At 39.6% G+C, this 72,089-nt stretch overlaps 2 protein-coding genes across 3 annotated transcripts; one reads left to right on the plus strand and one right to left on the minus strand.

Annotated features, from left to right (window-relative positions):
- The first annotated feature begins 898 nt into the window (after positions 1 to 898).
- LOC121876707 (dihydrolipoyllysine-residue acetyltransferase component of pyruvate dehydrogenase complex, mitochondrial-like) lies at positions 899 to 27,442 on the plus strand. 2 transcript variants are annotated; one of them, XM_042382058.1, is made up of 10 exons: positions 899 to 1,083; positions 6,668 to 6,846; positions 12,085 to 12,221; positions 15,526 to 15,795; positions 16,550 to 16,648; positions 17,728 to 17,832; positions 18,335 to 18,528; positions 19,323 to 19,485; positions 25,352 to 25,491; positions 25,689 to 27,442. In XM_042382058.1, exons 1-10 carry the CDS (start codon positions 962 to 964, stop codon positions 25,816 to 25,818), a joined length of 1,539 nt encoding a protein of 512 aa, XP_042237992.1. In that variant the 5' UTR covers positions 899 to 961; the 3' UTR covers positions 25,819 to 27,442. The 2 variants fall into 2 exon arrangements, with proteins under 2 accessions (XP_042237992.1, XP_042237993.1); XM_042382059.1 differs by lacking the exon at positions 16,550 to 16,648.
- A 4,143-nt stretch (positions 27,443 to 31,585) lies between these two features.
- On the minus strand, positions 31,586 to 41,539 carry LOC121876706 (cell wall integrity and stress response component 4-like). Its single transcript, XM_042382056.1, has 4 exons — positions 41,267 to 41,539; positions 39,548 to 39,699; positions 36,823 to 36,949; positions 31,586 to 33,093 (listed from the first exon to the last, which is right to left on the minus strand). The coding sequence occupies exons 1-4, from the start codon at positions 41,367 to 41,369 to the stop codon at positions 31,934 to 31,936; spliced, it is 1,542 nt and encodes a 513-aa protein (XP_042237990.1). The 5' UTR covers positions 41,370 to 41,539; the 3' UTR covers positions 31,586 to 31,933.
- Between the last annotated feature and the right edge of the window lie 30,550 nt (positions 41,540 to 72,089).

A 72,089-nucleotide genomic window follows, 5' to 3' on the forward strand; every position in this document is an offset into this window, starting at 1 on the left:
TTGTAGCACCTGGGTAACTTACCTCTTTGTCAGATATGCAATATGAATTTCATTAATACGCTAAATTTTAAAGAATATTATCAAAACATCTTATAGAATTAATTCTATCAAGCCTGCGTGGTTCCAAACTTGTCATCCGCGTCCACCATGGGTGACCCATAGACTCCATACAGTTGCCCCGACACTGTTCACCCGCTTTGCCAAAAACCATCAAGGAAAGTTTCCGCTTGTTTGCATGCTGTTTATTAATTTGAACCCTTCATAGTCCCAATAGAAAATGGGTAAGCCACAGTATTCGCAGCGATTTAGGAAGGAATGGCTCAGAGATGACAGATACAAAAATTGGCTTCTGGAGGTGCCAGGAGATAATAAAAAAGGATTTTGTAAATTTTGCAAGTGTACTTTGTCTGCTAAGTTGTGCGACATTGAAAAACACAAAAACACTAAAAAACACAAGAAAGCAGAATAGCCGTTTAGTGCAGAAAGAGACAATTTTACCATTCAAGAAACTTGGTGAAGCAAAAAAAGTGGAGGGAACTCTGGCCATGTTTGTAGCTGAACATTGTTCTATTCGTGTGGTAGAACACTTAAGTGAAGTGTGTAAAGTATGTTTTAGTGACAGCAAGGCAGGCAGTGAACTCAAGTTAAAAAGATCAAAGTGTTCTGGGATAATATGCAATATTCTTGCGCCACATTTCACAGAAAATCTGAAAAATGATATTTTTACATAATGCATTTTATTTATACTCCGTCCATTATAGTCGGCATTATGAAAATATTATTTGCATCAAATTACTGAAGGGGGGAATAATAGCTAGCGACTTTCCATGGAAGATTTAGCGACATTTAGCTACTTTTAGGTACCAGCCTAGCGACATGTGAAAATACGAGTTGGCAACCCTGTACACCGCCGCCATCACCACAACCAGTCGTCTGCAGTCTCTCACAGTGACTGAGTGAGATGTTACGAACTTCTGTGGCCATCAGGGCGGCCCTACCTCGGCTGACGTCCAAAAATGTGGTCAAGAAGACTACCCAGCGTGGCTTGTCCACCGCCATGGGCACCACAACCAGGAAAATTAGGTAAATAGCCGCGGACTTCCCAGTTGTTGACACCAATAACAACTGCCGGCGTGATCAGCTGATTCTCGTTTTTAGACCCCATAAATCCCACCAGTTTACATCAAATCGTGATTAGATTCTGAGTTTTACATATTCTGTGTAACTTTTTGTGTGTGGTGAGGTGTATCATTACTGGGCCGGCACACAGCAGTCTTACCACCAGCCTGGCAGCTTGCCTGCCCTATTTGTTATACGGTAAACATTTTAATGGGTAAATTTGCATAAGTGCACCACACTGTTAGAAGGTAAAAAATATATTTTTCTAGTGTATTTGTGTGTGTTTAGAAGGAGTATGACCTTCATTTCCGTCGGAAATTAGCCGGTTTTTTTATCGATTTTTGGTTGTGGGACGTTTTCCGAAAAAAAATAATGGCTAAGCGAATAAAAATTACACCAAAAATTACTAGAAAAACAAAAACCAAACCTAACCTTACTGACTCGCCATATGGTGGAATCACCCATTTCTTACCTTATTGGCCTGGTTCTTGTTTGTCGTTGGATTATGAGATTCTTACAGGTTGCTGACGTTGATTCTCGCTTAACTGGGGGTATAAGCGGGCGGAAGAACACCATGCGATCGAAAAAATGCTATAGTTTCTTCGTTTTTTTCCCCAAAACTCGCAATCAGCTCCATATAATTTAAGTTACACCCATCGCAGACTTCCATGGTCGGAAATGAATTTGAATTTCGAAATATGAGACCCAAAATAAAAATCGAACTTGATTGGGCCAAAATTACTGCGGATTAAGTAAAAAATCATTTTAATTGGTTGCAAAAAAAAAAGGCTTTTGATTGGCCGCGTGACGTGTACGGGAACACATGCGCGTGATGATTTATGAAGGAGACACGCAGTGTGGGAGGTGACATAGGCGATAATGGCGTTAGATTAATGGAAGAAAATAGAGAAAATTTTGGATACGGTATCTCTGTTATTATACATTTGTGCCGGTAATGTAATAGATGAAAATTATCTTCATCAGAGAACTTTGTTGGGTATTATTATTGTTTCGGTCATTCAGCGAGGTTATGTTTAGGTTGAAATTACTGTATGTTCTTCCGATGGTTTTTGATGTATTTTGAACGATTCTGACCTTCATTTCAAATAGGTGGATGACCAAAACGATAATTTTACTCATTTTGTTTATTTATGCATTTTAATATTGGGTAAATTTGCATTTCAGCCCCAACTACTGTCTGATTCATATGAATATGACCTTCATTTCCATCACAAATGGGTGGTTACTGAGTCCCTCCCCCCAAAAAAGTGCTCTAACTTAGGTGGGGCTGAAACTGCAGTACCTGTAATACCTAATGTTGTGGTATTATTTTATTTGTGGTCATCTGGGGAATAGGTTAGGTTAGTTTAGATATCTAAATACAGGGATGACCAAAACTAAAATTTTACCTAATATTATCAGTATTATATGTTGCTTTTTCGTGATTAGAATAAACAAGTGACAAAAAATCCATCTACCAAAATCATCATTATTATGCCCACAGAGTTTTATGTATTTGACTATTAATACCAAAGGTGAAGTCATTGCCCGAGTGTCCTGGTCAACTAATGTAACCTAATGACAAGAACTCCAACTGGGTTGGTAGGGCACTCAGGCTTGACAGCAGAATACTCGGTCTAGGGCAGGGGTCAGCAACCTCCCCGGAAAGGGGTACATATACAGCCAGCTGAGTGATTTCTAAATTTGGGCTATGTGGCAGGTATGACTATGATTATTCCTTATATTATGGGTGAAAATAAAAAGCAGTGGAAATCAACATATTGCTGGATCAACATACTGCTGTGAGCAGACATTCGGTGTGCTTAGTTTTGTTAAGAACAAGTACAGAACTTGTGAAGGCTGCTGTAACACACTTTGAACCAACTTTTTCTGAAATTGCAAATCACATCCAGGCTCAACCCTCACATTAGTTTTTGTATTGATCTTGTATTTGTAATTGGAATTGAAGCCCTTAATTTCCTATGCAAAAAGCAATTTTTAATTTACCTGAATATAACATCACATAACATCACATCATTTTTGGGGTGCGGGGGTTATTGTACTATGTACTGCAAGATATCATAATACTACTTTATAAAGCAATTTCCCCTGTATGCTTGTATTTCGAGTACGAATCTGTTATTAAACCGTTATTTTGTACTGTTTCAAGACAGTTTCATATTTCCATATTTTGTCTTGCTCAAGGTTGTTTCCCTTATTTCTTTACATGATATTTAACTGGGCTAGTGACTAGTGCTATTATTACAATGCAGAGTATGTATATGCTGAAAAAGAAAACTATATTTAGTCTTAAATATCAGTGTTTTTTTATAACATTTTGCAGACAATGAAATATAGTCTTGCATTTCTGATTTTACATTCATTAATGTGGAACGCAGTGCTGACTTATGTTTGCTTAGTACACCTGCGGCTGATCTCTGTTTACTTGCACCATTAAGTGGCCGACTGGTGTATAAAGGTTGCGGACCTCTGGTCTAGCGGATACTCTGACCTGAATCCCAAGGATGTGAATTCTTGGGGCATCATTAATCTTTAAATGATGCCCATCATCTGTGGAAGCAATGATTCTATACTGTAGGAGGATGGCACACTCCAGTGAGTGAACTTGTTCAACTCAACTGTTATGCTGCCAAGTGGCTGCAAAGTATAAACAATGGTAATAGTGTAGCAGACGATTAGCACCCAAAGAGGTTTATAGAATTCATTCATATTTTCCACAGGTGTTCTTTGGATGATTTTAAACATTAAATATGATACAACAACTTTTACCTATAGTTTTAAGTAGTGTATTTAATTTTTTTTTGTTTTCCCCTCTCCACAGTCATAAATCACCTGTAGTGGGCAGGGCATGAAAGAAGGAAGTTATGGGGTAAAATACTGCAAAATCTAACCTGATCATATGGCAGTAATTTTGTCTCTTACTGAAGACCGTAGGCTTTGTGTTATGTCAGTTGACGTTTTGATCTTTTACAGGCCTATTTGAATAAAATGGGCGGGCCTGGCTACATTATGCTGCCAAGTAATTATCTTTCACTCACACATGAGAGCCACCCAGTCTCTTCTTATTAGCTTCTCTGCTTTTATGATGTAGAAATCTCGCTCTTTGATTTGACTCACGTCGCCATGTGTTTCTACCCTCAACCCCCAAGCAAATATCATGATCAATTACTGGAACATTAATAATTATTGTTAATAGTGTAAATAGTAATAACATAGTAAACCAGTTGTCCTGTACCTCATAATGCCTACAAATTAGTGTTGTTTACCTCGCTACTCTTGTGTCACGCACGCCAGTTCACAAACATTCTCAACTCTTCCTAGCCTCTGTGTTGCCAACTTGTGGTAAGGACATGTATTTAGTTTCTGTGAATGTCATGCATAGCAAATATGTAAGACTACAAAAGATTTTATTTGTTTTTTAAATATAACCACTTAGGGGCGGGGGATGCCAACCATAGCCCGAAGCCCTGGGGTTAAGTAGACAAATCTTGGTAAATACAATATTTAAAAGTTGCCAGGCACAGAAATTACTATGGAAAATTGGTTGTTATAGTTTATTTCATCATGTTTCATGCAATTTTTACCTTCATATCTGTCCAAAATGAGTAGTTATGGAGTTATGATTTCTCCAATTATGAACAATGTTGGTTGCTCAATGTGGACGTGGCATTGAAGTAAAGGGAAATTTAGGGGTAGAAAAGCACACAAAAATTTACAAAATGAAAGCTTCTCGCCAGAGACACCAGAAGGACCTGCCATAACCACCGCCCCCTGGATGCCCCAGTTTGTAAAGAGAAACTTACCTTAATTAACAGTTGCAGGAGGATAAAGTTTGCCACTTTAATGAGGAAGTGTTGCAGTATGGTGTTCTCATCACTGGGGTGTGTTTGGAACATGTACCAAACAAAATAGTGGCTGTAATGTTCTTTCTTGTTGCTGGCACTAAGCACCCAATTTTCGATGTCCTTCCACAGACGTTTTACATTTTGCGTATGCACGCAATAGACAGATCCACAGAGTTCTCACTATGGTTAACAGTTCTGTTTGTACAGTATAACCAATTACACCGAGGGTATTGTAAACCCTCCATAGGTCAGTATGGATAACACTACCCGCTTTCATGAAATGCTGAATTAACGATATGATGGTCTCAGCACTGTGGTCGGGCACTGGTATAATGAATTTCCATCTCAAAACAGTTTCTATGCCCTTGACACCTACACTCCTTACACCTCATGGCCATGATTGTATTTAGACTTTTTGAACTTGCTCTCATCCACTTCAGCTACTACCCCAGGACAACCAATGGGTTCCTGGTTATCCACCCAATATATGCAAACCTCTCATTAAAAGCTTTACCAGTCGACAAAAGTTGTAGATGATAATTCCAAATTTCCTGTTGCGGAACATGGTGAGCACAGTGAGCCCACCTAATTGGGGGGGGGGGGGCCTATATGGCCCCCCCCAGAAATTTTGTTGAAGTCTGACCAATATCATATGGGCCTTTTGAGGTAATTTTGAAGCCATGTGCACTTGATATTAGGAGATATTCTGAGGTCAATAATAATTATTTTTTACTATACAAAAATGCCCAAGTACAATACAGTACTGCATTTAAGAAAAAAATATTGTAATTTTCTGATGAAAATGGGGGGGTCCTGATCCCAGGACCTCCCTCTTGATCTGCCCCTACTGTCTTGCAACATTACCAAGTACAGTATGCTGATCTTTATGATACTGACAGTCTGAATCACACCTTGGGCACTTGACTGAAGAAGTGAGAACACTTGGAGCAACTTTCACAGATAGATGCCATCTTTCAACTACCTATACTGTACTCATTTCAAATTCCGGAGCTTGAGCATGCTCAAACCATTGATTTACTGATTGTTCTTTAGTTGCCTTTTCCCATGCTTAGTTAAAAAATGGGTTTTGAGGATCACTCCATCATTTCTGTAAAGGCTCTATTCTCAAAATACAGCTGTAATATTAAACATGGTAGCTGCATACCATTGAAAGCTATCAAAATATAATACGGTACCGTAGTTACCTTACCTACAGTTAGTAAATTACTGTATAAAAAAAAAACTCAAGTTCCCAATTAAAGGACATTCCATGTAGTATTAGGGAGCCTTTCTTCCCTGCTCCTGCCTCTGTACAGTACTTGGCTTGGGTAAATTATGATTCATTCATGAAATTAGGAAATATCCAATTGTTGGATTGAATCCAGAATCCCCATATGATTGTAAATGCTGTTGAAGTGAAGGACCCTGGTCTCCACCCTCCACAAAGCCTGCTAGAAGTGGGTGTGCTGATTTTTAGCTGAGGTCTGATGAGAATGATCCAGTTTGGGCTAGAAGATAAGCTGCTTTGGCAGCACCTTGATATTCTTTATTTGAACATGAAAATGCAAGCACTGTCACAAAGGGAATAGCCAGCTCTGTAAGGATAAGTCATTCATGCCATTCTCCGTCAAAAAGCAAGTGATATTTTAAAGTTCAATAATCCATTTTCATTTTTATTTCAGAAGCATGAATGTCCTGGGAGGTCACACTGCAGGCACAAAAAAACCAATGGCAGTAGTTTCACCCATCCTCCGTGGCTATGCATCAAACAATGATCTTCCTTCCCACATCAAGGTCAACCTCCCGGCACTCTCCCCAACTATGGAGATGGGAACCATCATCTCCTGGGAGAAGAAAGAAGGTAGATATTGATCTATAAAGTAAATGATTTTTTTTTTTTTTGCCAACTACAAAGGGCATGACATGATAATTTTTGAAAATAAATAGAAAAGACTGCTGTCTCACGCTGTTTAGTTGCAAATACTGCTGTTTAATCTGCATTGCAATAGGCAAGTCATTTGTCATGGAATATAGAAAACTGTAATAATACAGTAAAAGAAAGTGTCTGCGTGAGTGTCTGTCTGTTCCAGCACTAGCTCCAAAACAGAAGCAGTTAGAGACATGAAACTTAACACACATACTACATGGGTCTCAAGTTTGTGCACCTAGGTATTACTATTATCCACAGCAAGAACCAAAAATCTTCCTCTACGGAGATATCACCTCTGCGATTGTGGAAATGGTTACTCGCGTTTGGGAGGTCAAACTGTGACAGTCGTTGTTATACAGTACTGTATGTATCTAACCCAAGCAAAGCCAGGCATTTTGCTAACACATACTGTACAGTACAGTATTGTACAGCAAAAGATTTGTAGAATTCCGATTGGTAACATACTATTCTTATCACTTTCCTGCTTATAGAATGTAGAAGGGCTCAAAAAAAGGTGATCTCAGTAGAATTGTCACTGTGTGCATTGAATATGGAGTCTTGCTTAATTTTTGTTTATAAGAAATCGCAAAGTTATATTACTCCACTGTATTACGTTTAGTATTGTCCCTCTTTTATTTCTTAGTAAATGTTTAAGATATGCTGTATACACTACATTATTTGCAATACAGTAGGGTCGGGATGTATCGCGAGATAGGGTTCATGTATGTTCACCTATACTAAATTGCAATATATAATTACATGTAATCAATGGGGAAAATAGGGTTAGGTTCTGGAGGCCAATAAAAGTGCCTAAACTTGACATAACGAGTTTATTTTCTTACTAACTAAGCACCAATGAACACTAGACTCGGGAACAACAGACTATATCAATATCAAGGAACACCAGACTCGGCACCTGACTCACCATCCTGGGAACACCAGACTCGGCAGCAGACGCCACACTGCTACCGTCATTTGACAATCCCACACCTACATAAACGAACAAACCAAAAATATTAGTTACAGTATTAAATTTTTTCCATTAAGCTTTCCATTCTCCTCACTTCACTTTTCACATCACTAACAACCCATTTACACTCGCTTCAGATTTCATAATCTACAGCAGAGTCGGCTGCTTACTCGTCACTCACTCAGAAAGACTGTGTGGGTGACCGGGATGAGCGTGAATGCGTGAGTGAGCAGCCACGGTGGTGCCTCTGGTGAGCAAATAACGCATTTGTTTACCATGGCGTTAAATTTTAAATATTTCCTGCCCGAAATAAATAAATTTATCGCAATATATTGGAAAATGTTGATAATTTTGGTAGTTTTTTATTAATTAAAAATCTTTATAAAAAATCGCTATATATCCCAACCCTACTGTACTTCTAACCGTGATGTGATAAAACGCTGATACAGTAATCTTTCCGTTAGCCAGACTCCTCAGTCCCTGGAACTCTCCAATACAGGTGCTCCTCTACTTAAGAACGTTCACCTTACAAACTTTCAGAGATACAAACATCATCACTGGGGGGGTTACTTGCCAGAACAGGTGTTTAATGTGGATGAGACTGGATTATTTTGAAGAAAATTCCAGATAGAACAAACATTACCTAAGAGGAGAAGAGTGAGACAGGTTTTATGGCTGTATTAAAGGGTGTAGCTGTACTAAATATCCATAATCTTTTCATTTTTTACAATATGTTTGGTATCTACAAGAGTAAAGTTGGACTTACAAACAATTGGACTTATAAACAAGCCTCAGGAACGTAACTTGGACTTACAAACAATTGGACTTACAAAACAAGCCTCAGGAACGTAACTTGTTCGTAAGTAGTGGAGCACCTGTCAGAATTTTTTTTCTTTTAGCATTCTAAGAACTTCCAGGAAAAATCTCTCCATTCCAGGCATGGGATTGAATTCCGAGGATTGCATCATACACATTTCCGGAAAATCCCAAGAATACTCTCTCCTCCGGGCATAGGAATGAATTTCCGAGAAATTGCATCATGTTCCCGATGCAGGAAGGCATGCCAGGTGCATGGGTGGGTAGGCTCAGAGTGCTCTTGAACTACAATTGACCACTACTTTGATGTGACAGCATGGGATGCCTATGATTGGATGATGTATCTTGCAGTTTATCTCCTCAAACTCTAGCAACATGACACTTTTAGTTCATTGTCTGCTGCCATTGTACAAGCTTGTCTGCTCGCTCACTACTGTTTTGCATACGATCTGTGTTGTGAAGTACAGTACTGTATTATACATTACTGTACCAGCATATAGTCAGCCAAGAATACCGTTAAAGCAGTATTAATATGTAAAAAAGTGATTACAGTTGCACATACTGTACTGTACACTAAGTAAGTGTGAAAGTACTATACAGGTATATACCATACACTACTGTACATAGCAGAGTGGACAGTATATGACTAATGAAAGCAAGTGTGTAGAGGGTATATGTACAGTATAGTATACAGTGCATGTACAATCCCTTCTGTAGGAGATGGTACAGGATAAAGGCAAAGGGTTGAGTTTTAAGGCAGGTGTAACAGCCACCAGCATCCTGGAAGCAAAAAAAAAAAAATTATATTAAATATTTTATGTTTTCATTTTCACTACTGCACTCATTGTCATCACTTCTGTTTTAGTTTTTAGACATTTTAAGGGCAGCACACCTGGTTAGCATCCACAATGCTTCCCAAATGACAAAAAAGATCTCTGGACAGAACAAGTGCACAGGTGATACTGGTCTAAGCCCAGAAAACAAACACCGCCTCCCACTGACTTCACTCGAAGTATAGAAAAAGTGTTTACAAGTGCAATAGGTTGCCACTAGACCAGCTAGCTGCTCAACCAATGACAAAACAAGACCCACCCCCACTCTACAAATGATAATGAGAGCTGGTTCATTGGTAATATTTCTCGCCAAATCAAATAGAAGTTCATTCATTAAATTTTCATACCATAAAACACTAAACTCGCTTAGCCAAATTCTCATTTATCATTAACTCGTTCACCTTGACCTTATTATGTTCTAAATACCTCCTGCTTTCTCCTTCTGTATTTTCACTTTTTATTTCCTCCAAGTTTAGGTAGCTGCTGCCTTTATTGACAGCAAGAGGACCTTCCCTCTGAGTGAAAGAAAGAATGTATGCAGCTGGTGTGAGAAGTGTGGTGATGTTTGGCAGTGAAACATAGGCAGTTAAAGAGGCTGACATAATTAGACTTGGGTGAGCTGAAATGAGAATGGTGAGGTGGATGTGCAATGTGACACTGAAAGACAGGAGGCCCTGTGCAGAGCTAAGAGTGTAGGGGAGGGGATTATTTATTTTACTTTTATTTATGTTTTTATTTATCTATTCTATTTTCTGTTTGGTTTTCTACTTCACCTTCTCTTATTTTTCAGTTTATTACATTATTTATTTCTTCTGTTATCCATTTCTTAGTTATTTTATACTTGTACAGATAACGTTTAACCTCTTACACATGTGGTAGCATGGCGAGGTCCAGGGCACGTGGATTCAGCTGTATTTAATGGTATCAAGATATGGGGAAGAACAAAGGTGATATTGCAGGATAATGATACCCCAACATACAATAAAGATGGTTTATTTAAAATGAGTTGAGTACCTGACACTTTACCAGAAAATAAATGCATAAACCACTCCTTGGGATTCACTCAAGACTTGACCAAATTTACATTAACTTCGATATGAATTTCACAGACCACTTTGCATTACTTCAACACCAGCCAAACAACTATTCAACATTAACAGGACCAATGTTCAATAGAAATTACTATAGATTACTGGTAACATTCTATGACAGTGACACACAACAAAGATTAGTTATCAGTCCTTCAATTACATTACTACTTACACTAACACTTCATATCACTTCTCAAACACCCATCACAAGACTGTTATTAGTGTACAGTAATTATTATTACTCTCAATACCGGGGATACAGGACACTGGCACACACAGTCGGTGATACAACCTTACCTCTTGTCAATATTATACCTGTTGATACACCTACATCACAGGATACAACATTATTCATTTACTTGATGGAAATAAGATAATTGAAACAATTACGGATTACGGATAGGATGTTACCACAGGCTTACATTACCTATTCGTTTTCCAACAATGCCGGGCTCTACTGTGTCCAGGGTTCAACCCATGTCGCGTGGACACAGTTGCGCCAATAAACTTATGACTCGTCGGCGCCATCACTGAAGATCTTAATCCTGGTGAATTAAAGACATCCTGCTTCAGACATCCTATTGGTCACTAGCCACCACCTCCTGGCATCTCCAGCAACCCACACAGTGCCTGAGTGATGAGGGCAGCTGGGTAATGAGAGTGTTGACAAAGTCCTGTGTAGAGGCAGGTTGAGATGGTTTGGACTTATGGAGAGAATGGTTGAGATCACTTGGGTCAAGAGGTGCATGAGTTTAAATGTGGAGAGGAGGAGAGCCAGGGGTAGACCAAGAACGACATGGGGAGAGGATGTAAGGAAGGACATGAGAGATAAGAACCTGAGAAGAGAGTTTTGTATCAGTCAGATAACCATGAATAACTCACACAAGCATGGAAAATAGCCATAAAATAAAGATGATGAATCATGAGGGGCCACTGCTTGTGGATGCACCAAACTCAGTGGTGTTCCTGGAGACCGAGAGGCTGTCCTTGCTCACTGGTTGACAAGGGTTCATTCCCCACCCCAAGGAATGGGGAGATGTGTCATTATACTACACTACTTCCCTGCCAAAGTCATTACCTCAACATCTTTATAAACTGAAAGCTCAATATTAATGTACATGAAGATGTACTAATAAAGATCTACACACTCTACTTCAAAAATAAAAACTAGCTATATCCAAGAGAAAAGACAAGAAGCTAAATTAAAAACTAAATTACCAAGGTTTTCTATATCTAGATAGTGCCTTCCTTACATCTAAATCCCACTGAACATAGTAACTTAGTGTAAATTACAAGTACCTAGTACAGAAATTCCTCTTGGAGAGTCTTCTAAAGATGGTACTTTAACCCGAGTGTAAAGAGAAATGTATCTAAAATTTACGTCATCCATTATTTTACACCTAGTACAGTAGTGTAGTGTAATCTGCTTACTTCTTCTGTAATTATTTCATCCATGCAGGAGATGTGCTCAACGAAGGAGACTTACTGGCAGAGATTGAAACTGACAAGGCAACTATGGGGATGGAGACACCGGAGGAGGGCTACTTGGCCAAGATTGTGGTTCCAGCAGGAGAGAAGGACATCCCCCTAGGAAAGGTGGGTTACTCTTTTTGTCATTCTCTGCCTCTGCCTTGGAAAATATAGAAATATAATGGGTCTGTGTGTGTCTTTGCCTTGCTTTAGAAATGCAATAACTGATTGATCAGGTACTTGTGGATTTTAGCCAAAGTTGGTTCGAGTACTCCTCTACATGTACAGTAGCTAAAACAACTATCTGTTTTTGTGGGGGTCGATATGCTCCGTCAAAATCACATGGAATTTTCTTCATTGGCATGTGATTTTCAAAAAAATTGTAGACTTAAGCCAAAGTGAAAAATAAACTTATCATACTGAAGGGCACCATGGATTCTCTAATCCATGTAAATTTCAAAACAGTGGAGCAAATAATAATGAAGGAGAAGCACCTTGAAAATTTTGAAAGGGGTGAAAAGGGCCAAAAATGGAGGGGGCAGAGGAGGGAGTTTGGGGGCTAGAATTGACCTACATGTTGTCCGTAACTAGTGACAGGAATATCAAAGCATTCAGCCAATATTTAAGGCCCCTTGTATCTCAACCAGACGCTCCCCTTAAGTATTGTATTGTATTGTATTTTTCTTTCATTACAGTACAAGTATATTAATTTTGTATCCTGTGTTTATATTGTCAACTATTGCTATTGAGATCAAGAAATACACTAATACTGTAACAAACAAATTAAAAAAAAATCAGTTGGGTGGAAAGTGGAGGCTATAAGGGGAGGAAGCCTCAAATCCTGACATTATTACTGTGGTAACATTAGTTTTACTAAACCAGTAAGTCTTTACACTCATTGGTCTGGCCTCAAGGATTTAGTTTTATTCAGTTTTGGTTATTTGCTTTATTACACGATAGTCATAACATTTTATTGTGAATTTTATGTTACCGATGGTCGGTAGTGTTCCATTGTGTAACTTCTGTTGAAAACGGAAAACCTTACCATGGGTGAGGCCAAAATCCCCGATGATTAGTCAAAGAATGTGGGTGAATACATGCTCCAGTGTGAGAGCACCAGTTCCTGCCTCAGATTCATACAAAACATAAATTCAAACTTATATTGTCTCCTTTAAATAGTCAGGGAATTTATTTTTAAATATGCTTCAACCCAGAACATGTGGTTTTTTGCATGATTTGAAGTGATTGAGGTGTTTGGGGAATCTTGGTTTTCTTATTTCATGGTACTGTAACTGCATACAGTGACCCTCGTTTAACGAACACCTCGGTTAACGAAATTTCGGTTAACGAACTGCCTTCCATAAGGATCTTCAATTCGGTTAACGAACAAAAATTCGGTTAACGAATTTCTTACGAACCGACCTCAACATGTTTTCGCTTGCACTGACTGGGCAACCAGCTTTAGTATCAGTCCGCCAATACATTAATCGGTTCTAGGGCTTAAATTCCTTATTATTTTAGTAAATATCAAGAAGTTTATACTATTCAATAATTTTAAAAGTTTAATATTCAATTTTTTAGTCATTTTAACAATTATTGAACATAATTGAAGGTAAAGTGACTAGTTTAATGCGCGGCATCCAGCCTCTTAACACAGCAAACAGGCGTTAGTCTCTCTCTGTTTTCACTGGAGGTAACATCTTGCTTGAGACTCTCTTCAACTAAACGCTTTTTTCCGTGTTTCCAAGCAAATTATTGGTCATTTTGAAATATATTTTACATATTGACAATATATAATGCAGTGCAGTGTTGATTTAAAGAAAATAATCTTGAATTACACCAAGAGAGCTAAAATTTTATGGGTGAAATGGCACCATGGGGTGACTTCTCTTCCACCCCAATGCCTTCTCCTCCACCCCCATTCTAAATCCCATCATCATCATCATCAGGAGCCTTCTACATACACACCTCAAAGTAAGTGAACTTTTCTACCATTTTTGTTGAATTTAGGAAATTTTCGGTGAGCTGGAACCAATTACCCAAAACCCATTGAAACAATGGTTTCGGTTAACGAACTTTTCGGTTAACGAACGACCTTCTGGAACGGATTGAGTTCGTTAACCGAGGGTCACTGTACTTTCATCATGCCTGAATATCTTCCCAAAATCATGTGACCTTTAATGACACAAAACTTTTGCATGGCGGTAACCCAGTCTTGGAACAAACTTCAGCAACGTGTGACAATCTGTCCTGGAGTAAGTGCTAAAGTGCTTATTTGAAAATGTAAGATTCTTGGGTGTTGAACGGTCAGTAAAGAACAATTACAGAATGCAGATCATTAAAATGCCTGCTGTCACACCACTTGCCAAGTTATATTTGCCTAACTCCTCCCACCACTACCACCACAAGAAATTGCAGAAGTTGAGAGCTAAAGATGGCAGCAGCCTGGTACAATGATGCTATGACAGATCTTACACTCTAAATATCCTCTTTTTCCAATATTGTATATGCCTGCCTAATTTACCTAATGCACACAACACCTAGTGGCAACCATTTCTAACTACACCTGTACAAGAAAATGGTTATCTTGATGATGTATTTAGGCTATTTTGAGTACTCCTAGTCATACAGTGCCTGCACCTGTTAAGTGCAGGTTATTCTTATTTATCATGAACTCGCATATCGGTTTCAGTTTATTGTGATTAAATTATGACCGAAATATAGTACAATATATTCTTATTGTAAAAGGTTTCTTTTTTCACAGTACTGTACATTAATAAGAAGAATATCAAACACTGCACAAATCCGTGAGAACTTTTTAGATGTTCAGAAATACATGCAGCTAGAATTGTTTATCTGTGTACACAATTATTTCTTCAGAAATTTCCCCAGATTGTGCATAATTAGTGCTAAACGACCTGCCAATGTTTCACCAAACACACCTTGTATCAAGAAACAGTGAAAGGGTTAAAAGTTAACAAACAGACATACGTGAGAAGATATATGTACCCCTCTTTTGTGGGGGGATGTCTTGTTCTGATTTTTACCCAACTCTTAATACCAATCATGACAAACCTTATACTGAATAAACATCAACCTGCCACACTAAAACTACCCACACACCACACAGATGAATGCCACAAGAAATTGCATGCAATCAGCAGAAAGGAACCCAATGTAGTAGGATTCAGAGCTGGGAGTCTGAGCTGAGGTATGATGCATGGAAGAACATGTTTTGTTTCTTTTAGGAACATATCTCAGCCATTATAATGGGAGTCTATGGAAAAATGGGATCTGATATATGAAAGACCAATGTATGAAAGGTTTTTCAGGAATGGAACCCTTTCATAAATCGGAAAATGCCTGTATACAGTGTATGCATATTACTTTAAAATCAGATCCTAAGGTAGTTCCTTCTCTATGTTGACAGCTTTTGTGCATTATTGTGAGTGATGAGAAGGATGTTGCTGCTTTCAAGGATTACCAACCTACAGAAGAGGCTGCACCTGCCACAGTCCCTGCTGCTGCACCACCACCACCACCACCTCCCCCTGCTCCTGCCCCTGCTGCACCTGCTCCACCCATACCAACTCCATTCCCTGCCCCAGCTGCTGCAGCCCCCACAGCTGCTCCTGGTAGCTTTGTCTTTGCCTCACCCTATGCCAAGAAATTATCCAACGAACAAAACATTGATCTCTCGGTAAGAAACGTATCATATGAATAGTATGTCTTACATCTGTGTTACTTGAAATACAGTATTTGTGAAGTAATAATATTTTTGGTTACTGTTCAGGTACAGTATATTGTTTGACTTAAGGACAAATAATTCATTAGCTGGAATAACTTTAATAGAGGAGGGATTATTTTTGTATATCTACGAGCACTTCATAATTCACATGTTTATAGCCCTGAATTAGTTTCATAAGTTCTTTGAGATGGACTTTGGGAAAGCTATAGGGTTTGCCCTTGATTATAACTGTACTGGGTCAGGGGTCATGTGAAGAGCCATATCTTTATAACTGGTTGAGGATATACTGTTACTGAAATTTTGTAATCGTTTTATTTTTCTCTTTATGATACTGAATATAAGTTATCAGTGCATTTCACAAGTTAATTTTTGCTTCCCCATGTGTGGAAATTATCAGAGATCAATACAGAATGCAGAAAAATTATTAACCCTTAAAATATCAGTTTCAAAGTTCAAGTGAACAGACTATAGTTTCAAAATCAGTAGTGAATCCAGACCCAAGGCTTGTGTTGCCCTTATATTCAGGCCATCTAGTTGTGGTTTCAGACAAAATTTTCTTTAGGATCAACCCTTTTATTTTTTTTAATAGACTGAATATGGTTGTTTTCTATATTTGAAATGGTGGTTAATGTTAGGACCCTTATATTTAGTGGCATCCTTCCAAGAATCCTTGTGTTTCATGATATGTGTTCACCTTCTCATATAGGCAATAGCTCAAGTTTCCGGCATTGGCCACAGTCCTGGTGATTGGCTCAGGGGCTCCGATGTTGAAAAATTTGCTTCACAGGCTGCTGCTGCACCTCAGGTACATAGTGTTTTTTACACAGTTTCATGCTTTTTCTTCTTCCCCTGGGTCAAACATTTCAGTATTGAGAGCTGATGTAGAGTTAGTTGTAAGTGAGGAGAGTGGTAAACACCAAGGGAACAAATTGGGAAATAATAGGTGAAAGATGAGTGTAGAATTCATGTGACAGGAGAAGGCCAAAACTTCAAACGAAATACTTCCCACAAAATACTTCACACACATACTCTCTTGTACAGTATCCTTAACACTCGGGGTTTTCATACTCAAAATTGCATATGATATAAATTATCACTTTAGGGTTTCCATATGCGTATAAACTCAAAATTTAAATTAAATAATTTTGTTTGTGTATGACCACTACACAGCCCAAACACACATTTGCCAATGTCAGCTCAATCTACTTGTTTCAGCAACACAGGATATAACTTTGGCCCACACATTTTTTCGTGGCTTGTGCTGATTTCTTGTTCACCACAGTGATTTCATTTATTCATAACAGCATTGTGAGAGTTTTGAACCATGCCTTGTGTTGCTGCCAAGGGTGGAGGGGTGGGAAATATAAAAAGCGCAAGGAGATTGTACCACGTGGTGATAGTGTGGTGGCTCTTGGTGCGTGCTTACATATAGAAATAATAGTTTTGTCATATTTACTCAAATAAATTGTTTGTAAATAATTTATTTACAACATTAATGTAACAAATCCCACTTGTTTATCTCAACTGTGTAGTGCAGTCAAGTGCAGCGAGGTGAGTAACAGGCCAGACCCTGAAAGTTTCGCGGGTGAGCGTTGATTTGTATACCAATTTTATTTTATCACATTAAAACATATGTACAGTTGAAGCAAGTCTCTTCATGCACCATAAATGTATATTTCAGTTTATCCCATAGGTATCACATTCTATTCAAATATTTTTGTTGGTCAGACATATACCTTTTATATGATTTAAAAGAAGATACAAATAAAAATTCATTTAAGATAAGTTTCAGTACATGTTTTTAGGATTACATCTAGCTTTTCTTTAGAGTTAAAAATGTGTTGAATAAACCAGAACTTACCTTGACATAATTGGATGTTTTAGGTTGCTGCAGCTGGTCCTACACCCATACCTGGAGCCATGTACTCAGACATGCCAATCTCCAACATTCGAAATGTTATAGCAAAGAGACTCTGCTTGTCTAAACAGGTAAGTTCAGTACAATATTTGTTTCTGGTGTTCATCAAATGTGTTGGTTATGGCATTTTTAGCTGTTCGTGAGATGTACAGTATACTGTATATGCAGCACCCCCACATGCACACACAGCACATACCTTCCCTCCCAGTAAGCGGAGGGAAGTGTCAGGAAGAGGGTTTACAAGTATACTATATTATTGCAAATTTTTTTTATTGCTTTGATTAGGTCTCTCTCTCTCTCTCTCTCACCACAGTATATATATAATCTGTACAGTGTATCTATGGTTAGCAATTAAGAAAAAATCAATACAAAACACTCCTTCCATCCTAGAAATGAAGACACCAATATGTACTGTACAGTATGTGTGCCTGGTAAACTTGCCTTGTACTAAAGCCCTGTCCCACATGTACAGCTGTATAGTATACAGTATATTCAAATAGGCATACAGTACGGTATTGATGATGATTGTATTCAATAATACTCACCTTCATAATTTTCTTTTCTCTGAACTAGAGTATCCCTCACTACTACCTTAGTATAGACGTGTGCATGGATGAGGTGTCACAGCTACGACAAGAGTTCAATAAACTACTTGAGAAGGAGGGCATCAAAATCTCCTTCAACGACTTCATTATTAAAGCTTCCGCCCTGGCTTGCAAGAAGGTGCCTGAGGCGAATTCTTCATGGTTGGACACTGTAATCAGGCAGTATGTAACTTTAATTACCAGTACAGTGCAGTTACAGGGTACTTCAGATTTTTTTTCAGTGTTTTCTTTATCTAGTCAGTATATGAAAGTGCTTTTTTTTAAGAGAAGACAGATTTATTAATTTTCTGCTAACTAAACCTAACCCAACCTGCCTTAACTAACCCAACCTAACCTGCCCTAACAAACCAAATCTGCCCTCACTAACCTAACCTACTCAAACTAACCTAACCTACCTAACTAACCCAACCCAACCTGCCTAAACTAACATAACTCAACCTGCTCAAACTAACCCATCCCAACCGGCCTGAACTAACCTAAATTAATCCAACAATCTCTAACTAAACCATCCCAACCTTCCTGAACTAACCTAAACCAATCCAACCTGCCCAAACTAACATAACCCTACTTGCCCTAACTTTTCTAACCTACCCAACTCGACCAACTCTAACCTATTACAGTACAACCTACTTCACTGTACCCTGCCTTACCCTAACCAAATATAATTTCTTTATTTTGACCTAAGATCATTGGATAAAAGGCATGGTAGTGCTGTGCCAGTGTCAAAATACCTGGGGAGAATCCTGGAGTCAATTTTTTGGTGTGTTTTATTTACAGAACAGAAGGTATTCTGTATCTCTTGAATATGGCTTTGCAAAGTTGTAGTTCATCTTTTGTCAGAGACCTTTGCAAGTTATATGAGCCAGTTTTAATCTTGACTCAGCTAAAACTGTATTAGCTATATGTTCATGGTTTGTAAGATTTACATTAAAGGTTTTTCTTTTACTTGTTCACAGCTACAATAATGTTGATGTGAGCGTAGCGGTGAGCACAGACCGAGGCCTCATCACGCCCATAGTATTTAAGGCAGAGCAGAAAGGCCTTGCCACCATAGCCACAGATGTCAAGGCTCTAGCAGGAAAAGCCAGGGAAGGAAAGCTTCAGCCACATGAGTTCCAGGTATGTGATATAACTATCTTTTTCTTTTTCAGTTTCATGGAACATAGAATACTCAGAGGAAACACTCTGGCTGGTTCTACAGAAACACTTCTCTTTGTGTAGGGAAAACTTTTGTTTGTAATCCACTTTAGTAATTTATTTTTCTCTTTCTAATGCGCTTTATTTGTATTATCCTTACTCAAAGAATGAAGGGTTATAGCAGTTGTATCGTCAGTGTGCATGTGTGAAATTTTTGTGTAAATGCTGGCAAAAGAAGGTTTTTGGAGTTGGTTGGCCTCCTATATCTTTTATAGGTTCTTTATTCTTATCGATTCCTTTTAGGTCATTTCTCTTTCTGGTTTTGTTTTATTTTATTTTCCATCATTTTAATTTTAGTTTAACCTTTTACCATTACTTATCTCCGGCGCTGTATGACTTTGGTTGTTGCAGCGCTAAGATAGTACAGTATTCATAATCATTCATTCTGACAAAAGACTGATTAAATTGTCTCCTTCTTTTATATTTATAACTGTGCAAAATATCTTTCAATAAATAATGTTAATTGAATCCAGGATCTAGATTTATTAGCATCCATATTTGAGATAACCAATATGGAGGAAGTTTTGTAGACTTGTCTGAACTTATATTCCCTGTTGACAGCATTATTGTACACCATTATATATGGTGGCAAGAAGGCTTTGTTTAGAGGAACCAATTGTGTGAATACAGGACCAATCACAATCAAGAACCATCCTGACTAATTTTTTGATGGTTTAGTAAGTTAAGAAATAATAGGTACAGTTACAGACTGAAATTAAAGCATGGGGATGAACAAAACATACAAACTACTAATTGCTGTATCATGTAGTTACTTCACACTCCTCGGTAATTTCTATATATTGACTCGAATACTGTACCAGTAAAGCTCTCGTAATAAATTTAATAAGAAATAAGACCACAGAGCTATATACTGTACTGTACAGTATGTATTGCAAATTTTATATTACTGTTAAGTTTTGCATAGTCAGAGGAATGGTAATAAGTGATATATTCCATGAGGTGAAAAATTGGAACGGAGCACTTCCGGGGATGAGAGATTTCCGGGTAACGTGACAACTCTCTCAGTCTTGGAAAAAATCCCCCATTCTCGGAATTTTTTCTGAGCGAAGGGAAAAGTTTCTCGGAATTTTGGGAAATCATACATCATTTCATCCTCGAAATTTGCTCCAAGCCCCGAAAGAAAAGTTGATGAGTTACCATAATTTTCTTGGAATTTTACAGAACAATGCATTGTTTCCTCCTTGGAATTTGTTCCCAGACCCATGAAAAATTTTTGGAGAGAGTTTCTGGAATTTTTCTCAGAATTTTAATAAAATACGCCTGATTTTCATCCTCGGAATTTGTTCCCAGGCCCAGAAAAATATTTTGAGAGGGTTTCCGGAATTTTTCTCGGAATTTTCCAGAAAATTTTGAACAAATTTCAATTCCGGCTAAGAGGGATTCTGGCGAACGGAGATGTTACTTGTACAGTACTGTACTCTCTATTAGATAGGGGCTAATACAAATACATACGGTACTCAATTAAAACACACGAGACGGGACACAATTGTTGTTGTCAGAGTTTACATGCATGACGACAGTTTTCCATCCGAAACTGAAGGAGATAGGACCCTTGCTGTAGCTGTAGTAAAATTAATGTAAAGAAAGGAAAGAACATGTATGTTTTTATTATTGTTATTTAATATAAATGGAACAATAGAAGTAACCACTAGTTGTAAAGAAAAAAGTGAGACACAATGGATAGCCGACATTAATACGAACTCACACATGCAAACATAACATCATTTCTCTTCATAAGAATATGAAAGCAACATTTATTATTGTTTATTACTGTACATATATATTTTGATTAATGTGTATAGTATATGTAAAACGAAAATTCTACTCACCAATGGTGAGTTTAATCTCAAACTTCTCTCTCTCATCTTTATTCCATTTTCTTGGAATTTTTTAAGCATCCATCATGCTTTTCTGTTCATCCATCTCTTCTGCTTTCAGTCTTGATTTATCCATATGAAAGAGATGGAACAAGTACTCCTTCACACAGTCTCTTTCCTCACTATAGTCAGACTCTTCCTATTCACTTACGTTTTCAGGGTCTCGTATTTTTTCTTTCTTGTGATACTCATTTTCTTAGTTTCAGCATTTCCATTCCCGTCCATGTGTGTGCATGTAAATGAATAAAATAAATGAGGAAAGTTACTACAGGTATATCTACCGAAAAATAAGTTGAAAAACATATACAGTACTTTACTTAAGGGACTAAAATTTTTATCTCTTGTGCAAAATATATGATGTCTATATTTATATTAATCTCTGTCTTACAAGGATTTATATTCTGCTAACTTTAGTCTGTGCCATTTTATAAGATAAAATCTTTTAAGCCTAAAACCACCTTCAATCTTGCCGGAAGTCGGAGGGGGGGTGATTTGTTATGACAGCAGCAGGGAAGGTTTGAGAAGGTTACCGAGTGTGTATTTATCAGTCATACAGAGGGAGTTTTAAGTTTTAAGCTTATAAAATGTCAATGAATGTGACTTAATAGTTACGCATACAGGCACCTCACCAGGTATCACACAAGCTTTGAGTTTAAGTATATGTGATGTATTTCATGGAGCAAAGGGAGGCTCAGGAACATAACTCCCTTATTTTATCTATTTCTTATGGGGAAAATTGATCCACTTAACGTTGTTTCGTATAACGTCGCATTTTCTGGAACTTAACCCCGACGTTAAACGAGGACTTTTGTACCTTAGAAAACAAATTATGAAAAGAGATGTTTAATGATGAGTTGATGGTTCTGGGAAAACATATTCAATACAGTGTCACGCTGTTAGAAAAATACATTATACAATGCAGTACATTCTTATTAAATTAAAGTTGAAACCACCATGATTTAATTGTGATAATTAAAAATATTTGTGGTACTGAGGAAATGGCAACCATATTGGTGATGATGTCAGAAGCTAGAAGCAGATGGCACACATGAACTTGAGTCAAGGAGTTTACAGCTGATAGCCACTTCAGATCGCATCAGCCCGGCTCATGTGAGATGTAAATGTGCATTTTTAACATGTGAGTCGGGTGTATCGTTATGAGTGTATTATAAATATAAGGGGAGCAAAATAATTATCAGTGTTACTAATGTATATAAAGTGTACTTTTCTTACCTCATAATGGCTGCTGTAGTGGCCTTAGTAATGGTACTGAAGATATTATTGCTCCTCCTTTAAGACCTCTGGACTGGGATCATCCAGAATGTCCAATGAAGGGTCGGCAGGTGAGGAAAAGTATCGGTGGAGTGAAGGGGTCAGTCGTACATCATATCTGTTAAATTTTTAGCACTCCTGACTCGTGTCCTCAGTCCATACACTTATTGCCTTCTCCATCTTCTCCATACCTTTATCACATATCTGATGTGTAACTGTGCACTGTGTGGCGGACTATGAGCAACACTACTTATAGTTTCCTTGCCGTACATCTGTATGGAACCAACAATTGACTCGTTACTTTAAACGCAAGGCCAACCGCTGAAGCACTCGTGCCGCTATTGAGTTTATCAAACACTTCAAAAATTTTCTGTTTCAGTCATGACTTTCTTCACTCTCTTTACACCAGATGCAATACCACCAGTTAATGGCCTTTTGGGAGCCATGATAGTTATATTTAATGTTAGAATTGCTTTCAGAAGAGGCTGGCTGGAGATGTGGGAGAAATTTCAGACGAAACTGACGGGAGAGAACAACCGCAAGGGATGTAGCATGATGCCATGACGTCACATCATGGCAGTTTTTAAAATACGCACCGTACCTTTTTATGTTATTTTAATAGATAAAAAAATCTCTGAGGATTTTTCATGGATGGTTGAATTCGCGAGAGTTAAACTCGCATATGTTGAGGTGCTGGTGCACTAGATAACTAATTTATTTATACCTACATTAAAGACATGACAGTGTCAAGACGAATATTTTTCCTGGTGTTGCTATTTCTGTACTCTTACACATCGGAACGAAGCGCCAACAATGCATTTTCCTTTCCTTTAACATTATTATTATTTTGTTTTTTTTATCAAAGGTGACTGTCAAAGCGTGCAAATCAACTGGTTGACTCTCACCCTTGGCATCACCACTAGCTGGTGACGTCACAGCCAATCACTGGGCAGTTGGCAGTCGTGTGATTTTTTAGCAAAGTTAACCCCTATTTTTTATACTTTCTGATCTATTGTACTGTATTAGAAAATATGGTTACCATATTGAAATTCAACATATATTTTACTTGAAGTGCTTTTTTATAAAAAAATGGTGACCGTCAACTTGTCCATTGCTTCACTAAGATAAGTGAGTCAAATGTTACAGTTACCATGCAGTTTGATATTACAGTCTTTTGTATACTATGCAAAGAAGAATAAGGCACTGTTGCTCAAATCTTTGCAGACGGTCTTTCAAAGCACCTAACTCTTAGAAGGCCACGATGAAAAATTTTGAAAAGTTAAATCTGCAAGTTCAAGCTAAATGCCTTTCTGGCCCTCATGTGACTACCTTTTGAAGTTGTCTTGCCTTTGGAAGTCATGGTAATTAGTCCACAGGAGTTACGAGATGCACACATGAGGGCTGAAGCAGTGCGACTGGTTTGTAAACAAAGTGGCTGGGGCTGGCGTTCATGTGTGCCAGATGGTAATCCAGACTGCCATTCAAATTTTTCTTGGTAAATCCACACTTTTTCCAAATTAAATAAACCCCTTCTGGAAATTGCTTTATCCAGAAATTCACTTAATATGGATTGGAGTTTCCCCGCAATTAGTCCGGATTAAGATGGGTTTTTTTACTGTATTCTTGTGCCCAGCCTGTTTTTGATGGAGAAGACAAAGAATTTAGAGGAAAAGTAGTATGAACAGGGTCAATACCTAGACACAAGCTCTGCTGCAAGGAACAGATAATTTGACCTTTATTTGATTCTTTGGCTGCATAAAATTGGAATAAATTATATTTAACTTTAAGGATATCACAAACAGTAGCCTTTCTGACGTTGTATTCACTGCAGATCTTCGCTCTGGGCACTCCATGTTCAATACGCTTAATTGTGCTCTCTTTACTAATAACACTTCACTTCCATTTCACTGTTTTATTACTGTTGTTATCAGCCATACTTATAAGAGAAAATGCTCACAATACCCCTCTACTATAAAAAAATATCATAAAATTACAGCCAACACCTTCCACTATTCAAAATGCCTGGGATGCTTGTAAACAAAGAGTTAATGTACAGTGTCTCTAATGGCAGATGCCATCATTAATGAATTCGGGTGCGATAAGATTGTTGGAGTAGACGCTCAAGTGTTTTTGGGTGCATTTGAATAAATGGAATAAATTATAATCTTAACAACAGAACCATAGGGGGGAAAATTTTTGGATAGCTGGAATTCAGATAAAAAGACATTTACTGAGTTATTAATTAATGGATAAAGGAAAATTATCTAAGAAAGTTTTCAAGACATCTTCAAATGTACCCTTGTTAACTTATTATAAGATATGTTATCATAAGAGGAGATTTTCTGCATTATGCGATTTTTTAAGTGTATACATCTCCAGTTTTCCCCTTGTCATGTTGGTTTTTCCTACACCTGCTCTCACTTTTCTATACCTACCCTCCCCTCACCCTCCATCAAAGACATGCATGCCTGTACAAGTACAGTATCTTAAGCACAACATTTTAAGAAATTTAAAGATCACTTATTATTTTCCTTGAAAATAGTGATCTTAACGAGATGTTGACCAATAACATAAGGTCTCATTGAAGGGTTATAGTTTACTGTCTGGTGATGTTTCAGGGTGGCACATTCTCAGTCTCAAATTTGGGTATGTTTGGTGTAAAAAACTTCAGTGCAATCATAAATCCTCCTCAATCGTGTATTCTGGCTGTTGGGGGCACTGAGAAGAGGCTCATTGTTGATGAAGAGTCAGAACAAGGGTAAGAACTCAAGTCTGTATTTATTTTTAAGTAGAATTTTTTTATAATTCCTCTGTATCTATGTGAGAAATGGAATATTATGCATATATGGGTAGTAATTGGTGCAGGAATTTTTCTAAAATCCTATACAGTATTGTAGTGGTAAAAAATTAATTCTTATCGTACATGTTGCTTTGAAATGAGGTGAATGCTTTCAGATTCCGTGCTGCCCAGATGATGTCTGTCACATTAAGTTGTGACCACCGCACAGTTGATGGTGCAGTCGGTGCTCAGTGGCTAGCATCATTCAAAAAATACCTGGAGAAACCATCTACCATGTTATTGTAGAATGTTAAATATCTGAAGGGGATAGACTAGTATTTATATTTATAAATCTCAGTAAGAAATACTGAACAGTAGTCATATATGTTGTACATAGATATATGTGGCAAGATTTTTATATATTTCCTGCAGTAGAACCAGTAGGATGCAGTTTGAAACCTCATTACATACATTCACACTGACATTTTACCAAAATGTGTATAATTTAGGGGGTTTTGTTGCGTGGTAAATTAAAAAAAAAATAATCATTATCTGTACCAGGTAGATTGTAAACATACTGAAAATTTATTGTAAATATATTTGTTGATTCCTGGATATGTACTCAAAATAGTTAACATATTATTGTAGACCCTACTCTTTTTTTTGGGGTAAGGTGTCAATATTTTGTGAAAATAAAAGGAAACATAAAATGTTATGGTACTTCTATTTTTCCCATTATCCACTCATATGATGTGAGCATTGTTGGATCTATTCAGATTTATATGTGTAACTTATATCTTAGAAATGAACTTATAAAAAAAACCATCAGAAAGTCCCACAGGTATAGTACAGTCGTACAGTAGTCATATGTAGCCATTAAGTGTTTTGTTAAAATTACAAGAAACTCTTCATGTGCAGTGAACTTGCTGAAACAGATGTATATAGAAGCAATTTGCCATAAATTTTTAATTAAAGTTGTATGATGGTATTAACTAACAAACTAAGCACTGTACATCATACTGTATAGTTTATAGGCAAAGTGTGTCTAGAGACTAGCAGTTGTACAACTTAGTGTGAGAGTTAATATTGATTACAGGGTATTCACATAGAGTTCTCGCATGTTGTTTCATCTCTGTCACTGTGTGGCCAATTTGTATCATTAACATATTATTTCTTCAGTCATTTTACAATTCTCAAGGACTTGCCTACCTACCTGTATTGAATATTTAAGTGAAAGTACTTGGCAAAGTAAGGTAATGTTGAATGAACCACTTGAAGCACAGTACTGTATATGAAATAGAGGTTTTTAAAATTTACATAACTAGATCTAAATCTATCTTGCCATGTTCCTATTGTTTGTTGGGGAGTTGGTTTCATTTACACTCAGTGTGAGTATCTGTGGCTTGGATGCTGTGCTTGACATAATTATTGGTAATACATTTATCTCGGTGGATAATAGAACATTGCAGACTGAAACTTTCTGCAGAATAATGAGGCTTTATTTATTGCTTTCATCAAACTGAAAACAAAAGTTAAGTAATTCTTTTATTAACAAATAATAGCTTGTTCTTTCTTGGTGATGAAATACAGGGCTCAGAATTTCAAAGGTACCAAAATATAATAATTTTCTTTTCTGAACTAAGGGTACAAGGCAGTACTAGATATGTTATAGTCTTGAGGGAATTTCAGTGCCATTGATATGAATTCTCTCTCATAATCAGGGAATGATCAGTTTGCTTCTCTTTAAAAATCCAGACCCAGTATATCTATTCTATGTGGCCTCACTCCTATTTGATAAATTCTCTTTTTCTGTAGAATAATGTGTCTAGTCTAGCTTCAGCTGTTGGAAACATCAGGGAGTCTGGAAAGAAAAATGTAAAATATTGTATATTATGATGTTTATTGCACACAAATAAAATTTTGTGTCACATTGTTATTTAATTTCCTTAAAGTCAGTATTGTGGCAGCTGAGTGGATACAGCTCTTGCTTGCTCCCTGTCACAAGGGTTACCGTTTCACACCCGGGGCATTCCTGGTCAACCCAGCTGTGATCAAATGACTGACTAGTTGGAGAAGTCGTGGTGGGGCAAGTGCAGTGAGGGCCATATTGCTTCCTTGAGTAGCAATGATTAATACTGTAATACTTCCTTTTTCTCTCTTTTCTTTCTTGGAGAATGAAGAAAAGTGAAAGGCTCTGGAGAGAAAAAGGTAGTGAAAATAGTGTCTTAGTAGATGCTTCGTTTCTTTTGAACTGGTATAATATATTTGGTAAGAGCATACAAAATTTTGGGTGTTTCCTAACAAGACAATTAAAAGTCACAAAATTAACAAGAATTGAAAAACAAAAATTGAAATAGGGCCACAATCAGTGTGTTAGATACTGGCAATCATTGTGTCAGAGTATGGGAATTGTATGGTGATGCACAATAAAACAGCTGTTCACCTCCTGCTAACAAACTTATTGTATGTGATAAATTTACCTCTCGTGTTATTTAATGTTGTCTCTTTACTGTTTGTCTTTATATGATGATGCATATATATACAGAAATAAGCTGGATGAAAAGTTTTATAAAAGGTACACTTGTCAGTATTCTATACTTTTCCCTCAAGTAATTTTTCATTGCTTTATTAACCCTTTGTAGGGCAGGGGTTTCTCTCAGCTGAATAAAACCGTCTAGCATTAATGATTGTTCTTGCATATCTTCACATTATTATTATGTAACATTAAAGTAGGTAGTACTGCAATCATGTTAAACTATGCATACAAGAGTACAGTATACAATGGTAAGAGTCTGAGTGTTTCAGGAGGGACAAATTTTGATCAACTGGCTTTTTTTTTCACGAAGTTCACCACTATACTGTTCGTCCTATAACAATAATACCCGGTAGTAAAGAATAGATACAGTTCATTGAAAATGACGAACATTGTACAGGTACAGTAAAGTGTAAATGGAGCTCTGTGCATCCTGGGTAGCCATCTTGACTGTGACAGCAAAAGGTTTGCATTCTTTTAAGAAAAGGTGTGTCAAAATGGGATTATTATTTGTAAAACCGAAAGTTTGTATAAAAATGTGAATGTTATTTGTTTAAGCAAATGTTTGTTTTTATATAAGGAAAGGCGTCAAAATGTGACTTAAATTAAAAAAAGTTTTTGAATTATTTGGCATATGTATACTACTGTATTTGGGGATACAGGTAGTTCTGCTCGATAATTGTGTTCTTGTAAAATATCGTGTATAGAAAATCGCGTAATAGAAATAACAGGGCTGATGGAGAAAATAGGGTTAGGTGCAGATTACTCGAAATCGAAAAAATTTAGTAGTTAGCCTAACACAAAGGATAGCACAGTCTAAATAAATGTTACATTCATATCTAATAATGAAATCATACAGTAAATGTAACACTTTACTTGATGGGGGAGAAGGGTGATTTTGAGGTTGATAAAATCGAGCTTCTCTTCAAGTGTTATATCCTTTCTTTTACGATCATCACCGGGAATTCTATCACCAGAACGCTTCTTGTTGATATTCTTCTTTACTATATTCACATTATTTAATTTTTTTTTTTTCTAATTTATTGTTTTTTTATTACAAATATTAATGATATTCTTTATTTCAGGGGTTTAGATGCATATTTATGCACTTTTTTACAATTTTTACAATTTTATATTATATTTTTCAGTGTTAAGTGGTTGTATTTGGGGGCCTGGAACGGATTAATCCTATAACGAACGAATGCTATAACGAACAAGGTTCTAGAACCAATTAGATTCGTTATAGCATACCCCACTGTACCACAAAATTGGAGAAATAGTAAGCAAAAATCGCGTTATAGCAAACAAGCGTTCGCGTTATACAAATATCGTTCCTAATTCATAAATCGCGTTAGAGCAAATTCGCGTTATCAAAACACGCGTTATAGCAGAACTCACTGTATATGTACTGTATTGATAGTACTATAGGTAAATAATTCGGGTTTATTCATTATTTAACATTATGAAGCTTATTTTATATACAGTGATCCCTCGGTTAGTGAAATTTCGGTTAACAAATTACCTTCCATAAGAATCTTCAATTTGGTTAACGAAAAAAATTCGGTTAACGAACTACACATTATTTTATCCTTGGAATTTTCTCCCAGACCTGGAAAAAGTATGGAGAATTTCTGGAATTTTTCCAGAAAATGCACATACCGTAATTGGTTCCAGCTCACCGAAAATTACATACAAAGTAAAAATAAATGCAGTAAAGTACACTTACTTTGAGGTGTGTATGTACTGTAAAAACGTAAAAATACTCTGTGTTCAAGAGACCCACAAGCAAGATGTTTCCTCCACTGAACAGAGATACAAACTGAGGCCTTGGTGGGTGAGTGAAGTAGCTGATGGGCGCACCAAAAACTACCGTTCCCTGTACTGCAATTATGTTAAATAAGTGTTGAAATGACTAAAAATTGTAATATAAAACTTGGAAAATTATTGAATAATACAACCTTCTTGATATTTACTCCAATTTTAACAAATGTAAGCCCTAGAACCGATTTCTGTATTGGCGGACTAATCTTCCAGCTGGTGAGCAAGCCAAGGCATGTCGAAACATTTTCGTAAGAATTTCGTTATCCGAATTTTTGTTCGGTAACCGAAACGAAGATTCATGTGGGTAATGTCACTGTTCACTGCCATGCAGGACAGGTTCGTACACAAAGAAATACATCATATTCATAGACAGTATATATATATATAGGTCAGATTCATGTGGGTGATGTCACTGTTCACTGCCATGCAAGACAGTGGTTCATATACATTGAATGTCATATTCTAATTGAAGATTAATCAGTATGGGCTAGCAAATTTGGGATAAACAGCAAGAATGTCCTCAAGCACCCCTGATTCAATATAGTAATTACAAAGTTCATGATACAATAAGCCAGGTGGCCTGAAGTCTTTGACAGTGTCAAATTCAATAGTATAGTATTAAGTGTATGCTTTAAAGGTTTATCACAAAGTTTACATGCTGAGTGTTCTGTTATGGGTACAGCATTACTAACTTGCCAGATGTGTCTGTATCCTAACTTAATTCTGGACACGACTGCATTACATTGCCTGGTTCTGTCCTTATGCTGGCCATACCGGCACCTCTCGTCACAAAATTTGTCATACAGTATTTACTAATGCTACAACTGCCAGGTCCCTGCATTTCTCAGTTCTTCTAGATCAGAGTTCATGATTCTGACTTGAATGTTTTTAAGTAGAGCATTGGACAGGCCAAGGTCACTGTCTACATTTTCTTTCTTACATGCCTCATTGGCCAGTCTATCAGCACGGTCATGATACCTAATTCCAACATGGGACGGAATCCACACAAATTTGATACGAGAGTTGTTCTTATTGGCAGTTATCACATTTCTTTTAATATAGATACAGAGTTTATTTAAGAGGCCAGTCTAAAACTGCTAACTGAACCAGCTGCCATCTGGATATTAGTGGAAGTGGATCAGGTGTTGTAACTAGTGAACTTCCACAACATCCCAGTGGGGTGAGGAGTGAACTAGTAAGACTTATAGTAAAGTTGCTCTTTACTTATAAGCTTTGTAAACCACAGTTGGTCAAGTGTATAAAAACTGTATAATGGGAATTAGATTGACAATTTTCTTAAACTCTTGTCTATAAAATCATCTGGCATTAGTCAACCGAAATAATAAAATAAAGTAGTATCGCCATAGTGAAAGGATTAGACTATTTTTGGTTGAATCAAATTGCTGTTTGTATACCTACACTTATGTAGAGTACTGTAAATACTAAACCAATATGAAGTTTTATGGTGAATTTACCGACTATCTATCTACCTATAACATCAGTACATCAGCTTTCCCACTTGACAACTTAAGGTCTGTTTGGATGGTCATTCACTTCTGAGACACTCATTATCTTCTCTGGGTTTCACTGTGCCACTGAAACGTTTTTTATAATACGTGTACAGTAAAGTTGAGTCTGGATTTACACGGTTTTTGTTTACGCATTTGGTCATTTACGCGGTGCCATGCCAGAATTGAAATGCTTTAATTACTGTACAGGTATTAGTGTAGGAATTTTATTTTCAGTGATACATTTAGGTGTCAAACTGGCTGGGCATGTGTCCCATTGAACCCCATGTTATAATGATCCCGATTTATAATATTTTGACTTGTGATAGGTTTTTTAGGAACGTAATCCCATCATAAATAGGGGGATACCTGTACTGTATTGCCACAGCTTCAACAAAGATAATAGTTATTACAGTATATAGTACAGTATATGTAAGAATATGTTTCACAAATATTATGTGCATACCCTGCTGTACACTAAGAATTTCTAAAAGATTTGGTAACTCTCACTGTTTCTGATAACTGTTTGAGCTCAGACTCATCCTTACACATACTAAAGCTATGGTAAAATATTTTGGGTTTCCTGTGAACGTAGACACTTGGGTGTTTCTGCTTCTGGACTTGAGCTTTGGCTCTTCAGTATCCTCTTCTCTAGTTCAAAGGACTCTTCAACTTCAGGGTCACAGCCAGAATACATGTTCTGCGCATTGTTGTAAACGTACCCCAGTTCTGGTTCCGGGTTGTCATATGTTCCACCTATGAAGAATTCCTCTTTGTTAATTTCATGTTTGGATTCTGGCATCTGCCGTCGTGCAATACAGATGGTGACCACAATTAATATTATAACTACAGTAACAACTGCCCCAGCACCTATGAAGTATGGGAGGGTGTTCTTAGGATGCTTATTGTAGTGGGAAGAATTATTGGATGGAAGATAAATTGTTTGTGTGGCCTCTGAGGTGATTTCTATCAGGTTCACAATCCCTGTTGTTTTCACACCGGCAGTTATCAATGGTTCACTTATTATTTCCATGGAAGGGTTTCCTGATGCTTGTGTCAACGTTTCTGTTATAGTTTCTTTTTGTTGTGTGGTCAATATATCTGTTACTTCTGAGGTCTGTGTTGTGATGTCTGTTAGTTTCACTGTTGATGGTTTATTAGTTGTTTTTACTTTTAAATCAGGGCTTTTTTTAGCCTTTGTTAAGGTTTCTGTTGTAGTTTCAAATTTTATTGGAATTTTTGTTGGGTATCCCATTGTAGTTTCAAAGTTTCTTGGGGTCTTTGTTGAGGTTACTGCTGTAGTTTCAAAGTTTCTTGGGGTCTTTGTTGAGGTTACTGCTGTAGTTTCAAAGTTTCTTGGGGCTTTTGTTGGGTATTCCATTGAAGTTTCATAGTTTCTTGGAGCTTTTGTTGGGTATTCCATTTTAGTTTTAGAGTTCCTCGGAGCCTTTATTAAGGATTCCATTGTAGTTTTAAAGCTTTTTGGAGCCTTTGTTAAGGACCCTGTTATAAAATCTGTTTGGCTCATTGTTTCTGCAACTGTTGTAACCATCACTCTGGTAGTTGAGTATGGGGTGGCAGTTGGGCTGTTCATCACTTGAGTGCTGTTGTCCAGAGGAGGCTGGTTAGCCACTGGTGCCTCAGAGTATGCTAATCCACTGGGAGGCACAGGCCAAGTGTCTGGGTGGGTGGACATCTCCTTCTCAGCACTCTCCCTATCTGTAAGACATGGCATTGTTATTCATTGTCACTCAGTGATTCTCAGGTTATGCTATAGTGCCATTTTGGAAACCATAACCCAGGAGACACAAGTTTGATCCCATTGTCAGACAGGGGTTGTAGAGGAATTACATTCTACAGTTTACATTAAACTCATTCTGAGAATCGGGATTTAGATGCAGATGTCAATTATGGGTACAGTGTATGTTATTTCCAGGAATTTGGTGAATAAACAAACAGCCTAATCTAACTTAGCTGACATCGCTCAACCATCTTGCCTTTAATGATCATGTACAGTCGACAACAGAAGTTTGTCCTGAACCAAACTTCATTATATATGGCAGGTGACAGATATGCTTTAAATGTTTTGTTCTTTAAGATTTGTGATTGGAGATTGCCTAAGATTACATTTCTTATTACAAGTATAACTTAATTACTATCAATGTGTAAAATGTGGGAAAATAATGTGATTGAGAAATACTGTACTTAGTATGATATACCAGTACAGTATTTCTCAATAACATTATGTCATTGTTTTATGATGAATGTGTTATTTAGCATGAAAAATACTCGATGGCAGCAGCAATATGTCTTGTTCCCCATTTATGAATCATCCTGCATCAATGTCATCTATTTCTCAATAACTTGACCTCACACAACCTAGTTTATCTTTGGCTAACTTTACCTAGTCTAGCTCAGTCTAATGTAATGTAACCTGGATTACCTGTCTAAACTTAACCTATCTTAGTATCCTTTAGTATAACCTAACCTAACTTAACCTGCATTACCTTTGTCTAAACTTAAACCTAATCAAACCAAATGGAACCCATTTTCTCTTAATCTAGCCTAACCAAACCTTACTTGACCTAATTTATCTTAGTGTAACTCTCCCTAACCAAACCTAACCTAACCAAATCTAACCTGCCCATGCCTAACTTACCCATACCTTACTCTAATCAGACCTAAGTGGGTGTACTTTAAGGCTCCTGGTTTTTAGGTAATACTGTAATATTGTACAAATATTTTTATTCATCACTGGGAAGGTCTCCTTTTAAGAAGTACTGTACAGTATTTTAGTCCAACATTTGGCCCCATTTTTGCCCATTTGTTTTATAAATAATTCTTGAAGCTGATCAACCCCACAAGCTTTATCATTTTCCATTTTGCTCACAGCTGCCTAAACTTCTGTTTCCAGAATTGGCATTTCGATCTTTATTTCCTTTTTGTTTCTTACCTCTACTCTATCCTTAGCATTGTATAGCAACTACTAACTTAAGTTAATTTAGGTTAGGTTAAGTAAAATTGAAGATGGTAGTTACGCAGATTCTGACAAGGATAAAGCTGAGGCATTGAACAGCCTCTTTTCCTCGGTGTTCACAAGAGAGGATGCGATTAACCTTCCTGTGTTTGAGTACAGACGGTTCGACACAGCACTGACCCACATTGTGTTCACAGAAGAGGGTATTAGAAATAAGCTGTCAAAGCTAAAGGTCCATAAGAGTCCCGGCCCTGACATGGTGCATCCTAGAGTGCTAAGCAACGAGCTTACCGAGCCCTTGAAGAACCTCTTTTGTAAATGCCTGGATGAACAAAAGGTCCCCAGTGAATGGAAAGTGGCTTATGTGAGTCCTATCTTCAAGAAGGGCGATCGTCACTCCACGAACAACTAGGTATAGACCGGTGAGCCTGACCAGCATAATATGTAAAGTACTTGAGAGTATTATCAGAGATGCCGCGATGGAACATCAACTACGAAACAACCTTGTAAAGGATTGCCAACACAGTTTTATGCCAGGTCGCTCCTGCTTAACACAATTGCTCAAGGTATTGGATATTTGGACCCATATTCTGGAACAGGGTGGTAATATTGACAATATATACTGTACCTAGATTTTGTCAAGGCTTCAGACAGTGTACCCCACGAAAGGCTGAAAATCAAACTGGAAGGGTACGGAATTTGGGGAAATGTCCTAGCGTGGTTGGAAGACTTTCTACATGACCGCAAGCAATGTGTGGTGATTAATGGCATGAAATCATCATCCGTACCTGTCACAAGCGGGGTACCACAGGGCAGTGTATTGGGCCCACTGTTGTTTTTTGTTTCATAAATGACATGCCTGATGTTGTACCCTCCTCCATACAAATGTTTGCCGATGACGCCAAGTTAATTCGGGAAATCAAGAACCAAGTGGACTGTGAAGAGCTGTAAAAGGACCTCTGTGGGCTCCAAGAATGGTTGAAGAAATGGCTGCTGATATTCAATGTCACGAAGTGTAAGAGGATGCACCTGGGGCATACCAACAGTAAGGAGGCGTATCATATGTCCCAACGGGATGAAGAAATTGCACTAGTTGAGACTGAATGTGAGAAGGACCTAGGTGTGTATGTTGACAATGAGCTAAAGTTCTCAGGCCATTGCAAGAAGAAGGTAAATCAGGCAAATCAATTTTTGGGTCTTATAAGAAGGTCGCTCAGATTATCTAGACGGTCAGTCCCTCGTAACGATTTTCAAGAGTGAAGTGCTTCCCATCTGGAGTACTGTCACCCTGTTTGGTCCCTGAGATATGCTAGGGACTGTCAGTTGGTTGAAAATGTTCAAAAGAGGGCCACCAGACTGGTGCTTGCACTTCGGCACCTCAGCTACCCTGAGAGATTGGAGCGTCTGAACTTGCCTAGCTTATACTACAGACAGACAAGGGATGACCTAATTGAGGTGTATAAGCATCTCAAGGGGCACTACTCAGTCTAGTGTCTGTACTTGGAGCTGACAGACGCTCGCCCAACAAGGGGTCACAGCTCAAGATTGAAGAAGCCGCAAGTCCAGAAAACTGTGAGGGTAAACTTTTTAGGAGTGAGAGTTGTGAACTCTCGGAACAATCTACCAGAAAGTGTTGTGATGGCACCGAGTGTGAGCTCTTTCAAGACAAGACTAGACCAACACTGGAGCAGGTTTAGGTACATTCAGGAACCGGTGCATGCCCAGTACTTGCCAACAGTGCGTAACAGAGACGTGACCGATCGCCCAAGCGGCTAACGAGCCAATCAGTGGTAAAGAGGATAAAAGTAAAAGTACAGTGTAAATACACCGGCAGACCAACTCCAGCTCGGTAGACCGCATTCAGTACTATTGTATAGTAGCACTAACTTTGTCCAGTAAAGTTTAAACCACAATTAATTTTTCTAGTAAGATTTTCCCTGTAGGATTTTGTCCAGTACAATTTTCCCCATACTGATTTTGTCCAATACAATTTTTTGCTTTAATGATTTTGTCCAGTAAGATTTCCCCACAAGAGATTTTGTCTATTAAAATCATTCTCCAAAATGATTTTGTCCAGTAAGATTATTCCCCTAATGATTTTGACCAGTAAGATTTTTCCACATAATGATACTGTCCAGTAAGATTTTTCCCACAATGATTATATCCAGTAAAATTTTCCCCATAATTTTGTCCAGTAAAATTTTCCCCACAATGATTTTGTCCAGTAAGGCATTCCCCACAATAATTTTGTCCAATAAGATTTTCCCTATTAAGATTTTGTCCAATAAGATTTTCCCCACAATGATTTTGTCCAATAAGATTTTCCCCACAATGATTTTGTCCAGTAAGATTTTCTCCACAATAATTTTGTCCAGTAAAATTTTCCCCATAATATTGTCCAGTAAGATTTTCCCCATTATGGTTTTGTCCAGTAAGATTTTGCCCTCAATGATTTTGTCCATTGAACATACCTGAGTGGCATGATGTGTACACTTGATTGTCCAGCAGCTTAATATTAGCGTCCCTGGAGAAGTTACACACCTGTTTGTTGTCATCATCAACGTCCTTCACCTGTAGGATACTTTTGTCACGCCTTACCTAAAAGAAAACAGTGCAACTTAAGACACTGGAGGAAATATTTGAATGTCAGCGCTAAATTTAGGAAACGAGAAATATTTTATTATTCTGATTGAAAGTCATGTTATCAGTTTTATCACGAACTCGGAATTATGAGAAAATGTCCTTGCGTGGATAGGAGAATTTCTACATGACCGCAAGCAGTGTGTGGTGGTTAATGGCACGAAATCGTCGAATCCAGGAAACAAAGTCACTGGAGAAAAAGTCACAATACAAACACAGTACACAAACATATATGTATATAGGTCACCTCAACGTGACCTCACATCAAACACCTGATAAAAAAAAATTACCGGATTAAACAACCTGTGGTCAGTGACCTAACCTATATACATATATAACATTGTCCCTCTGTATATTCTGTTAGTATTCAGTGAAAAATAATTTTTACGCAACAATGGGTACATGTACCAAACATGTCACTCACAAAACCAAGTTGCGGTGGAAGTGTGTTGAAAGATCCAGTAGTCACTATCGAGGCAGTATGAAATCCAGATAGGCCAGCCTCGCAACCATACGTAATGCCATCATATATATAAATTGTGTTGTCAATTTTATGTAAAAGTCATGTATTATTAGTTAATAACTTTTAAAATATTTTTTGTTTTATTACTTTAATTGTTTATGATATTTAAATAAAATGTGACTTTTTTCCTGTGACTTTCTTCTGTGACTTTTTTTCCTGTGACTTTATTTACATTCACCAAATCATCGTCTGCAGTTCTGTACCTGTCACAAGCGGGGTACCACAGGACTGTGTATTGGGCCCGCTGTTATTTGTTTATTTCATAAATGACATGCCTGATGTTGTACACTCCTCCATACAAAAGTTTGCGGATGACGCCAAGTTATTTCGGGAAATCAAGAACCAAGCTGACTGTGAAGAGCTGCAGAATGATCTCTGTGAGCTCCAAGAACGGTCGAAGAAATGGCCGCTGAGATTCAATGTCACGAAGTGTAAGAGGATGCACCTGGGGCGTATCAACGGTAAGGGGGCGCATCATATGTCCCAACGGGATGAAGAAACTGCACTATTTGAGACAATGTGAGAAGGACCTACAGTAGGTGTGTATGTTGACAATGAGCTGAAGTTCTAGGGCCATTGCGAAAAGAAGGTAAATCAGGCAAATAAATTATCATTTCTTATAAGAAGGCAGTTCAGACATATAGACGGTCCGGACCGTCCCTCATAACGATCTTCAAGTGTGAAGTGCTTCCCCGGCTGGAGTACTGTCACCCCGCCTGGTCCCCGAAATATACGAGGGACTGTCAGTTGATTGAAAATATTTAAAGGAAGGCCACCTGACTGGTGCCTGCACTTCGGCACCTCAACTACCCTGAGAGATTGGAACGCCTGAAGTTGCCTAGCTTATACTACAGACGGGCAAGGGGCGACCTAATTGAGGTGTATAAGCATCACAAGGGGCACTACTCAGTCGAGTGTCCTTACCTGGAGCTGGCGGACGCTCGCCCCACAAGGGGTCCCAGCTCAAGGTTGAAGAAGCCGCAGGTCCAGAAAACTGTAAGGGCAAACTTTTTCGGAGTGAGAGTTGTGAACTCTTAGAACAATCTGCCAGAAAGTGTTGTGACGGCACCGAGTGTGAGCTCTTTCAAGACCAGACTTGACCAACCTTGGAGCAGGTTCAGATACATTCAGGAGCCGGTGCATGCCCAGTACTTGCCAACAGTGCGTAACAGAGACGTGACCGAGCGGCTAACGAGCTGAACAGTGGTGAAGAGGATAAAGGTAAGTAAGTAAAGATGTGATATCTAAGTTGTGACAGCCAGTGTGCAGGAAGCAGGGGAAGCATGGTGCCAGATAGGATTATTAGGGTATTTTGTTCATCACTCCAGTCATTTTGTCAGCTGGTTAGCCGTTCGTTTGTCGTTTGGTATTTTAGTTTTACTCTCTCTCTCTCTCTCTCTCTCTCTCTCTCTCTCTCTCTCTCTGTATGTATTATGTATGCATCGTGGGGCTGTCCAATAAGTTATAAGTCTGATATTATAACCGTAGTGGATTTTTTTTAATTCTTTGAAAATACTCCTCTTCCCACATTGGAGAAATTATCATCCTTTGGTATTGTGTTGAGGATTAAAAAAGGCAACCTCAAAGCAGGTCAGGTGAGTACTAAAGATGGACCATCGCTTTGGTATCTAATTCGTGGAAAGGGTGGGTTGGCGAGTTGTCATTAGATGCCCCAGCCATCATTTTGTTGGTAAACTCTGGGCGATTTTCATCATTGATAACAATATAAGCTGTTTCCATAGAGATCCCCAAAGTTTCCGCATTGGTTCTGATAATCCCGTGGCGATATTGACGGACGTTTTTTTTTTCCTAGCATGAGCTCTTGGGCGTATTTGAGGTTGAAGGGCGCTTCACATTATGTCCAAAGGGCGTGCTAGATAATGTTTCTGACTTAAACGTGATGTGGGCGCAAAGGAAATAAAAACAAACAAACTTTAAACTACATGGCGAAAGTAAGACTAGGAGAGAATTACACACACACACACACACACACACACACATACATACATTTGTAGAAAGGGAGAATAACATACCATAAAGGTGGTATTCGAACTTAGGTGGCATTTGTTACCAGTGGTATCGTCTTGCAGGTCTGCTGGTTGATGGGTCTTGAGCCACAGCTCTGACTGCACCACTAGGGACGATGCGGGCACTCTTTTCCGTCCATCGCTTATCTCGCCACACGCTGCAGGAACGATAAACCATCATTTGTCATACTCTGGTAAGTTTTAAGTACATGGAGGTTGTCTGAGAGAGAAAACTTTTGCAATAGGAGAGTCAAATTTAAGTGTAGAAAGCTTATTTATACCAGGCGTTTACGTCAACAATTAACACTCAAGAAGATATTTTCTCATTCATACGTAGAAAACTTGTGCACCAGGAGAATAGGTACTGTAGATTAATATAGAGACCTTACTAAAAAGAGACATTCACATTTAGTAAACGTTCTCATACAGCGTTTATAAACAGAACAGAATGTCTTAAATCTAGAAAAATTATTGAAAAATTCCTTATCTTAGTTTTAACTCAGAAAATATTTGTGCAAAAGTCTTTTATGTAAATCTAAATTAGAGGAGAGAGGGGGAGAAAAATTAGATATCTCGAGCAGAAATAATTGAGGAAACTGTTAACTAAAGTGGAAAAATACACAAAAACTCGGGCAGAAAGAAAGGGTTTTCTCATTTAGATTTAAAACTTTTACGAGTACTTGGAAATTTAAGGCAGGGCGAAAACCAAACTTTCTTGTCAAGATCACATACTAATAAGTACCTTCATTTTATGCGATATTTGCGTATGTATTACTGTTAAGCGTAATTCGTGTTTTATGCTTTATTCGTTAGTTTATTATATTCGTGCGTTATTTATGCACTTAATGACTTATAGGTTAATTATATTTATATGCTCTTCGTGTGTTTATGAGGACAGCTGTTTTGTATTTTGTTACTTCGTTATTAACTTTATTGTCCAGTGCTAGTATACAGGAAAAGAACCTGGGTGTGTATATTGACAACGAACTGAAGTTTTCAGGCCATTTTGAGAAGGTGCATCGAGCAACTAAGCTAGTAGGTTTTATAAGGGCACCATTCACACACCTAAACCCTTATACAGTAACTCCTCAAAAGTGAGGTGCTTTCCCATCTGAGTACTATCACACCACCTGGTCCCTTGATTTGATTTTATGTGATTGGTTTATTTTTCTGGCCGTCAGCGCTTGGGTTACTTTGGCCGTAACACGTATAATTGCTGCCTTTTCCTTGTCATTTTTTTTTTGCATTTTTTACATTGATATTTATTCTAGTGTATTTTATGCGTTATTCATCCATTTATTGTATACAATATTCGTGTGTTTGTAATACATTATGAATTATTCGTGTGTTTATTGTGTGCATTATTCATGCATTTGTTATATACTGTATTCATGCGTTTATTGTATACGGTATTCGTCTGTATTTTACTTTTGTTGATTCGTGCTAGTTATATTGTTTCATATTCATAAGCTATTTAACTAACGGTTTTAGAGTCGGGTATGTTTGTAACACACACACACGCATAGTTCAGCAATTAAATACAAACACTCGCAATGCACACAAAACACAACCACTCATAACTTACTCAACACAAACCCTCACTCAACCCGACACAACACAAACACTCACAACATACACAAAACATAAACAGTGGCAACGTTCACAACACACAAACAGAAACGCTCTCACCGCTCTTACACACAGAAAAAAGAGACAAGTACTTACACGATGGCATAAGAAAGTAACCTGAAGAGACTGAGGTGGTCTGACAGTGGACAGCTAACGCTAGTAGTGACGTCACCACCACCACTAGGGCCCCTTTACACATTATCTCGCTTCAGTGTCAGTAATCAACAGCCGTAAATAACTGTCCAATTAGATTCTTCTTTGATTGTTGATAATTTAGTCAGGAGTAAAATTTTCCTGTTTGGCTTCTTGGTCAGGACGACGCGTTCGCTATGCGTCCCCTTTGGATGAACACTGACACAATTGTTAGGAATACTGTATTACTCACCTCCTGTAGCGGGTGTAAACGGGAAATGGACATCCTTTGGAGAGACTCCGAAGAAAAATATTTCTTCATTTAAAAAAGATAAAATTTTTAGATAAACTCGTCTATATCTTATCTGTTATCCACGTTAATCTATCCCCTGTGAAACACTTAACTGGTGAAAAAATATTTAGGAAATAATAGTCGTAAAAAGAATTATATTTATGTTAGGTTTTATTTACAAAAGAATAAACTAATTTTTCGTATACTTCTCCCGCCCTTCCAGTTGTACTTACGTAGATAAGCAAGTGTAATCGGGAATATAAAATAATTAACTAAATTAAGACGGATAATATTTTTTTATGAATTAATTACAGGAATACTGAGAAGTGTCACTGTGGATACGCCGAAGACTTGCTCAAGGCAGGAAGTCGTCCTCACGGGAAATTGGGTAGAGTGATTAAACACCTGCTCCTCCTACACTGTCGATAACAACCAAGGTTTTGTTTCGTCCTTCTGGACTCAAATCTCTCTCTCTCTCTCTCTCTCTCTCTCTACTTTATCCTTATCGCCACTGATCTGTCTGTTAGTCGTTTGGGCGGTAGGTCAAGGTCTTTGCTTCGCATTGCTGGCAAGTACTGGCTCCAGAATACTGTAGTCGCATATCTCAACCTGCGCTGCGCTAGTGTAATTATATAAAGCAGCGATTAAGGTCCTTGGAGTGCGCCCACTTTAGGACGGTTAATTACCGAAGTCATATATGCAAAATTTTGAGACAATATTTTTTTTTAACTAGAGTAAAACCTGGAATAGAAAACTAATGAAGGTATTCTTAAGCCATCACTTTTCTTTATCAAGAATTTGCTACGAGTGTGGTAAGAATTGTGAGGCTTGATCGTGACAACATAGAGAAACAAACCTCTGCCACTAGAATAAGTCACTCCTCCATGCAAATGTTTGCGGACGATGCCAAGTTATTTAGGGAAATTAAGAACCAAACAGACTGTTAAGAGCTACAGAAAGATATCTGTGACCTTAAAAAATGGTGCTAGGTTTCAATGTCAAGAAGTGCAGGAGGATGCACCTATGTCGCACCAACAGTTAGAAGGCGTAAACCATGTCCCAACAAGACGAAGAAACTGCATTAATTTACAGTAGACCAAATGTGAAATGGACTAGCGTGTGTATGTCGACAAGGAACTAAAGTTCTCGGGCCACTGTGATATCTGGATGGTCCGTCACTCGTCACGATCTTCAAGAGTGAGGTGCTTCCCCGTCTGGAGTACTTTCACCCCGTCTGGTCCTCGAGGTATGCTGGAGACTGTCAGTTGATCAAAAATGTCCAAGGGAACGCCACCAGACTGGTGCCTGCTGTACGGACCCTCTGCTACCCAGAGAGATTAGAACGCTTGCAACTGCCTAGTTTATATTACATTTCAGGGGGCATTACTCGGTCGAATGTACATATCTGGAGCTGGCGGACGTCCGCGCTACACGGGGTCACAGCTCAACGTTGAAGAAGTCACAAGTCCAAAATACAGTGAGGGCGAACTTTTTCGGAGTAAGAATAGTGAACTCTTGTAACAATCTGCCAGAGAGTGTTGTGACGTCACCGAGTGTGAGCTCATTCAAGGCCAGACTTGACCAACACTGGAGCAGGTCCGAAATATTCAGGAGCCGGTGCATGCCCAGCACTTCCCAACAGTGCATAACAGAGGCGTAACCGACCACCCAAGCAGCTAACGAGCCGATCAGTGGCGAAGAGGATAGAAGTAAAAGTAAAGATTAACTCAATATATAGGTATCATACTGAGGAGGAATCATACACAGCATAACTTATTAATATAATAAAAGTAGAGAAAATAATATATACAAAGGACAAGTAAAGAAACAAATGAAATACAGACACCCACAATCTAACTTAACTTAAACCCTTGCCTCAGCCTTACCATACACTTGAACAGTACAAAAGTATACACCAGTTTTATCCTTATAAATATATCCTGAGTCCAGACCAACTGTACCTCACACCACACCACACTGCCTCCTAGACTCTGAGTAGCTACAGTAATACACTTTTCAGTAACAGGTGACGTTGTAGTAAAACTTTGGGACCTTTCTGAAAATAATGGGAATGTGTCAGTTGAGCTTCATTATTAGATATTCCTTGGTTTACCTGTAGTCTGTCGACGGTGTTGTCTGTCTGCACGAAACGCAATCGTCTGTGGATGTAGAAATTTGTGGTTACTTGGGCACTTTTTCACCTTAATCTTGAGTGATATTAGCTCTTGCTTTTATATACTTACACTTGCAACTGTTTATATTTACTTTAATTTTATCCTCTTCACCACTGATCGGCTCGTGAACCGCTTGGACGATCGGTTACGTCTCTGTTACGCAGTGTTGGCGGTCCATCCCTCGTAACGATCTTCACGAGTGAAGTGCTTCCCCATCTGGAGTACTTTCACCCCGTCTGTTCCCCGAGATATGCTAGGGACTATCAGTTGATTGAAAATGTTCAAAGGAGGGTCACCAGAGTAGTGCCTGCACCTAGGCACCTCAACTACCCTGAGAGATTGGAACGCCTGAACTTGCCTAGCTTATACTACAGACCTAATTGAGGTGTATAAGAATCTCAAGGGGCACTACTCAGTTGAGTGTCGCTACCTGGAGCTCGCCCCAACAAGGGGTCACAGCTCAAGGTTGAAGAAGCCGCAAGTCCAGAAAACTGTGAAGACAGAATTTTTAGGAGTGAGAGTTGTGAACTCTTGGAACAATCTGCCAGAAAGTGTTGTGACAGCACCGAGTGTGAGCTCTTTCAAGACCAGACTTGACCAACACTGGAGCAGGTTCAGGTACATTCAGGAGCCGATGCATGCCCAGTACTTGCCAACAATGCGTAACACAGACGTGACCGATCGCCCAAGCGGCTAACGAGCCGATCAGTGGTGAAGAGGATAAATTGAATTGAATTGAAGTAGTTAATTTAGCCAGAAAAACACAGATGCGGAGTGGATAATAATAACAATATTAACATGGCTGAGCCAGTTGAGAACCTGAGTTCTCTTTTAGGCACTTGATATATACAGTATACAATACATTTATTTCAAGGAAGAATTATGTAACATTTAGTAACATCTGGAACAGTACAATAACATGGTGGTAATAAGAACATCTCATAATGTTACCACGGCTATCACTTCAATATGTATTTATTTTATTTATTTATTATTATTTTTTTTAATTTAGTTTTTTATTTATATTTTAAGTATATACATAAATTACAGTGGAATTGAAAAACATAAGTATAATGGGGGAGCAGTACAACATGGGTTGTACAGTACTAAGGTTGAACAAGAGGACAAAGATGTCAGGATTATGTCTAGTTGGCAAATAGTTTATTGCAATGGTAATTTCTTATCTATTTCCATGATAATTTCCGATAAAACGGTTTTGATGGTACAATAAAAGCAGGTACTGTAAATATAGTAGGTGTTACAAGATATATTAATACTTAGAGTCTTAGACGGTACCCCTTCTGCAAGAAAGGTATGTAAGAAGAACTAAACCTGTATATTATTCAATTAATGTTCGGCACTTGACTGCTGCGCCATCTCTTGAGCTCTCTTTCATAGAAAGAAAGCGGATCTAAGTTTACCCTAACTATTTAAATATTTACGGCCCCAAGCTCCCTCATCATAGAAAACGTATAATTTTCTAGAGACGGTCTTGTCTTTAGTGTAGACTCCTGTCATAAGCCGTATGCATTTCTGTCTTTTTTTTTTCTTTTTACCCTCTTCACCACTGATCGGCTCGTTAGACGCTTGGGTGGTCGGTCACGTCTCTGTTACGCACTGTTGGCAAGTACTGGCATGCACCGGTCCTGATTGTGTCTGAACTTGCTCTAGTGTTGGTCAAGTTTGGTCTTGAAAAGGCTCAAACTCGGTGCCGTCACAACATTCTCTGGCAAATTGTTCCAAGGGTTCACAATTCTCAGTCCTTGGCATGGGCATCGGTAGTTATGTATGGTGTTGGGTGTCCTTGTTAATTTTTTCATCTAATAGTTGTCTCTCTCTCCTTCGCTTTCGTCATCCATTTAATGATGAGTAGACGTTTGTGTGTTTGGATCTATGAGAGTTTATGCGTTTGTCAGTATTTTTTAATGTATGCACTTGTATTTGTTAAGTATGTGTGTGTGTATTAATAATTAATAATAATAATTAACGGTTTATTGAAAAAGTTCTGCAGCCCGAAGGCTGAAAATGTGCATTAAACAAAAATTACTTATTACATACAAAGACACGGGGTAGGTTGGTCGTTTAACAAAAGCTTTCATTTCTGAAAGAAGGAAATTATTATAGTTTACCGTTGATGGCCCGGGCTGGTCATTGAACACCAGGTGGTGTGGTGTTCACGTGGTGCAGTGACTCGTTCTCGGGTGTTGATATGAAGGACCTCACGTGGTTAGGGGGACACCTGTGGTGTGGGGTGGTGTCACAGTACCTCACTCTCTGCTCGGTGATGTTGTGTTATCTCGTAGTCAGGTGCATAGCCGGCCCTCTGTTGTTTCCAGGGTGGACGGATAACAACCGTCTGGTCAGAGGATGGTTCCCAGGGGTGCTTATCTCAGTGGTAGGTCACGGCTCTCACTGGTACTGTCTAGTGCTGAATTCACAGGCTTAAACACTGTTCAACACTGATCCCACTTTCCGAAACGAAATTGTCACTTTTGATTTTGTAGATATCCCGGTGGTGAGGATGGATCGGGAAGAGGAACTTCAGGAATGGGGCCGAACATGGCCAAGGGGGGCCGCTGCTCAACAGGAGCAGCGCTTGAATAGGTCTTGACCCTACGGTGGTCAAGGATGTAGTGTGTGTGTGTGTGTGTGTGTGTGTGTGTGTGTGTGCAGGTGTAGGCGTGCAGGTGTAGGCGTGCAGGTATGCCAAAGTACGTCAAAGAATTTTGTTTTCTTCCATACGTAACTGCTTTTATGTGTGTGCTTGATAACTCAGCCAGAACCATCATCCAGGCTATAATGTGTATATAAAGCTAAACCACTACCGCCACACGTTATTGCTCCTGATAAGAGAGAGCTCCACCGCAACAGGTAAAAAAGCTAACCGAACGCTCGTCTGGCGTAACTTCGACATGTTTTACTGCGGGGTGATGGGAAATATCAAATGCTGTTTAGTGTTCCCGCTGACATTGCGTTTTTGCCTGTACGTCGTACGATGAAGCTGTGACGAGAATTTTCCTCCATTGATGCCTGAAGAACTGTCTGTGGGGGTTGGCGTTTTGGGCATGTTTGTGGTTGGGTCTTCTTGTCTGTGGGTCTGTTTCTCTGTGGGACTTGAGTGTGTGTCTGGGATTGAGGGTCACCCTGTCTGTGGATCTCTCCAAACAAAAACACGCATAAACACTACCATGAGCTCACATACCCACAGTTACAAGAACACACACACAGAACAAATCATTTTACTAACATGGTATTCTTCACAATAATACATTACGTGTTTCTTTATGCTTTACTGATATACTTTTTTTTATTCTTTTGGTTTATTTCATAGATTGTTCTTTCATTTTCCCCACAGGTCGAGGAAACAGGAGTCGCTAAGAGAGGCAGTCAAGATTTTTCCTGTGACATTTCTTAGTTGGTGTGGAAATATGTAAGTAGTTTCTCTAGATTTTTTTATTTTGCTTCCCACATGGCCCACCCTGTTCCTTCATCACTATGCTTCCCACATGGCCCACCCTGTTCCTTCATCAGTATGCTTCCCACATGGCCCACCCTGTTCCTTCATCAGTATGCTTCCCACATGGCCCACCCTGTTCCTTCATCACTATGCTTCCCACATGGCCCACCCTGTTCCTTCATCAGCTTCCCACATGGCCCACCCTGCTTCCACATGGGCCCACCCTGCACATGGCTTCCCACATCACACCCTATGTCCACATGGCCCACCCTGTTCCATCAGCATGCTTCCCACATGGCCCACCCTGTTCCTTCATCACTATGCCCATGGCCCACCCTGTTCCTTCATCACTATGCTTCCCACATGGCCCACCCTGTTCCTTTCATCACTATGCTTCCCACATGGCCCACCCTGTTCCTTCATCACTATGCTTCCCACATGGCCCACCCTGTTCCTATCACTATGCTTCCTCATGGCCCATGCTTCCCACATAGCCCACCCTGTTCCTTTATCACTATGCTTCCCACATGGCCCACCCTGTTCCTTTATCACTTTGCTTCCCACATGGCCCACCCTGTTCCTTTATCACTGCCCACATCACCCTGTTTATCACTATGCTTCCCACATGGCCCACCCTGTTCCTTCATCACTATGCTTCCCACATGGCCCACCCTGGCATGCTTCATGGCCCATGGCCCATGGCCCCTGTTCCTTCATCAGTATGCTTCGCACATGGCCCACCCTGTTCCTTCATCACTATGCTTCCCACATGGCCCACCCTGTTCCTTCATCACTATGCTTCTCACATGGCCCACCCTGTTCCTTCATCACTATGCTTCGCACATGGCCCACCCTGTTCCTTCATCAGTATGCTTCGCACATGGCCCACCCTGTTCCTTCATCACTATGCTTCCCACATGGCCCACCCTGTTCCTTCATCACTATGCTTCTCACATGGCCCACCCTGTTCCTTCATCACTATGCTTCGCACATGGCCCACCCTCTTCCTACATGTCCACCCTATTCCTACATGGCCCACCCTGGTCTTTATTCACTATGCTTCATACAGGGCCATCATAGTATGCTTCTTACGGGTGGCCAGCACTGAATATTGTCCGTGCAATTGATTTATTATGTATACTGCGTGACGTATAGTGGTATATTAGAGGATGTAGCCCCTAAGTGAGCATAATGATACTCAGAATAGGAATAATGGACCAATAGGGAGCATGATAAAAGTAACTGGTGATGACCGAAGTAGTGAGCATAATAAAAAAGAGGCCTAGGAAGCTTAGAGCATAATAAAACAGGGGCTTAATGGTTATAATATAGAAGGCTATAATGCTTTTCTCGCTCGCGTGCATGACTTAGACTACAGTACAGAGAGTCACAGGGTGGACTGTAATAGCTGTATACGTCAAGTAATTATCAGTAATGGACTTTCGGGTCGTTTGTCTGTGTGTTAATGGGGACGGTAGAGGGGTGGGATAGGTCCATTAGGACTTACCAATTTATACTGCGTTTTTTCCAGGTAAGGCAGACTGGAGGGGTGAAGGTAATGTGTGTGTGTGTGTGTGTGTGTTTGTGTGTGTGTAGGGGTAATATTTATGTGTGTTAAGAACAGTATTTGACAAATTCTTACATTCCATATAATATTTGTACATTTTTCTTATACTTAAACCCTTGAGTACGATGCCTTTCTCCTGAGTACTATAAGCCGCAGGTGTCGGGCGCCTCCCCCCTGTGTGATATAAACAGACTATAAGAGAATAGACATGAAAACCCATATATATAGAATTTAGTAAACATTGAATAAATAAAAAAGTAATTTAAGTAAAAGATTAATTATCGATTGATTCGTGTTTAGTGAATTTATTACAGTTAAGACAGTAATAGAAGGCTAAGAATCCGTTTTATGTGTGATAGAAATAATGTTCGTGTAACTTGTATCTGCGGAATTCATTATCGTTTGTTGCACACGTTTTAAAATACAGAATATATTAATAGTGCTCTTATTGTGGGATTTATCATAGTTATAATACCGGTAGAAGAAATATCAACGGTAGCGAAGAGTTTTTTTCATTTATACAGTCAGTGATGTTGATGAGACTCCTTAAAGATAGTTTAGTGTGTGATGACGAGAACATGAAGTTAATGGCGTCTATCGTTTTTTGTTTTTTTATGAACTGAAAATGTCTGTAAAGATGTGGTATAGAAACAAAATATTCATAAAACTTGTATATATGGAGAATCGAATGCTGTGCTATCATGCAGGCAGCTGAAGGATCAGAATCTGTCCTATAAACTAAAAAAAAGAAAAAAGATTATAGTCCCTTGATCAGAATATACTTATTAATTTAGCAAAATATAATTCAAACTCGTATACAGAAAAATCTGTTTCGTCATGTCAGCATTAAAAGAAAAAACTATGTACAGTACAGTAGTTCGTGGCCTTCGTCCTGTGTGAGACAGACAGAGGCATTTCATTGAGACTTTTATAATTAAAATTCGGTATTGTCATGAAAGCAGTAAAAACATATACTCCTTAATTATCAGCCAGACTCGTGAAGAGAGTTTATTGTGTGTATAAAACGAAAGACTGGATGAAACTACACATATTGACGACCCATTTATGTCCTGATAACAGTAAAAGGATCAGTCCCGTTAAATTGATGAGGTCTTGTGTATGAGACGTGGACAAAGGAATATCAATGAAATGTGTGTATATAGAATCCAGTTCTGTCAAGAAAGCAGAGGAGGGATTAGAACCCGTAAATCCAATGGGTAATCCGGTAGTGAGTGGCTGTAAACTCTTCCTGGTACAGTACAGATAGCGTTTCTGGGAAGGCGCTCCTATAACTCAGGACTTCGTCTCACCGGCTCGATACCTCGACTACAGTAGCTGATTTATGAGCAGTAGTGAAGTAATGTGGTGCTTATAAAGATAGGGAGGGAGAGACGGAGGGAAGGAGGGACAGACTGGAGGGATATACGGACGGAGGGGAGGGAGGGACGGGCGGACGGATGGATGGGAGGAAGGGAGGGATGGAGGGGAGGGAAAGACGGACGTAGCAAGGAAGGGGAGGGTAAATAGAGAAACGTGAAAAAAGAATGGGGAGTGAGAGAGGAAGACCTAAAGAGAAAGAGTTAAAAGAAGCAGAGAGAGAGAAAGAGAAAGAGAGAGAGAGGGGGGGGGGCACAACAGTAAGTCAGGTACAAATGCTCTCACATTGTCCGTCAGAAGGGAAAAAAAATAACAGGAAAAGATTGTAAAAGGTCCGATCTTGACGAGGTAGATCACTTAAACATTAAGAACGTTTCCTTTATTACTGACCACTGGCCTTTGACCTTTATTGATGGGGAGGCCAAAATAATTGTATCCCATATATTTACCAAGTCTTAACAGGCTCCCAACCTAACCTAACCCCAATCCATTAGGTCTGGTGCGCCTTAGGACTGGGGACCATATGAACTAGTCCCCTTAAGACTAGAACGCGGTATTATTGGTTGAGATACGATAGGATGGGGGCTTGTTTAAACTGGGGGCCATTTGACTATTCATACTCTTAAAAAAAAAAGACCCATTAATATGTGACCTTGCTAGGGTTCTGGACCAGAGTCGAGATACACAATGCTTCTACATGATATTTTTTCCCACCTAAATAGTGTTAGGTGACGGTGCTGGAGGCTCAGTATAATGTGGATGTCATTTTAAACATTCCATATACGCAACAGCTTAACCTTTTGTCTGTGTAATTAAAAACCAAAATGAATCTCCCTAAAATTGTCAATTATTCAAACAAACCGAAGATGCACAATATTATTTCATACTGTACCATCTCATTGCAGAGTCTCTTAACACACAGTAAACATTGAAATGAATAATGAATAATAAAAAGCATTGAAATGTACAGTAAGCTTACATGCACAGAACTGCCAAAGCATCGTATAGAATGTATAGAAATATAACAAAGATAATAGATACTAACCTTAATCACCCCAAAAATGGGAGAAGGAACTGAACTATGTAGAGACAAATCTGAAGAAGAAAAAAATCTGTATCACGGTGACATAGGAATCACATATCCTAAATCTGACGAACCTGAGTAGAATGTCGCAAGTAAGGGAGGTAAATATTTCATCCTCGTGGACTAATAGTTGATTTCCGCAGCCACAGGATAGAAGAGTTTCCCCCTCAAGTGTAAGAAGACGGCCAGCTAGGTCCGTTCTAACATCTCTAGGTAGCGACGTAGAGGAAAATTCACCTTACGACTCTCAGCCCCTTACCGCCCCTTCATCGCCCCTTGCCCCCCTTTTTTTCGAATTTAGGATCTGGTCGAGACATAGATCGTGGGTGATAAGAATTTAGAGCAAAATAGGCGGGGCAACATGGTGGGGAGTTGTGGCCTCTTTGGAAGCATGATTTAATTTTTCTTGTGAGAGAGAGAGAGAGAGAGAGAGAGAGAATGAGACTGTGAGAGACTGTAAGAAGAAGTGAGTGTGAGGGGAAGAGAGAGAGGGGAGAACGGTATGATGTAGAGATAATGAGACTGCATGAGGAAGGGTGAGAGAAGATGAAAAGGCAGAAAGCGAAAGGAAAGGTGAGGGATGCTGTGAGCAGAAGAGAGAGAAATAGGAATATGAGAGAGAGAGAGAGAGAGAGAGAGAGAGAGAGAGAGAGCACACCCCCAGCTTCCCACCATCAGGAGACCGTCCCAAAGACCACAATGGCTCCTCTGGTACAAATATATATTTCTGTATCTTAAAACTGAGGAACATTTCAACACTTCAGCTCTCATAGAAGACCTTTTTTCTTTTGGTCTTTTAACACCTGAAGGAGTCGCCGAGGTGTAAAAAATATATGCCACCATTGCCGGGTCTCTCCACAGGAAATCTTTTATAGCGTGTCAGTCCTTTTTAAAGCTATGGCGGACTTTCACCGTTCCCGAGTACCGTTTAAGTTTTATCATATAGTGTAGATACTTAGGGTGGAATAAGCATTTTTTTTTTTTTTCTTATTTTTAGTCATTATCAGTGCACTTACTTTTGTATCTTCCACTCCTCTTGTCCCCGCTGTGAAGAGAGAAGGATTTAGAGAATCTTTTTTTAAGTTAGTCCCTAAAGGGTGTATCTGTCTGTGTTTGGGAGTTGTAAACATGAGATCTCCAACTTACATAATGAATGTAAACGAATTTTCGTATATAGACACAGTATATATCTATTAGGTCTAAGGCGAGCTCGATAACGTATTGTGGTGGCTACGTCCAGCCAGTCTGTGCGTCGTTAGGAGTGTAAAGACGATAACTCGAACACAATAAATTCAGGGATTTTAACGAAACTTGTTCTTTAGGCATATAACAACAGTATCTCACACATGTTCGGTAATCAGGGTTATATCTCCTTATGTGCGTAGTTGTGATCTGTTCATCAAATCGTATCACACGACAGATCACATACATTGCTGGGTCACAGTATAGAGAATAAACACCTGTCTTCCATATAAGGTACGCACTTCACAGATAATAAAACAACGCTGAACGGGAATTAGTCATTGTCGGTACACCTGAAAATGTATCCCCACGATCGAAAACAATTATCCGTGAAGTAAGTTTGCCTGGCGTATGCTGGGCTGAGAAACACAACCTACAAATATCGGATTAATAATCAAAATCCATTTCTGATAGAATAAATTGTAGACATATAGAAGATGGAATTAAAAAACGGTGAAAAACTGATGAAGCTACTTATTGTAAGGAAATATCGAATTTAATTTAATGGGAAGTTTATATAATTGGACGCTATTTTGAAATCTAGGGTAAATCAAAGGGTTTATGTTACACACACACACACACACACACACGGAAGAAACTCTCAATATTGACCTCCTCTGCGGGTCGAGGGTCGCTGCAAAACCTCTGAACCGAGTGAAGGAAATTTGTTTCCAAGAATCCTGCCACATTAGGTAGATTAGGTCAGGTAGATCACGTCAAGTAGGTCAGATTAGGTCAGGTAGATCACGTCAAATAGGCTGATTAGGTCAGGTAGATCAGATTAGGTTCAGGTAGATCAGGTCAAGTATGGCAGATTAGGTCAGGTAGGTCAGGTCAAGTAGGTCATCAGTCGCTGTGTTATGAAAAACACGATCTCCCAGGAACCAAAAATCCTTTTACTGTGAGACCTCAGTGAAAAAGCCACAGACTGGATTATTTTCAATTTCACGGTCAATGTGTATCAACTTGCTGACCTAACTTCACTCAACCCACATTTCTCACCTCTGACCCAAGCGAGGATCAAACCCGGACCAATTCTTTTTATTCAATGGGTGTGAGATGGATATTTAATGTGTACCTGTATACTATTTGCTAACTAATATGTAAATAGTAGTAGTGGTAGTAGTAGTAATAGTGGTAGTAGGAGTGAATTCAAGCCCAGAGAAGCGAAATATTAGTGCACCGATGATCTAAGAGACTTGGCCATATTATACGGACTAGCGCTTCTTGTTAGTCTCCTTCATATAACAGTTTTGACCCAGGGGAAGGTCTTTGTCCGTGTCGTGACAGAACCTCGACCAAATTACAACACTCGAGGGCAGTTATTTTGATTTTTTGTTTTGTATGTGTTTCTGTATCTGTGTTTGGTTCTGTTAGTCTTCTTTTTTTTTTTTATTGCCCCCAGGGGCCTTCCTCTCCAGTGTTGTGTTGGTGTTGAAGGTGATGTGTTGGTGTTGTAGTAGAGGTGTGTTGGTGTTGAAGGTGATGTGTTGGTGTTGTAGTAGAGGTGTGTTGGTGTTGAAGGTGATGTGTTGGTGTTGTAGTAGTGTTGTGTTGGTGTTGAAGGTGATGTGTTGGTGTTGTAGTAGTGTTGTGTTGGTGTTGAAGGTGATGTGTTGGTGTTGTAGTAGTGTTGTGTTGGTGTTGAAGGTGATGTGTTGGTGTTGTAGTAGTGTTGTGGTGGTGTTGAAGGTGATGTGTTGGTGTTGTAGTAGAGGTGTGTTGGTGTTGAAGGTGATGTATTGGTGTTGTAGTAGTGTTGTGTTGGTGTTGAAGGTGACGTGTTGGTGTTGTAGTAGTGTTGTGTTCCGCTTTATGACCACAACAACCATGCACCCAGCCAGTCAGGAGCACTTCACCATGTGTTTACACTGACTGGGCTAATGAGAGGCTTCACCCCAGGTTGATGACAACACTCCAGCCTCTAACACCTTCTCTCGTCTCTCTACCCAAGATATTTTTGGCTTTCACGCGGATTCATTTTTCTTACCTTACATGTATTCATTTTCATCTGGACCCACTGTATATATTTTCGTCCTGTAAGCTCAGTTTTACAGCAGTGACACGTAAACAGTATCCAGCATAGATCAGAAAAGGGTAGAGTTTTAAGTATACGTACATGGTATTTGAGCTGTTTGACTATTTTTTTTTTTCTTCACATTTATCACTCAAATTTAACCTTTCTTTTAATTTGGTCAGTTTGTGGTCAGTGAGACAATCCATATTATATAACACACAGCACCTCCTCGTCCGTACACTCCCCCATCTTCACTATACGATAAAGTCTAAAAGTTGTATTTTGACGCTCTTTTGGTGACATAATTTCTCCCACGTGTTAGTATTCTTGACGCATATAACTTGGGAATCCAGATCTTGGCGAAAATAAAACCTTAATGACGAGAATGTTTTGAAGTGACAAAGAGAGAATGACCTGAACCTCTCTGATAAACTGCGCCGTTGCTTCCTTCTGGAGGGATAAACGTGCGAGATGAACATCAATAGCGACATTACCTAAGAAAAGTCTAATGTCATCTTAACGTGAATAGAATCAGAGAAATTGTGTGAATAGTGACATTAGTGGCACAGGTGCCAGGTTATGATTATGAGGTGCGTGTGTGAGAATTTTTCAAGTGAGCGTGTGTGTGTGTGCATGTGTGTATGTGTATTTGTGTGTTTATAGCAAGGCAGACAAACGCCAGCTCCGAGAAGCTGTTGCCGCCGCCCTTCTCGTGTAACATCTACGGATGATCGTCATACTCAATTCCGAGTGACATAAAAGTAGTAGTAGTTATATTAGTACTCTCAACCTCCGTAGCTCAGTGGCTAGAGCTCTGGTCTAGTAAACCAGAGGCCAGAAGTTCGATCCTCCCTGAAGGTAACATGAGTATTATGTTTAGGTTCCCGTGGTGTAATGGTCAGCATACTCGCCTCGCAAGCGAGCGGACCCGAGTTTGATCCCCGGGCAGGATGAAACTTTGGGTAAGTCTCTTTACGTCATTTGCCTCTGTCTACCCAGCAGTAATTGGGAACCTAGATGTTAATCGATTTGAAGATCGTGTTCCGGGGTAATGGTTAGCCAGTGCAGTTGGCGAGTTGTCCGGTCTTCTCGGACTATTCCTTGAAACTGGGTCATGCAGCTCGTTAACTTCGGGTGTGGTTGTTGTGTTGGCGACAGCTTCTACCCCTTAAACAAATTCACGCCTAGGTGGCCCTTGGGCCGGCCATCCTCGTTACACGAGGGGCAACCATTGTTATATACCTCGTATAAAGTGTGTGTGTTAGTGTCGATGTGCCCGGCTCTGGGGCCTCTCTTCACACCACCCACGACTCTTCTTAACGCCTACACGAGAGACCCTCATTGACCCGCACTGTTCTTTTAATACTGAACCAACGTTAGAAAATTCCAGTATGTGTGGCACTTGAACACGATGGCGAGGATGAAGGTGGAGTGTGTGGAGAGGGAGGAGTGTGTGGAGAGGGAGGCGTGTGTGGAGAGGCAGGAGTGTGTGGAGAAGAGTGTGTGGAGAAGGAGTGTGGAGAGGGGGGAGTGTGTGGAGAGGGAGGCGTGTGTGGAGAGGGAGGAGTGTGTGGAGAGGAAGGCGTGTGTGGAGAAGAGTGTGTGGAGAGGGAGGCGTGTTTGGAGAGGGAGGAGTGTGTGGAGAGGAAGGCGTGTGTGGAGAAGAGTGTGTGTGGAGAGGGTGTGTGTGTGTGTGGAGAAGGAGTGTGGAGAGGGAGGAGTGTGTGGAGAAGAGTGTGAGAGGCTCTTATAAGATCTGTGAACACACTCATACTTCAGCTTATTCAGTGGAGAGGGAGGAGAGAAGAAGAAAGATACGAAGAGAGGGTGAGAGTTGGGGAGGGGGGTGAAAGAAAGGTGGGGGGGGGGGATCGGAGAGGGGAGGGAAGAGTGAGAAAGAATGAAGGATAACAGAGAGGCGGCGAATGAGGGAGGGAGTAGAGGAAGGTGAGCGGAGGTTTGACAAGGGCGGAGAAAGGAAAACGAAGATATTAAGTAGTAGTAGTAACCTAGCTCTCGATGCTGCGCATAGGAGGAACGAGAACGACAAGAAAAGGGCATATGGGGAGAGAATACAAAATGTTGATCAAGGCAGCTTCACTCCTCTAGTGTTCACAACCTCTGGTGGGATGGGCCCAAGTGCAAGATGTTTCTACGCCAGACTCGCGGAGCTGATCTCCGAACAGAAGCAGCAGCCCAGAAGTTATGTCACAGCCTGGATGAGATGTCGACTGTCCTTCTCTCTCCTTCGGTCGGCTTTGCTCTGCCTCAGGGGAACGAGAGCTTCTGCCCCTACTCCGACAACTGCTGCAGATATCGACTATGAGGCTACAGTCACTGAATGCCGCATGGATCTGCGGCTCAACTAATTTAACACAGATAGGATAGTTTCTTATGTATTAGGATATTTAATATTAAGGTAAATAAATGGTGGCGAAGGTGTGGCTATTGGGGGAGGCTGGAGGCCACGTTAATAAAAAAAAAGTGAGTGGTGACCTGTGCTGGGTCAGTGGTAGGATAATGAGAAGGCTCGGCGCCAAGGTCAGTGTCGTTAGGCCTACTGTGACAGGGGTGGTCCCGAGACTATCGCCCCTATGGGGCCGAGAGTGCTGCCCATGCGGTCGCCCCCACCCCCCCACCACCATAGTAACGGACTCTTAATGTAGGGTCTCGACGAACCTAGTGAGTATACATAACTGATATTACACCAGTGAGACCATATAAATAGTGGTTATTTGTGCCAAGGAAATATAAACTAGTGCCTGGTGTGACAAACTCTTGTCCATAGTGTATCATTCTGATGTATGGATGGTCGCTATTAGGGGGGGTAACCTACACACCCACGCGCGCACGTATGCCCCTACTACCTGGACACACCAGTCCAGCCTGTCACCTCTCCGCCCTTCCCTCATAAGAACCAGTATAATCTTGTGCCTGGGACTAAATCAGATGTCCGGAGGCGGACGTTACCGTCGCCCAAGGTGCTGGTCACTATGCCTGGTAACATTCCTTGCTGCGTCTGTGCTAGCCCGAACCAAAACTGCACAAATTGTGTTTGTGCGAGAAATAACCGACCATGTGTGAATTGCAGGAAGCTAGACCAGTGTCGGAACCCACGTCGCAGGGAGCCGACACAGGTGGCCACAGTGGATATCGCCGGGACCCAACTACCCGATGATATCCGAAATGATAGCAGTGAGTCTACTCAACCCGATAATGTAGTACTAATAAATGCTGCTCCCTCAGTAGCAGGTGTCCACGAGGAGAATGAGAGACAGCCGCCTCAGTGGAATGGCATGTCGATGGAAAATGCAGGCGTATGGGTCAAAGAAACCTACTCAGAAATTGTCAAGTGGTCGCCCGCTAACTTATTTGAACCACCCAAGTGTGCTGCCACCAAAGAAATGATTCGGGAGATGACTCACTTCATGACTGATTACACTCAGGACCGCTTCCTCGCCCCCCTAGCTCTTCAAATACTGGCAATAATACCACATCTATTTTGTCAGAGGACACACACAAAGGCTAAGCACAAAGAAAATGTGGCAGCAATGAAGAGAAGGTTGACAATGTGGCAGACTGGGGCCCTAGATGATCTCCTATGTGAAGCAAGAACACTGCAGGAGAGACTAAAATCTACGGGTGACGGAAAGCAAAACACCGATGACGTGGCAAGACAATTTTGAAACAAAATGCGTGTGGGAAAAGTGTCTCTCGCGGTAAGATCTCTCACACATGAATCCTCCGGTGGAGTGATGCCAATAAACAGAGCGACATTAAAACTATTGAAAGAGAAACATCCCCCTGCAAGCGAAGATGAAGGCATCAGGCTCCAGGGTGCTTATATCCCACCAAACGCTGTCCTGTTCGAGAAAATAACAGGAGAGATGGTGTGGAAAAAGGCACTGAAGACTCGAGGCGGAGCCGGCCCTTCAGGTCTGGATGCAAACGGTTGGAGAGTCATCCTCAGCACAAACAAGTTTGGCCCTGTAGCAAGCGATCTCTGCACTGCCATTGCCACCCTTGCAAGAAAGCTTGCATCCTCTTGCTGCCATCACCTCCAGGCTCTGACGGCCTGCCGCCTTATTCCTCTGGAAAAGAAACCAGGATGTAGACCTATAGGGGTGGGGGAAGTGCTGAGGCGGATCATCGGAAAGTGTATAATGGAGGTGGTAAAGGATGATGTCAGGGCAGCAGCAGGGAACCTACAAGTGTGTGCTGGCCACCAGGCTGGTGGGGAGGCGGCCATTCACGCCATGAGATTGATATTTGAGCAGCGTGATTGTGAGGCCGTTCTCCTGGTGGATGCTTCAAACGCATTCAACATACTTAACCGCAAGGCGGCACTGCACAACATCAAGATCAAGTGTCCTAGCTTTGCGATGTATGTTGAAAATTCGTATAGGAATCCTTCAGACCTCTACGTAGTAAACAACAAGGCTCTACGAGGTGATACCATCCTACAGTCGACCGAGGGAACAACACAGGGAGACCCCGTTGCAATGGCAATGTATGCAATAGGCCTATCAGTGCTCCAACAAGAAATAAAGTATGAAACAACTGGGGTCAAACAAGTGGCATATGCTGATGACCTCACAGGAGCAGGAAAAGTGGAGGACATCAAAAAGTGGTGGGACCTGGTAACATCGCGAGGTCCACAAATAGGGTACCACCCAAACGCCAGCAAATCCTTCCTCATCGTGAAGCCAGATCATTATGATCGGGCTGTGGAGGTTTTCGGCGAAAGTGAGGTCAAAATAACTAAGGACGGCCAAAGACATCTAGGCGCAGTAATTGGCACTACGGACTTCAAGACCCAGTACGTAGGGGGAAAAGTGAATGAGTGGGTTAGCGAAATCCATGCTCTATCGGAGATTGCTAACACAGAGCCACATGCGGCCTTTGCAGCATTCACACATGGAGTCAAGCATCGTTGGAACTACCTGATGCGTACCATCCCTGAGATCCGACCTCTCCTCCACCCTTTGGAAGAAGCAATCAGTGTCAAGTTCATTCCCAAACTAGTGAAACACCACGACTTAACCCTAGCAGAAAGAACACTTCTTGCACTTCCACCAAGACTGGGAGGGATGGGACTAACTAATCCAGAGGAGATTGCTGACTCTGAACATCAAAATTCACTTAAGCTCACGGCAGCCCTCACTGACCACATAATAGCCCAGAATGCAACAGGGGAAGTGGACACCAGCGAAGTTAATAAGATCCGTAGATCCATTACAACAGATCGGCAGCACTGCCAAAATGACATGTTGCAGCAACTATTGCTGCAGGTTCCAGAAAATCTGACAAAAAAAGTAGCTATAGCGCAGGAGGTGGGCGCCTCGAACTGGTTAACTACGTTACCGATAAGGGCAAATGGTTTCAGCCTTAACAAACAAGAATTTACAGATGCCATTGCTCTAAGGTACGGTTGGCCAGTAGATGGTTTGCCCTCCCAATGCGTGTGTGGCTATTCCTATGATGGCGATCACGCCATGGTTTGCAAGAAGGGGGGCTTCATATGCATGAGGCATGACGAGGTAAGGGATCTCACAGCAAATATGTTGAAGGAAACCTGCCGGGACGTCATGGTAGAACCGACCCTCCTTCCACTGGATGGCGAGATCCTCCAACACAGGACTTCAAACACATCTAACGAAGCCCGTGTGGACGTCAGTGCTCGAGGATTCTGGACGCGGGGACAGCGAGCCTTCTTCGACATCAGGATTTTTGATCCCATGGCCGTTTGTCACCGTAACCTAGCTCTCGATGCTGCACATAGGAGGAACGAGAACGACAAGAGAAGGGCATATGGGGAGAGAATTCAAAATGTCGATCAAGGCAGCTTCACTCCGCTATTGTTCACAACCTCTGGTGGGATGGGCCCAAGCGCAAGATGTTTCTACGCCAGACTCGCGGAGCTGATCTCCGAACAGAAGCAGCAGCCCAGAAGTTATGTCACAGCCTGGATGAGATGTCGACTGTCCTTCTCTCTCCTTCGGTCGGCTTTGCTCTGCCTCAGGGGAACGAGAGCTTCTGCCCCTACTCCGTCAACTGCTGCAGATATCGACTATGAGGCTACAGTCACCGAATGCCGCATCGATCTGCGGCTCAACTAATTTAACACAGATAGGATAGTTGCTTATGTATTAGGATATTTAATATTAAGGTAAATAAATGGTGGCGAAGGTGTGGCTATTGGGGGAGGCTGGAGGCCACGTTTCAAAAAAAAAGTAGTAGTAGTAGTAGTAGTAGTAGTAGTGGTGATGATGATGATAACATTAATAATAAAAAAAAAGTAATCATGAAATACAAAAGACAGTGACAAAGTTAGTGAGCAATTTAAAACACTTACCAGAATGTTCTTATCTTGTATACATCCTAGAAACAACCAAGACGATGGTCTTCTGGGAAATTATATCACCTGATAATGTTAGGGTAATTACCTTTAGGAATTACGTACAAGAATTACTATCAATTACCACGATAGCACACATGAATAAGTCATACTTTCATTAATGGAAATAATCGCCTAAGAAATTTAGTCGTGATTGCTTTTGGAAATTATGTGAGCAATTACTTGAGAGGTTCACGTACTTTGTGTGTCTTATGGAGCAGAGTAGCAGTTGTTAATATTATTTTCATTAGTATTATTATTATTACTATTATTTGTGGTAGTAGTAGTAGTAGTAGTAAATGATAATAGTAGTAGTAGTAATAATAGTAGTTGATTATTATTATTATTATTATTATTATTATTATTAAAACAAGGAAGGCATGCATCTAACTGACTCACTAAAGCAACAACCCGAAGCTGAGAACAAAAATGGCGTCATTATTCCGCCGAGACTCTACCGTAATGAGATGTGTTCATTTATTTGGTTATTTTACGATACTTTGAGAATTCAGACCATGGTTAGTTTATCTTTAGACAGACAGACAGTGGCGGTCAGACACACAGAAAGACAGAGTGCTGACAAATATACAGACAGAATAAATACAGGAAAAGACAGTAACAGAGGCAAAGGGACTGTAACAGATAGACACAGAGACAATGGTAGACAGACATGCAGACAGACGCTCAGGGACAGTGACAGACAGACACAGTGACAGAAAAAGAGAGACAGTGACAGCCAGACACAGTGGCAAAGAGAGAGAGACAGTGTCAGACAGAAACAGTAACAGAGAGAGACAGTGACAGAAACAGACATAGAGAGAATGAGACAGTGTAAAAAGAGAGACAGTCAGTCAGCCGTATTATCAAGGCTTCCCGCACCAGTTGAAACAAGACAAGATAAACAAGTCGTGTGTGAGAACGGATTCGTCGAAGACTTGTATTTTTTTTTTATATATATATGTTATTATTTACCCTGACTGAAGATGAGAATAAAGTATTGGTCTCTGTTTATGGTCAAGACACACTCTCTCTCTCTCTCTCTCTCTCTCTCTCTCTCTCTCTCTCTCTCTCTCTCTCTCTCTCTAGTAACCTTGTGATCATAACTGTGTCTTGCGTTAAAGCTAAAAAAATTACGTAAATATGTTGAAGTTTGAGGTCACCAAGTGTCTCTGTGGTCCTGAGGATACAATTATTGGCTCTTGTTTTCTTTGTCCCCACGACCTTGTTGATTCTTGTTTTCTTGATGACCCCAGATGACTAAAGTAACGACGACACCGACGACCCTAAATGACTAAAGTAATGACGACACCGACGATCCCTGACGACTACAGTAACGACGACACTGACTTTGACCTTTGACTCATTGGCCCCTAAATCGATAGGCACCGTCCGCTCCCCTGAGGCAGAGTACCTTCTAACTAGTGTCATCGTCCTCTGTGCAGGGAAACTCAAATTAAGGTTGAGAAATAACTTTTAACAACAACAGTGGCGAGGAAGATGACAACACCCTCCCTGCCACAGCTGGGGAGGGGGGAGGGGGGAGAGTATAAAAAACGGATAATTGAATCTCGCAGTTTGTCAGCTGTTCTATTGACATTTGGATTCTGAAGTGTAAGACGTAGTTGTGAGGGGGCATAGAACCAAGATGTGTACTGTATATCTTTTAAGTGTTACTCAATGGAAAAGTGAGATGAAGAATATTTTATAATCTGCTTCTATAAATATACAGACTAAGTATTTGTAGACAACGCTAGTGAAAGCCATAGTTGGGAGAATATAATGATTGTCAAGGGTGCGGCGGGTGATTAGGTACAGCGCTCTCCTCCTTCTGGTTCGATCTAGGGGTACGCTTAGTCCACCCGGCAGTAAATGGGTACCTGGCTTTACAAATTGGGAAATGAAGGCAGTCGAGTGCAGTGCCGGCCACGTTACCTCCTTGTGTACCGAAGAATTAGTATCCAGTTTGTGTTAACACTTGTTTAGAACTGCTGTAAGTTAACTGGATTCAAGAATTTAATTCCAGTAAGACGTGTTGAATGTAAGAAGTATTTGGAGCGACTGCTCTCAGCTCTCGAATGTTCTGTCACACACACACACACACACACACACACACACACACACACACACACACACACACACACTGATGGCCACCGAATATAAATGACTTGCTGGAGACCCTGGCGACCTTGTAGTACTGGGCCTCATAGGACCAGTTTAATGCTGGGACGATAAAGGTCGTTTAATACCATGAGGATAACTGGATGTCGGGGGCCGTTGGAATGTGTAAGGAACATCGATAGAGGGAACATGAGGATAATTTACCACCTAAGGATCATTATATACAGTCTTTGGGAACGACTTAATGCCAGAACCATTGGCACACTCAGGACTACTTGATACTGGACCATGGGGGTAATTTAGTGTTGGGGGTCATGGGAATATTTTAGCTGGACGAGAGTTGACACTAAGTCATTTCTTCTGATTCTGTCGGTTGATGAACATTATCCTGAATAATAATAATGTTGCCGTTTATTGCATTAATGTATAAATATACCATGAGCGGGTCCTCTTCTGTCGTGTTGTCCACATTATAGACATATAAAAGTTTATTCAAGAATTATCATCAGTTGTTATTCCACCAAGAACCTGATATAATTTCCTCATAACACATTTACAAACAGACTCAATAGAAAAGGAAACAGGACACGTTAATGATTCACTCAAGTTGCAACATCAAACTAACTTCCTACTTCGCTCACTCTAACCACTGCGAGGCTCTCTGTGCACACACTTAAGTAATCTAATTAGCTTCTCGAGGATGTCATAACAACTGCGAGCTATCCACATGTCACCCCGGTTTACACTATCATAACCGTGCTTGAAGGCTGTAGTGGGATTCCTTACAGATTAGTTTAAAATAAAAGTTTGATCAATAGTTCTGCTGCCTTGTATAATATATCAACATTTATTTCCCCACTCTTGGTCTTAATCGATGTTAGAATAAATTTGCAAATATTTCGTATATATAATGGGTATTAATAATGATATTCTATAACTGATATTCACCATGTTGTTGCCTCTGTTAGTGCCCTGCCGCCTGACCCCACTCCAGCTGTTTTCTTTACCTTCACTAATAATGCATCGTCTGCAGAATTTCTTGTCACCTTTAGAGAGTTACTGACAGGTGGTCCTCCCTTGACGCCTCTACATTTCTCAGCTATTTTCTAGGTTATTAGTGTCGCCAGAAGTCACATTATGCGTCTCATCATAATGTTTCAGTAGGTTTCCATCCTCACTACAGATACGTTAAGGAAACATGCAGGTGCAGGCTGATATGTGTCTAGTGCGAAGTGAACGTGTCTAGTTACAGTACAGTAGTTTGAGTGAAATGTTGATAAAATTTGGGGATGATATTTTTCTGCTTTAGCTTAAGTCAACCAGTTAAAGAGACATTCTTCCACCTTCTTTTAGGGCAGTACTCATCATGTCAACACTTTGTAAACCCTAACCTAGGTGGATATTCTTGGGTAATTGTCTTAACTTTATTCCGTTAACTACAAATGTAAAACCCACTTATGGTTTAGTTAAGTGAGAAATCAAAACGAAAATGGTGGCGAAATTGCGCTTAAGATTCTCCTTAAATAGATGCGTTTCTTTTCTTCATTTACGAGAACCTAAAAGATTAACGTATATCTTTAACAACTGTGATATAAAGTTACGAACAGCTGAGAAGTAAACAAGGTGGTGTTTGTGGGAGTACACCATGAATGGCACCAATCAGGCCCTAATTTAACACGCTGTCCAGTAATGATTCTCTATTCAGCGACACTATCAATACAGCACCAAAAATTAGTGAGCTGCTGGTATAGGCTACCGATCTCAGGGATGTAGGCCAACTGATCTGGTTTTATACAGTTTGTATTCTCGTCTTCCAGAGAATAATATATTGATTGCAACGTTTGTGGTCTGAAGTATGATGTAATTACATAGGAAAATACCCACAATATATATAGGGAGAAAGCGTGGCTCATAAATATAAATATACATCACGTTCGTGACAGTTTATCCTTTTAAAAGTTATTTATTATTCCAAGTTTACTTTATCCTTCCACCTCAAAGCATAAAAAAAAATAAAAATTTTCCAATAAAATAATTTTGATCTTAATATTTTTATAAAGTAAAGTACAAAATAAACATTACATTCATGGACTGAATCACGTGTTCAGATGTTATAAAATATTTTTTCTAAAGACCGCACAAATATTACCTAACCTACCCAACTTTATATGCTTTGAGGTGGAAGGGTAATTTAAACTTGGAATAATAACAAACTTTTATAAGGATAAACTGTCACGAACGTGATTTATATTTATGTTTATATTTATATTTATGAACCATGGTTTCTCCCTATTTATAGTGTGGGTATTTTCCAATGTTATTACACCATACTTCAGGCTACGTGTTACCTCATGGTGGGTCCAGCTTGGGCCAGGTACAACAGGGTTGTGATACAGCACAGTCAGTCAAAACAAACAACGTGGGTGTCGTCTGCTGGTGTTGTCGAGAACAGTCTTTCTTTGATTTCAATCGCAGTAAGTGTTTGTGAGATATTTTTTTTAGTGAAATAATATGTAGGAACGTGTGAGACAAAATTTAAATAGCGAAAAAATCAGATTTAAAAACAAATGGAAGCGTAACTTTAAGTGACAATGCAGCAATCAACTTATTCCTTGTTCCAAGTCCGTAGTTTATTTCCTCGTAACACCGAAATCAGTGTTTTCCATTATTATTAAACTAAATCTGGTAAGTATGGCAAGTAATGTTTTTCCATTATTGACAGCGATTTGAGTGTAATGAATGTGGTAAGTTAGTGTGGGATATATAAGGTGGTGCCGTACCCCTGACCCTACCAGCAGGGAAAACAATAGAGCCGCGTCTCGGTGAGTTGTCTTATATTTTAAACTTACACTCATAGTAAGGCCAGTTTAAACAACATTGTATAAATACGTGTACCGAGGAATGTATGTTTTCAGATTAGTATTCATTTGATATTAAAAGTTATTAGTTTTATTCATTATCATTATTATTGGTGGTATTATTATTATTATTATTATTATTATTATTATTATTATTATTATTATTATTATTATTATAATTTTTACCCTGCAAAACAAAGATAAAGGTAATTTTATTACGCTTGTTTTGAAAGGACTTATTTTTTATTCGGCCCGTGCATGTCTTTAGCAAGCTGGCCCAAGCTGTGCAGTGGAGGAATACGTCCGTTACTTATTATATTATATTATATTATATTATTATAATGTTACTGTTATTAATATTACCGAAAATATTCAGTATCATTTCTTCTGTTCTTCCATCTCCCTCCCCCCCTTATGCCTCTGGTCGACATATGGTGCACTACCTGTCATCTCTGCCAGCCATGGGAACCTGTCTGCCACCGGGTGGGTATATATACGAGAGGAAAATTAGTATGCATAAAAATGTCACGAGAATCAAAATTTTTAAGGAGCGACATTAACGGCCAAAGTTAAAGACTCACTTTTATGTGCAGTAAATTTGGTTTTGAGAGGAGAGTTCCGTAAGTGATCGTGGAGAGTTTACGGACCATCAAATTGTGGGATTTGTGTTGGAACTAAACCTCCTTGTGTTGGAAAGTTGTTGTTCGATTGACTTTTCATCCGTTCGTGTGTTTGTTCTATGGTACTATTTGTTCATGACTTCTTGTTCTGTAAAATCGTTCATGCATTTTGGTCTGTATAATGATTCATGCGCTTTGGCTTGTACATTAATTCAAGCAATTGGTTCGGTCATTCACTCGTTATTGATTAAAATGACCATACAAGAATGACGAGTAAGTGAAGGCTCTAATTAACCTTTACAGAGCCACACCGTAAGAAAAACTGAGGGATATTTTAACTCAATAACCATGAGTGATTGTAGCCTGAGTTTGCATCATTAATCATTGAATCGAGAAACCATCAGACTTCACCACCATGAAGACTAATGACGGAGAACCCTGGTAATGATGTGTTAGCCTCACACTTGTATACGTCGCCATTAGTGGTAGTCTCGTATACATGTAGCGATATACTTGTCTTTTAATAACATACTGTGTCTAGGACGTTATTGGGCTACTATCTATAATACATTACACGTTATTAGGCTCCGTTCTATAATATTTCACCTACAGCTACAGCATTATTATATGTTTTTTTCAATCATATTTAGAAAATATTTAAAGTGCTGCTAACTACAGAATTGGGCAGCTTACTCCAGTCTTCTAGTTTTTTTAACCCATCTATTCATTTTTTAAGTAATTTCTGTCCTTTCGTTTGTTTGATTTAAATATTTTAGTTTGTTTTTCTATGTTTATCAGTTCATATTTGGTTTATATATCTTTTTTTTTTCATATATGCTCTCTGGTTACCCCCCTTTCACCCCCCTCCCCCCACTCACACACACACACACACACACACACACACACACACACACACACACACACACACACACACACACACACACACACACACCCTTCCTCACAAACACTCTCCCATCCTCCTCCCCCATACACACCTTCCTCACAAACACTCTCCCCATCCTCCTCCCCCATACACACCTTCCTCACAAACACTCTCCCCATCCTCCTCCCCCATACACACCTTCCTCACAAACACTCTACCCATCCTCCTCCCTACTACAAACTTACATCCTAATAACCATAATAAGAGCCACAGGTGTTTGCTGCAGCTGTGCGAGCCAACCTTATACTCAACATGGGACACACACGCTATAAACACAGGTGACAACATATTCTACACCTGCCCGTGTACACATGTTTTACCCTCCCACCCCTGTGTAGCCACTCGGTACATGTACTGTATATATCATTGGAAGGTTGATATCTGTGTAGGTCCTGTTTTTTGGTTTTATATATGCCATTTCAGACGCTCTCTTCACTCGCACTTGAGTCCTCTCCACCATCTCTCCCCAGTCTTGAGGTTAGATATAAGGTACATAGATAGTGTAGGTATACGAATAATGATCAATGGTGATTCGATTCGACACAGGATGGCCCAAGCTTGCATCCAACACGGTTCTTTTCTACATAGATCCGCCTCAATTGAGAATGTACAGTAGGTATAGAGGGCGGGTGGTATGAGATACAATATATGCTATCCAATTTTAAGGGCATTTGTAAAGTGCTGTCTTCTCATCCATTTGTTGTCATAATATTTGACTGTTTTCACTCATCTGCAGTTCGTAATATTCAAGTCGTGGTGGTAGCTGTAGCGACCTTGTGAAATTTATTGGGACTTACTAAGATTTTGGGGCTGGACTTCTTATATTAGTGTGTGAATTTATTAAAAGTATTCCTTGGAAAATTGTATTAGGTTGTACATTTATAAAGGTATTCCGTATGATGTACTGTACAGTATGCATTAAAGTTTGTGCCTTCAATAAGATGTAACTAAACTTCTGAAAATGCCTTGTGTTACATTTTCTCCCTCACTGTAATTTCGACTTCATTTTGGCTGCTAATTGTGGAATAGGTCTTTCAGTGCCGTGTATATCTGGCTGATTAGGTGTGTACGTTTGACAGCTATATGACTCGAAAATGACACACACACACACACACATACCTGCATCTCCCTTTATATACTTACTATATACTTGGATACCTATGATAATGTCGAGGTTATATCATAATTCTGACTCACCAAGGACACCTATATATGGTGGAACCTTGGCCAGTGTGTTCTGTAATTACCTGGTGCAAGGCCAGTCAGGGTGAGGATAGTGTGAGGGGAGTGGTGGGGGAGAGCGGTGAAAGGGAGGAGGGAGGGGAGTGGTGAGGGGGTGGAGTGATGGAAATGGTGGGGAATGAGTGATGGTAGGGGGTAGAGGTGGGGGAGGAATGAGGGTACAATAGAGGTGAGGGGTAAGGGGAACGCGAGGAAAGAATGGTAGGAGGAAAGGAAGAGAGAGAGAGGTCATTACACAAGCATGCAGGTACATTATACTGGAGGTCAATACAGTAGTTCTTTAGGTCCAGAATTAGTGTCAGAAACCCTCCAGTATTATGTCCAGTTTCTATTAAGACTTCAACGTTTGGTTTATCTATTTATTTATCTGTATATTCGCCTTTATATTTGTCTGTGTTATCTATCATTTTAGAGATTTTTTCATTTGTCTATCTACCATATTCTTTATTTATTATTCCCCTTTTTGGGGGGGTGGCATTTCATTAATCAATTTGCAAAAAAAAAAAGTTTCGCAAAACCAACGAAATTGTATTACAGTTGTTCATTTGTAACATTAAAAACAGCATACTAATGTTTATTGTTTTAGGTGCTTCAGCTGCTAGGGTTATTTTCATCGTTGAAACAAAATATAATTATAAGCCCGCGAATATAAAATCAAGCATACGCTGAGGCAGATGGTCGATTAGTGTACGAGAAAGGTTGTGTAACACATTACAACACACGCCACCCACACTGTACTCTTGCCGTAACACCATGCGATACTCTCTTTATACTCACACCGTAAGTAATTGCATCACACGGAAAAAAAATCCTAGACAACACTCGAGGGAGGAGCCGAGTTAACCCCTATCCGTCTATCCGTTCCTGTTTCTTGTTTGTATACATAAACGTCATCAGTATATTAAACCCTTTACGGATTCTACGTGTGTTTGGTTCTAGTGACTGATGAAACGCCAGTCGTGAAGAGTGACCAGAAAACACCCAACATTGAAGTGTCCTGGATTTTCTATAAATCATTTGGCATGAGATGTAGTGTTTAAAATTTTAGGTACGTCATCGATTGGTAGTAGTTAGAGAGAGAGAGAGAGAGAGAGAGAAAGAGAGAGAGAGAGAGAAAGAGAGAGAGAGAGAGAGAGAGAGACTTAGTAGGTTTAATAGACTAGATTGTACTGTATCTAAAATCTCCTGATACAGTACTACAATGGAATGTCAAGGTATGTCTAAAATACTGACCATGAGTTAACATACAGCTAAAGATATAGATGCCGACGTCTTCAGTATGTTATGTATACACAATAGTTATGTCTCTAATATTAGGTTAATGTTTGTTATTACTGAGGTATGTAAGATGAAGGAACACCGCTGAATTTACTCCACGAGGATAAGTTGCGAGGTATGTTTGTTATCATACGCTGCTGGGACGATAAACTCTCTCTCTCTCTCTCTCTCTCTCTCTCTCTCTCAATAAGTAAACTAGATTCCGTAATTGTAAAAAATTAGAAAAATCTGTCTCCCTCACCCTTTGTAAATTAAATAAACTCATATATTCTAAGACAACGAATTTACCACCGAGAAACTAATTTCCTTCACGATACAAATAATAACAGGTAGGGTGACGTTATGACCCCTGATAAATGAACACAGTGTCACAGTAATATCTCGGGGACAAAATAACACTATAATCAGCCTCCCCAAATTATATCAACTTATGTCACTAATTTACCATTACCTGTTATGATTAATTTGTTCTGCATTACGAAATATATATAATGGTAAGTAGAGTTTGCTTTAGTCTGCAGGGAGGGTGTGACCAGGTGATTTTAACAGCCCAATTGAAGTTAATTTTGTCTTTAATGATTTTATTATGAGTTTTTGGACTGATTTTGTCAACTAGAGGTTTGTGTGTAGGGGTGGGGAGGGGAGGGGGCACATACTGATCATTCTCTCTGTCTGTCTGTATGAGTTTTTCGTTGAGTAACTTGGGAGAGAGGCTTTGCAGATCGAAGTTAACATTTGGCGTTCAGCTTCAGGTGATGTCTTAGGTGCTTCGTAAGGTGTTCTGAGGGGACGATGTGTATCACCTTAGCTGTTTAGTTTAATTTATGTTTCGTGTAAGTTTATTGATCCTCTTATTCCTCTATGTATTTATTTATCTAAGTTGTATAATACGATAAATAATTTCATCTTCACTTTTAATTGTATCGTGTTTTGTTTTTCTCAGTAAAAGTAAATAAAGTTATGCTGGTATATAATAACTAAGGATAAATGTTAGGAGGACAACATAACCAGAGTACAGTATTTTAACGTTAATTTGTATAAAAAATAAAAACATTCCATAAATCTGTTGGTACTCTTCAAATATCTAAAACATTTAACACATACTATTAAACATTTAACTCGGTATAAGACGTTTTCCACTGTAGCGAACATGGCAACATAAACCTCAAGTTAATTTTTCCAGAAGGTGAGATAAAGAATAAATGTAAAATTCTAAATAAAGGGAAAACAATAATAAAGTTTCTAACATACACCACACCATATCTGTGTTGTGAAGTGTTCTGGCGTTATGTGACAAGTTTACCTCCCTGTTATGTCTCTTTCAGTGTTGTCCCTCTTTATTCCAGCGCTCCCTGGTGGTCGATACCCTGATGAAGTTTGCTCTGCGTGACCCTCGACCCTCAGCACGCTACTCTACTTCACTGGCCTTCAACCATAATCAGGTGAGCTAATGTGTCTGTAAAACTGCCTCTTTTTTTAGCTCAGTATATATATGTCGGTCTGTCTGTCTTAGTAGAATAATTTTATTTCTTTATTAAATATGTTGGTTCTTACTTGTGAGTTTTTATAGACAATTTAAATGCTTGTCTATGTGGTTTGTTTGTTCGTTGGTTATCCCTGGCAGGGTGGTGGATAGAATTCAAACTTTACACATCATTCCTGACAACTTACAGTGTTTTGTCGAGAAGGTCCAACGCGAAGAAGAAACAAGACTTAATTCTCCTTGGTCGTCAACGTCATAGTTTCAGAGAATTGGGTTATCATTCTGACTCACAGACCTCGTCAACTGATACCTTAAAATTCTCACATGTTTCTGGAAATTCATCCATGAAAGTTTCTTGCCTTGTGAAGGAAACCTGTGTCGGTAAAGATGGTTAATATTAGGTTAGGTCAGGTTAGGTTAGCTCGGATTAAGTTAGGTTACTTTAGATTGAGGTCATGTGAGGTTTGTTTAAGGTTAGGTTAGGTTAGCTCTGATTTAATTTGGTTACTTTAGATTTAGGTCATGTTAGGTTTGATTAAGGTCAGGGTAGGTTTACTTAAATTCGGTTAGCGTAGGTTACGTTAAGTTAGCCCCCGCCGCGCCACAGCATATCCCATGCAGCCATTAGTCTGAACAAT

Source organism: Homarus americanus, unplaced genomic scaffold, assembly GCF_018991925.1.
Source record: "Homarus americanus isolate GMGI-L3 unplaced genomic scaffold, GMGI_Hamer_2.0 scaffold43872, whole genome shotgun sequence".
Taxonomy (NCBI): Eukaryota; Metazoa; Arthropoda; class Malacostraca; order Decapoda; family Nephropidae; genus Homarus; species Homarus americanus.

Coding starts and splice junctions, on each gene's coding strand:
- LOC121876707 (XM_042382058.1), top strand. CDS start 962: ATGTTACGAACTTCTGTGGCCATCAGGGCGGCCCTACCTCGGCTGACG. Junction 15,796..16,549: donor AACAAAACATTGATCTCTCG/GTAAGAAACGTA, acceptor CTTCTCATATAG/GCAATAGCTCAAGTTTCCGG. Junction 18,529..19,322: donor TTGGACACTGTAATCAGGCA/GTATGTAACTTT, acceptor ACTTGTTCACAG/CTACAATAATGTTGATGTGA.
- LOC121876706 (XM_042382056.1), bottom strand. CDS start 41,369: ATGTGTAAAGGGGCCCTAGTGGTGGTGGTGACGTCACTACTAGCGTTA. Junction 39,700..41,266: donor TTACTTTCTTATGCCATCGT/GTAAGTACTTGT, acceptor TCGTTCCTGCAG/CGTGTGGCGAGATAAGCGAT. Junction 36,950..39,547: donor GTTCGAATACCACCTTTATG/GTATGTTATTCT, acceptor GTTTTCTTTTAG/GTAAGGCGTGACAAAAGTAT.